Source organism: Cornus florida, unplaced genomic scaffold, assembly GCF_030987335.1.
Source record: "Cornus florida cultivar Cherokee Brave unplaced genomic scaffold, ASM3098733v1 CherokeeBrave_3.0.0_Hap2_Chr04, whole genome shotgun sequence".
Classification (NCBI taxonomy): domain Eukaryota; kingdom Viridiplantae; phylum Streptophyta; class Magnoliopsida; order Cornales; family Cornaceae; genus Cornus; species Cornus florida.
In genome coordinates, this window is record NW_026775574.1 from 20,764,949 (window position 1) to 20,837,037 (window position 72,089).

At 35.7% G+C, this 72,089-nt stretch overlaps 1 protein-coding gene and 1 long non-coding RNA gene across 4 annotated transcripts; one reads left to right on the forward strand and one right to left on the reverse strand.

Moving 5' to 3' along the window:
* The first annotated feature begins 26,326 nt into the window (after positions 1-26,326).
* Positions 26,327-30,532, forward strand: LOC132302945 (uncharacterized). 3 transcript variants are annotated; one of them, XR_009481003.1, is made up of 7 exons: positions 26,337-26,448; positions 26,759-26,816; positions 27,222-27,399; positions 27,697-27,754; positions 27,847-27,904; positions 28,183-28,215; positions 30,351-30,532. It is a non-coding gene; the product is annotated as an uncharacterized LOC132302945 (long non-coding RNA). The 3 variants fall into 3 exon arrangements; XR_009481001.1 differs by lacking the exon at positions 26,759-26,816 and having other exon boundaries at positions 26,346-26,448; XR_009481002.1 differs by lacking the exons at positions 26,759-26,816; positions 27,222-27,399 and having other exon boundaries at positions 26,327-26,448.
* Positions 30,533-31,657: 1,125 nt separating this feature from the next.
* Positions 31,658-33,143, reverse strand: LOC132302200 (DNA (cytosine-5)-methyltransferase DRM1A-like). The gene is made up of 2 exons (XM_059799072.1): positions 32,919-33,143; positions 31,658-32,247 (listed from the first exon to the last, which is right to left on the reverse strand). Exons 1-2 carry the CDS (start codon positions 33,108-33,110, stop codon positions 31,900-31,902), a joined length of 540 nt encoding a protein of 179 aa, XP_059655055.1. The 5' UTR covers positions 33,111-33,143; the 3' UTR covers positions 31,658-31,899.
* Between the last annotated feature and the right edge of the window lie 38,946 nt (positions 33,144-72,089).

A 72,089-nucleotide genomic window follows, 5' to 3' on the forward strand; every position in this document is an offset into this window, starting at 1 on the left:
CTTTATTACTTCCTGGAACTAAATTAGCGATGCAAAGAACATAGACCAAAGAGATAGAGTTAGTTATAGAACTTGCCTGTGAGATTCGGTTCAAAAATCTCAACGTCTTTCTTCTAAGTTTTCCGGCGAACTACCTTCTCCTAACTCCCCTGATACTTCTGCCTCCAATACGTGTGGTTAGGGTTCTAAACCCTTGGCAGTCTTATACAGATATATATATAGGCCAACTAAACCTAGGTGCAATTAAACCCTAATCCTATTACTAGACAGAAAAAAAATAAGTCGGCTAAATACGTGGCTTCCCTAAACTGATAAAACCCTAATTTAATAAATAAAACATTTAACTTAATTTAAATAAATACTAACTAACATAAACAACCAATTTAAAATAAAACAATTTAAAATAAAACAAATAATCAATTTAAGCAATTAAAGCAAAACAAAAATTTAACTAAATAACAATTTAAATAAACAAACAAACACAACAACTACAAATAACCAATTTAAATAAACAAACAAACATAACAACTACATTTAAATAAATTCCAGAACTATCCTTTTAAAATTAGGGGTATTACATTCTTCCCCCCTAACAAAAGGAATTCCGTCCTCGGAATTCGCTCTTACCTTCTTCCCATAATTCAGGAAACTGCGAGCGAATGACTTCCTCCTGTTCCCAAATGGACTCAGCCTCATTTTGATGACTCCACTGCACACGAACTAAAAAGGATAACCTTGTTACGAAGGATTTGATCCTGACGGTCAACAATACAACACGGTGACTCTTAAATAGGTTGCATCCGGCTGTAACTTAATCTCCCCAATAGCAATATGCTGATACTGATCCTCATCTCCCAGAAATTTCCGCAACATGGAAACATGAAACACATTATGGACGCGATCCAAATTATCCGGAAGTGCCAACCGATAAGCGACAGCTCCAACTCGATCCGTAATCATGAATGGACCGACAAACCGCGGTGACAACTTCCATTTCTTCCCAAAGCGCATTACACCCTTCATAGGCAACACTTTGGTCAGTACGCATGCGATCTTGAATAAGAGCAATCTTTTCAGAGGTATCCTTGATGAACTTAGGACCTAAGAATCGATTCTCTCCAACCTCCATCCAACAAACAGGTGATCGACACGGTCGACCGTATAACGCCTTAAAAGGTGCCATCACAATAGTCTTCTGGAAACTATTGTTATAAGCAAATTTCACAAGTGGCAAATATTCCTCCCAGTGGCCCTTGAAATCCAGAACACACGACCGAAACATATCTTCCATAATTTGATTCACCCTCTCAGTCTGTCCGTCAGTCTGAGGATGATAAGCAGTACTAAGGTGTAACTCCGTACCTAAAGCCTGCTGAAAACTCTTCCAAAATCCAGATACAAAGCTCGAATCCCTGTCCGAAATAATAGACAATGGAATGCCATGTAACTTCACAATCTCTGAAATGTAGAGCCTCGCCAACTGCTCCGAAGTGAAGTCAGTGCAAATAGGCAAGAAATGAGCTGACTTGGTCAACCTATCCACAATGACCCATATGGAATTATGCCCCTTGAAAGAATTTGGCAACCCTTCCACAAAATCCATAGATATGCTCTCCCATGTCCACTCCGGTATCGGTAGTGGCTGTAAAGCTCCTGGCGGCCTCTGATGATCAATCTTAACCATCTGACAAGTACTACACTGAGAAACAAAAATAGCAATGCCCCTCTTCATACCTGCCCACCAAAACTGCCGCTTCATATCTTGATACATCTTATCGCCTCCTGGATGGACAGAGAACTCAGAGTAATGAGTCTCAGTCATCACATCCTTGCTCAAATTATCAGCAGAAGGTACCACTAACCATCCCTTGTACCTTAAACCTCCATCAGCCCCAACATAGTAGAATGGAACCTCTCCGGAAGCTATCTCTGCGACCTTGTCGACACATTGCTGATCGGTGAGTTGTGTTTGTAAAACCTTGCGAATGATAGAAGGTGTAACCACCATGCAAGCCATAAAGGCGTCTGACAACTCATCTACATTCTTCAAAGCATTCCACTCAGTAGTGAATAGAGCAGAAAGACTACCAACAGGTCGGCGACTGAGTGCATCCGCCACCACATTCGCTTTCCCTGGATGGTACTGTATAGAAAAATGATAGTCTTTTACAAACTCCAACCACCTGCGCTGTCTAATATTTAGCTCCCGCTGAGTGAACAAGTACTGCAGACTCTTGTGATCACTGAATAATCTGAAGGACTCACCCAACAGATAATGCCTCCAAATACGCAAGGCAAAGACCACTGCTGCCAACTCCAAATCATGTGTTGGATAATTAAGCTCATGAGGCTTAAGTTTTCGAGATCCATAAGAAATCGGTCGCTCCTCCTGCATCAATACACATCCAAGACCCTGCAACGAAGCATCCGTGTAAACAAGATACTCTATCCCGCTCTGCGGAGTAGCCAGAACCGGTGCAGAAGTCAGCTTCTTTACTAAAACTTGAATATCTTGAGCTATAAGAGGAATCTGAAGCTCTAATTAGTATAATTGGAAATATAGTTTCGACGCGGTCAATTTAGACTCAAGAACGGACCAATTCGGAGTTAAAACGAGTGAGATATGGCCCATTGAAAAAAAATGTCTATAGTAGGAATAGTGTTCGCGGACGCCCACCAAAGACCCGCGGGGGCCCGACAAGTGAGGCAGATGGGTGGTCTGGAACCTCAAAAATTGCAGGAACAGTGCTTTTAGCAGCAAAATGAACTTGTGACGAAGTTTTCGAGGTCTAGATGACATTTTTTTGGAAAAATAGAAAAAGGAAACTCCCCTTAAAATCATATTTTCTATATGACGGAGTTGAGAACGGAATTTATTTCCCAAAGGAAATCCCCAAAATGCCCTTAGATCAGTTTAGGCTCAAAACGGCGAAAATGCAAATTTGCACCAAGCATACATTTGACCCCAAATGCACTTCTAAGCTGAAACGAATATGCACGCACACGTAATAAGTGATTTTGAGCGTGCGGGAATGGTCGGCGGCTCCCGGAAATGGCCGAGTCAAAATCCGACCCCCCAACGGCCAAAAAGGCGAAAATGAACTTGAAATGGAAATTTTGAAATCCAAAATCAACAAATGACTTCAAATGACCGTTTGGCCCTTCACCACACTTCATACATGACTAATGAGATCCTACGAAAGAATCAAAATGGAATTTCCTCACCCAATGCAAACATGGTGAAATAAAAACTCAAAATCATCAACATTTTCGTAATATTCCATGAAGTCAAAAATTACATAGTATATGAAACACATGTCATTGGCCTCCGGCCTCATCTCATGCACACCAATTACATTGTAAAGAGTGTACTCATGTACACATTACATATACGGAATCAAATATATACATTTTGACATAAAAGACTATAAGTGGCATTCCAAGCCAACCTTTACAAGAGTTAAAAACCTGCAAGTCTAGAATCATCCAAGCATAATGAGAATCTCGAACCTTGATTCCTGTAACTGAAAAATGTTCCCACTACGTGGGTGAGTAACATAAAGCTACTCGTAGGAAATGAACATGCATCGACCTAGCATTTTACAATTATATCACCTTAAGGTGAAACATGTTAAAGGGGCTCATGCCACCTAACGTCTATGTCAAGTAGAGACTCAGGAAGCATCCTAAGCTACCTTAAAACATTTCTAACATAATTCACACCGTCCATGCAATTCAAACAACATAGAAGCATGCTATACAAGGCAACAAGACATAGATTCTCAAAGCCATTAACTTGAAATCTAAAATACGAATCAACTAAGATAGTTCATGCCACCTAGCATCTATGTTCCAAATAAGTCTATAAGATCATTCCTAAGCTACATTTAAACATAAGAACACAAATCACGATATCGATGCAATTTAACCAACATTGGAACTTCCAATACAACGCATAAAACACGAATTCCCAAAATTAACATCTTGAAACTTAAGATGGAAAATCAAATGTGGAACAACAAGTTACAACATCATCTAGTTATCAACTTGGAATTGAAATGCAAAATCAAACAAGGTGGATACTTGGACATCATGCCGGATCAGACCGACAACAAAGTTACTTTAGGGTTACTAGCCCACGGGTAACTGCCCTATGTGCACACTAGACTACATAGAGAGACTATCCCCAGTACTAGAACCACGTCCTAGCCGTAGCCAAATAACGACATCCCCAAGTTTCCAAAATCAACAAGTTGTGCAACAACGTATATATCAACATGTATATACAAGATAATCAACTATCAACCACGCACAACCAAATTTGTAAACATATACAATACATGCTCTAAGTCTACCACTATTATGGCATGGAAGATGTCAAAAATAAAGTGTGCAACTCATTACACAAGACAACAATATATTCCATAAAGAAAACATGATCTTATGAATATAAATATAACAATAATGTTACTTAATGCTCCAAACATAACCAAGTGAATATATAACAAGTCTAAGTCCATAATCCTAATATAGAAGCAACTTCTAAAACATGCTTAAATCCATGGAACAATAAGATATAGTTTAATTAAATGAAAATAATTAAACTCTCTAGATTTCAATTCATTTCCAAATGGCCTCAAAATAATATATGTTAAAAGACATATCATGGTCATTACATATATCAAATCAAAAGTACTAAATGGGCAAGATACCATCATGTAAAATTTAATTAATCCTAAATTAATTAAATCTCTAATTTTCAAAAGTCACTCAAATGATCCCAAATAGATATATAACAAGCACTAAGTCATAGTCATACCATATATCAAGTCCAAAATGGGATACAAGCAATACATAATTTACTAGAATTTAAATCAATTTAAATTCATTAAATCTCTAGATTTGAAAACCTATTCAAATCATTCTAAATTAACATACAACAAAGATCAAGTCATGGCCATGCCATATACCAAGTCAAAAGTGAGTTATAAGCAACCTACCATTAATCATAATTTCTCAAATTAATACAACACAAGCATACAAGTCATATAAGAATAAAAAACATGCAAGATAACAAACATATAACCCTATAACATCCCCTACCTCACTAGAGAAGTGTCTCTCTAGAATCCAAGGCAAAATCAACACAAAATGGCAAACCCTTCTAGGGTTATGAAGAGGAGGATGAGGAGAACAAAAAGTGTTCCAAACTTCATGGTCTAAGGTGAGTGGAAGGCCATAAAAAATCAAGGTCAAGGCCAAGGGTTTCAAGCTCTATCCATGGAGGCTAGGGTTTGTGATGAGAAAGAAATGACATAAGATGAAAAATAGGTGAGTGGAGGAAATAGAAATCTTCCACTCACTATGTGTTCCTACACTATGGTCAACACATACAACTATGGTCAATTGCAACCCCTCCTTAAAACCATAATCCCAAAGTGTCCCAAAAGTAATTTGCAAGACTTAATCCCAAGCCTACACTTGTCACTCATCCAAGGCTTCATCCTAGGCTTAATCTCAAGCCTACACTTGTCAACCATCCAAGCTAACAAGTGCACCAATCCTAAGCCAACAATTGCTTGAATCTCCACCCTCCACATGTCATCATCCAAGGCATTAAAGTATTTCCACACAAATGTCAACAAGTGGACCAATGAGAGTGTGACATTTGTCACACTTTTCAAAAATTACAAAAAGGTCCTTTTCCAAAATATTTTTCAAATTAAATTACAAAATGGTCCCTAAGACAAAAAATAATTACTTTACAGTAATTACACAAAAACCTCAAAAGTTTAGAGAATTACAAAAAGGTTATGCGCCTATACCCTTTACAAGAAAAGTAAGCACTTTGCATACTTTTCTACAAAAGTGAAAATACACATAGCATGGAATTTAAATATCGCGGATACATGTAAAAACCGGAATCAAATCCGAACATGAAAAGTGGGGTTATGCCAACAAAGTGACAACCGAGAAAAAGATGAAAGGTAAATAGTGCCGAAAAATGAAAATGAGGAAATGACTTGGTCCTCACAAGAAGGTTGTCAATCCAAAGGAAAGAGTCTTGGAAACCATTCCCGAGCACTTGAGACGACACCAATAGACGAAAAACTGAACTCAGAAAAGGAAAAACAACGGTAAAAAAAAAATCCGTAAAAATCTAAGAAAAGGAAAGGAAGGAAAATGACCGGGTCGTTACAACCTTCCCACCTTAAAGGGATTTTATCCCCGAAATCCAGCCCCAACAAAAAAAAGGCGAAACCAGGATAACTACGAAGTACATCTCCGAGTATCCCACACAACATGCTACGAAAACAAATCCCAAAACTGAAAGACAACATACAACCCAATGTCATTCGCACCCACGTGCTTACGACAGGAAAACCTCTTCAAAAGAAAAGTGACCTCACGGCCACACGACAAGTCAAAGGTCATACACAGAACTCAAGGTCAAACAAAGGAACGGAAGACCACAACCGTAAGCATCCCTCCTAACGAACTATCATACGGATCTGAAAACAATCACTAAAAGAACTCCAAGATACCTACGTATCAAATCAAGGTACTGAACAAAAACGACATAGCAGTACAAATAGCGACCAGAACCCGCCCACGACGTACTCAAATGTGTGGTAGCAATGACAGTACCTAGTGCCCGCCCACACTTACTCGTCAGTAAGGTAGCATCGACGGCAACTAGCACTCACCCACAACACACAACTTTGTATGGTAGCATGACAGTATAAGGCACTAGTTCATAACCTGCCCCCACTAGGTGTACCCATGAAACCTCTCGATACAAATGACATCAATGCCAAAAATGATCAATACCAAAAGCATCACAGAGGCCAGACATTTTGTGAGAATTGAGATATGGTCCAAGGACGTCTAGCCGGACTATCCTGGCCAATCCCAAACTCTGACAACAATGCCATAGTTACCGCTACGCTTGAGGCCTTAAATCCTTAATACAACCAAGTTGACAACTCCAATGTTTCAAAATACTTCCATAACAACATCAATCAAGAGTCCCAATCCTGAAAAACAAGTCAAAACATCCGGAAACCAAAATGAATCTCATTACAAGACATTTCATCGAAAGTCCTACATATCTCCCTGAAATAGATCAACTACAAGACTACACTGAAGTCAAACATCGGATTCACATCTCTATCACGGATAACTAGATCCTCAAAACACAAGTCCACCAAGTGGCATACATATCAAAATTCTGACAACAATCAAAATCACAAAATGAGTCTCTCGAAACCATACTTGGCAACACCAAGTTAAGTCAAAATTCCTCAATTTCCATCCATAAATAATCACTGGAACCACGATTCCTCAAAACCACGTCTAGTCATACTAGGACGAGAAAACTCTATAAACAAGCCATATCCGACAACGATCTTTCAAAACTCTTCCTAAGAGTTAACCACATCAAGGTTTCCAAAACTGAAACAAGTCTCCAAAAGACATACTCAAAAGAGCATCGAGCTCACATCCTCAATGATATGGACACAAGTCCCTAAAAAATGATCTCACACCAATCCACTCACTTTGAGCACCACAACCCGTCAACAACCACGACAAAAACTCCCCAAGGGAAGACACGGAAGAAAGGGAACCACCTATCCTAAGAAGGACAACACCACAACTCTGTCTCTGAAACGAAAGACACAAGGTCAAAGATTTCACCCCCTACATGGAAGTAAGTTGACCAAAATTAACCAAATCCTCACCAAGGACTCAAGATAAGAATGGTGATCCTCAGGGACCAGCCAACCTCAAAGATGTGCATAACGCAACGAAGAGAAGAGACTCAATCCTTGTGAAGTCCCTTACTCGAACCAAGAAAAGAGAAGAAATGTCAACACGACGAGTACGAAAGGGGAACAAAAGGAAGAACTAAATATGGAAGTTATGCAAATAACAAGGAAATGCAACTACCAAGAAGGTAAATCTACTCACATAGATGAAATCGAGGTCATATGCAGCACGTCTCCACATAAGCACAAAATCATGTCAGTAAAATATAGTAACAACATGGCATCTGTAAGCATATAAAGATGGCATGCTAATGCCACACCACAAGAAAACAAATGTGGATACACCTCCACCTACTCATGCATCACAATATCATAAATCATACTACTAACATGGTAGTAACCGAAACTGTAGAAGATAAAAATGATGCAATAATGAACCCTATGGACATCGTGTCCTGGAATGTCTAGGTAAAAGGAAAGACCAGTCCTAGCTATAAACTGTCTTCAAAAACCCAATGTGACTACAACTTGTCTCAAAACAAATGTGAGCCCTTACCACAATGGTAAGACTCTAACAATCCAACTCTGAATCTAGAGGTGACACTACAAGTGACACTAACAGTGCAATGCTCTCACTACCCGAAACATCAATCAATTGACTTGACCCCAAAAGTATCATCACACAAGGAAAACTCAAAGAAAAAGGCAACTATAGCCATACAATTGAACAATCAAATCGATCTCCAAAATCGTCCCCAAAACGACCATCAATCACCGTCTCAACACCAGATGCACAAAAAAAAAAAAAAAAAACTCACATCATCGCCAACCCAAAAAGATAACGCCTATCAAAACAAAACCAACATCGATTCCATCCGAACTACACTTGTAGCTAGCCAGTACGGTAACATGACAGTGCCATACACACGCCCACAAACGTACCCGCCCACAAAAATCACAATCCCAGAGAAATTATCCCAAACAATCAAGGATCCTAAGAGGTCCATAACTTCATCATGGCCCAAAACCAATAAATCCAGCACTACGGCAACGCCAAATGACTCACCTCACGAGAGTCTAAACAAAAGGTGTCTCACCACCTATCTCAAAGTTGATCTTAGGTCAACAACAACCTATACTACCACGAGACCGTGACTTCAATCACCATAAACCTCAACTCGTGCCTCAATGACTAATCCTGTGTCATGCCGAATATGTAACATAGTTATGCATATACAATTCTAATCTAGTACACATCACATGTCATGCTCTTTACATTAGAATAAAATCATGCTTAAAAAAATGGCATACTACATATACCACATAAGCACATAAGCATATAAACATGTTATCATGAAGCATATAAGCACATAGAGCATGGCAACATAGCATGATATGAACCCAAAACCCGCCGTCCAAGGTATTCAAACCTAAGAGCTCTGATACCACCTGTGACGACCCTGGATTTTTCAACCCAGTGTGTCCTGTGATGACCCGAATCGGATCCAAGATGTGGAACCAAAAGAAGCAAAATGGCCTCAAGAGATGTACGTCATCCCTAGGCACCACGATGACTCCTTATGAAGTCACGGAATTCAAATGAATAAAGTGCGGAAGCAAGACAAAGACAAGTCCTTAGAGATGTACGTCATCCCTAGGGCACAAGAATGGACTCTCAAAGAGTTTCAAGACTCAATGGAAACAAAATGTTGAGAAGGGCATCAAAACCCTACAAAAGAAGAGCCAAGGGTAAAATAGTCATTTTACCCCAAGAGGAAGGAATTTAACTTTCGACAAGTCAAATTAGATCTAAAACATCCTAAAACATCCTTTGGTAACTTCACATGAAGTACCAAGGCCAAAGGAAGTGAAATCCCAGATGAACCCTATCCCGGTTCAAAGCAAATCCGACACCTTTTCACTAAAACAAGGATATCTTGAGCTAGGAGAAAGTTCTGAAACTAAAACTGGTACCATTGGAAAAAAAAATGAAAAATTAATGAAGTTAGACTCAAGAATCACCTGATTCGGTGTCCGGATAGAAAAGATATCAAGTTTTGAAGTAGAATGCCTATCCCGGTTTGAACCAAATTCTGAAACTACCTTACTAAAACTTGATTATCTTGAGCTACAAGAGTAATATGAAGCTCTAATTGGTACCATTGGAAAGCTCATTTCGACACGGTCAATTTAGACTCAAGAATGGACCAATTCGGAGTTAAAACGAGTGAGATATGGCCCGTTGAAAAAAAATATCTAGAGTAGGAACAGTGTTCACGGGCGCCTGCCAAAGACCCGCGGGGGCCGCCAAACACGGCAGATTCTCGCGGGCGCCGGCAAGAACATTGTGGGGGCCCGCCAAGTGAGGCAGAGGGGTGGTCTGGAACCTCAAAAATTGCAGGAACAGTGTTTTTAGCAGTAAAATGAACTTGCGACGAAGTTTTCGAGGTCTAGATGACATTTTTCGAAAAAACACAAAAAGGAAACTCCCCCTAAAATCACATTTTCTATGTGATGAAGTTGAGAATGGATTTATTTCCCAAAAGAAATCCCCAAAATGCCTTTAGATCAGTTTAGGCTCAAAACGGCGAAAATGCAACTTTGCACCAGGCATACATTTGATCCCAAATGCACTTCTAAGCTGAAACGAATATGCACGCACACGTAATAAGTGATTTTGAGCGTTCGGGAATGGTAGGCGGCTCCCGGAAATGGCCGAGTCAAAATCCGACCCCCCAACGGCCAAAAAGGCGAAAATGAACTTGAAATGAAAATTTTGAAATCCAAAATCAACAAATGACTTCAAATGACTGTTTGGCCCTTTACCACACTTCATACATGACTAATGAGATCCTATGAAAGAATCAAAATGAAATTTTCTCACCCAATGCAAACATGGTGAAACAAAAACTCAAAATCATCAATATTTTCATAATATTCCATGAAGTCAAAAATTACATAATATACGAAATATATGTCATTGGCCTCTGGCCTCATCTCATACACACCAACTACATTGTAAAGAGTGTACTCATGTATACATTATATATACGGAATCAAATATATACATTTTGACATAAAAGACTATAAGTGACATTCCAAGCCAACCTTTACAAGAGTTAAAAACCTTCAAGTCTAGAATCATCCAAGCATAATGAGAATCTCAAACCTTGATTCCTATACCTGAAAAATGTCCCCACTACGTGGGTGAGTAACATAAAGCTACTCGTAGGAAATGAACATGCATCGACCTAGCATTTTACAATTATATCACCTTAAGGTGAAACATGTTAAAGGGGCTCATGCCACCTAACATCTATGTCAAGATGAGACTCAGGAAGCATCCTAAGCTACCTTAAAACATTTCTAGCATAATTTACACCGTCCATGCAATTCAAACAACATAGAAGCATGCTATACAAGGCAACAAGACATAGATTCTCAAAGCCATCAACTTGAAATCTAAAATACGAATCAACTAAGATGGTTCATGCCACCTAGCATCTATGTTCCAAATGAGTCTATAAGATCATTCCTAAGCTACATTTGAACATAAGAACACAAATCACGATATCGATGCAATTTAACCAACATTGGAACTTCCAATACAATGCATAAAGCACGAATTCCCAAAATTAACATCTTGAAACTTAAGATGGAAAATCAAATGTGGAACAACAAGTTACAACATCATCTAGTTATCAACTTGGAATTGAAATGCAAAATCAAATAAGGTGAATACTTGGACATCACGCCGGATCAGACCGACACCAAAGTTACTTTAGGGTTACTAGCCCACGGGTAACTGCCCTATGTGCGCACTAAACTACATAGAGGGACTATCCCCCGTACTAGAACCACGTCCTAGCCGTAGCCAAACAACGACATCCCCAAGTTTTCAAAATCAACAACTTGTGCAACAACGTATATATCAACATGTATATACAAGATAATCAACTATCAACCACGCACAACCAAATTTGTAAACACATACAATACATGCTCTAAGTCTACCACTATTATGGTATGGAAGATGTCAAAAATAAAGTGTGCAACTCATTACACAAAACAACAATATATTCCATAAAGAAAACATGATCTTATGAATATAAATATAATAATAATGTTACTTAATGCTCCAAACATAACCAAGTGAATATACAACAAGTCTAAGTCCATAATCCTGATATAGAAGCAACTTCTAAAACATGCTTGAATCCATGGAATAATAAGATATAGTTTAATTAAATGAAAATAATTAAACTCTCTGGATTTCAATCATTTCCAAATGGCCTCAAAATAATATATGTTAAAAGACATATCATGGTCATTACATATATCAAATCAAAAGTGCTAAATGGGCAAGATACCATCATGTAGAATTTAATTAATCCTAAATTAATTAAATCTCTAATTTTCAAAAGTCACTCAAATGATCCCAAATAAATATATAACAAGCACTAAGTCATAGTCATACCATATATCAAGTCCAAAATGGGATACAAGTAATACATAATTTACTAGAATTTAAATCAATTTAAATTCATTAAATCTCTAGATTTGAAAACCTATTCAAATCATTCTAAATTAACATACAACAAAGATCAAGTCATGGCCATGCCATATACCAAGTCAAAAGTGAGTTATAAGCAACCTACCATTAATCATAATTTCTCAAATTAATACAACACAAGCATACAAGTCATATAAGCATAAAAAATATGCAAGATAACAAACATATAACCCTATAACATCCCCTACCTCACTAGAAAAGTGTCTCTCTAGAATCCAAGGCAAAATCAACACAAAATGGCAAACCCTTCTAGGGTTATGAAGAGGAGGATGAGGAGAATAAAAAGTGTTCCAAGCTTCATGGTCTAAGGTGAGTGGAAGGCCATAAAAAATCAAGGTCAAGGCCAAGGGTTTCAAGCTCCATCCATGGAGGTTAGGGTTTGTGATGAGAAAGAAATGACATAAGGTGAAAAATGGGTGAGTGGAGGAAATAGAAATCCTCCACTCACTATGTGTTCCTACACCATGGTCAACACACATAACTATGGCCAATTGCACAAAAACCCCTCCTTAAAACCATAATCCCAAAGTGTCCCAAAAGTAATTTGCAAGACTTAATCCCAAGCCTACACTTATCACTCATCCAAGGCTCCATCCTAGACTTAATCTTAAGCCTACACTTGTCAACCATCCAAGCCAACAAGTGCACCAATCCTAAGCCAACAATTGCTTGAATCTCCACCCTCCACATGTCATCATCCAAGGCATCAAAGTGTTTCCACACAAATGTCAACAAGTGGACCAATGAGAGTGTAACACTTGTCACACTTTTTGAAAATTGCAAAAAGGTCCTTTTCCAAAATATCTTCCAAATTAAATTACAAATATGTCCCTAAGACGAAAAATAATTACTTTATAGTAATTACACAGAAACCCCAAAAGTTTAGAAAATTATAAAAATGTTATGCGTTTATACCATTTACAGGAAAAATAAGCACTTAGCATGCTTTTCTTCAAAAGTGAAAATGCACATAGCATGGAATTTAAATATCACGGATACATGCAAAAACCGGAATCAAATCCGAACACGAAAAGTGGGGTTATGCCAACAAAGTGACAACCGAGAAAAAGATGAAAGGTAAATAGTGCCGAAAAATGAAAATGAGGAAATGACTCGGTCCTCACAAGAAGGTTGTCAATCCAAAGGAAAGAGTCTTGGAAACTATTCCCGAGTACTTGAGACGACACCAAGAGACGAAAAACTGAACTCAGAAAAGGAAAAACAACGGAAAAAAAAAAATTCGTAAAAATCTGAGAAAATGAAAGGAAGAAAAATGACCGGGTCGTTACAAAGGGTGTATGCTTCTAGATAGTTGTGTGTACATAAATTTTGGTTTCATTGAATGGATTTTGGTCTCATTTGATAGGTTGTGTTTTCCATTGAGTTGGTTAGATAATCTATACTTATTTGCCTTCCATGCCTAGTTTCAATTAATGTCACACACACATACAAGTTACAATTCAATTTGCCCATTGATATACAATTGCTAGTGTCTAGTGAAGTCAAGCTTAGTGGTGAGCTCTAGTACCCCAAGTCCTCTCCTCTATATCTTTTTCCCTACTTTCTAAATTGTTACCTTTTACTTGTTTTGATTTCAATTGCGTTGTAGTTTAATCAACCAAACAAATCATTTTTTTATCACTCGACCTACTAACCCTATATATTGTTTCCATTGCAAACACGCCCACAATCCCTTAGGACGATCCCTACTCACCCTAGCTATATTTTTAGTTAGAGTTATTAATGGCATTTATAATTTAAAACTTGGCCACATTGCATATTCACATTCTTAACACATTTTTAGGCTCTGGTCCGACGACACACCAGTGCTAGGAAAGATGTTCCAGATATACCCAACAACCTTTAAGAAGATGAGGGAAGTGAGTCTGAAGAAGAAGATGTATTGTTTCTGAATTTTTGCTATTTTTCATTCTCTGAAAATTTCTTTTTAAGGGTATTTTAGTCTTTTCTCGTTTTTCGTGTCGTGTGGGTCCCGGTGTTATATTCCCATTACCATACATTTATCTATTTGTGAGTTAATGTATTAGATGTGTATGTGTGTGTGTGTGTGTGTATATATATATATATGTATGTATGTATGTATGTATGTATGTGTCATGTGGGTGGAAATGGATATTTTGTGGCAATGGTGTAGTTTTACTGAGCTTGAAGGGCATTAATGGTATTTGAGTTTGGGTGGACTTTTGATCCATTTTAGGCCATTCATTTTGAGAAGAAATTGGCCAACCTTAGACCACATTTTTCATTTCCTCTCCTTCACTTTCAGCCACACTCTCTTCCTCATCCATTTCACTTTTTCTCTCCAAAATCTCAAGCTTCTCTCTAAGATTTGAGCTAGCTAAAGGAAGATCTAGGTGGAGAACAAGGAAGAAAGATTGTTCTACTCTTCAAGGTCTACATTTCTCTACCGGTCTTGCATGTATTTAGGGATTTTCGAGCTTGGGAGCTAGGGGCTTTGGGTTGTATCTTTGAGGTAGGGATGTTTAAAGTACCATACTTTATTTCTTGTTTGAGTTTCTTTTCATGATTCCATGTTTTACTTGCTCCAAATGTTAAATTTTAAGTTGAAATGGTGTTGTATGTTGAATAGAAAAAATATGTCTAAATGTGATGTTGATTACATGATATGACATTAAAAGCATGAAAATATCGATCTCTATAATGCTTGATCTCATTCATGGCATGAACATGGTTGGGGAATTATGGTTGAAATGTTTTTAAAAAGAAAGTGATTTGGGAATGGTTGGGAAAGTGATTTTATGAAAAGAACCGGGTTTCGCAAGCCTGGGGCTAATTCGACCTAGAGGGAGTGTGTGCCGGATTTGGACGTGTAACGTTAATTGCTAGGTCCCAAAGAGTTACCAAATTTAGAACTAGGGATGGCTAATCAATTTTGCTTCGGTAAAGTTGGTTAGCGGTTTTTGGTGTGCGTTAAGTTGGGCCGGAAATGGTGGTCGGGAAAGCATGACATTTCATAGCATGATGGTATATTTATGTTGATTGTGGTTTATTGATATTCTCGCGCATGACCCCGATTTCTTTTAACTATTCTTTATTTGTTGACTCAAGGGAGCCCAAAGCTAATGCTTTAGGCATCCCCTACTGAGCCGTCGTGCTCACCTCATATTTATCATTTTCAGGACATGACAAGGATATTGTAGACGACGCACCCTCACAAGCTTAGGAGTGTAGAATGGATTTTTGATATCTTTTGTAATAGACTAGTATGAACAATGATTTTGTAATGTAATTATATTCTTTTGTGATCTTCAAGCGAAACCTTTGTAATTATGGCCATGGAGGCTTTATCATCTTGTAAACATATTCTTTTGCACTTGTATAAATGTTTCAAAGATGTATGAATGATAATATTTGTAGATTTTATGAAACGTTTAAGGGTTGATGATGTTTATGGAGTTTTAATTTCATGTTTAGGTGTTTAGGAATTGCATTTGATTGGGTTTAGGAAGCAGGAATTTCGTTAGATTCATCTCTGGGCATTATTTAATCGGTTAGATAGGAACATTTAACTGGTTAGATGAATGGGCAGTGTGTTGGTTTGATGGGTTTTTTCCATCTAACCGGTTAGAAGGGTTTTTCTAACCGGTTAGATAGGAATTTGGGTGTTCTACTACCCGGGTAGGAGATTTCTTGTACTTGGTTAGATGTATGGGGCAGAGAAGGGATTGGATAATTTTCATTATCTAACTGGTTAGATAGAGTTTCCTAATCGGTTAGACATGATTTTTTTTTTTTTTTTTTTTTTTTGACGATCTTTCCACTGACCATTCATGTAACCGGTTAGAAGAAATCTCCTTACCGGTTAGATGTGATCTAAAAACTTGTAAGCTTACTGGACCATTCATCTACCCGGTTAGGAGAAATCTTCTAACTGGTTAGATGAACTATTGTTTTCACAAGGACTCCATATTTCAGTATAATTACCCAATGACCCCTAGACCCCAACCTAAGTGCATAATGACCCTAGAAAATGACAGAATTACACCTAAAGGGTGGGAATGTTGTATTTTGACCAGAAAATAACTATTTTGCCCCCAAGGGCTTTTATATCACTATTTGAATATGTTAAAAGTCTATTTTACCCTTTTAGGTTTAATATTATTATTTGACTATGCAAAAAGACCATTATACCCTTATGAACTCTAGGAGCAATGGTATGACTACAAGGCCCCCAGGCCTCATTTAATTCATGGAATGACTCTAGTAAATGACGGTCCTACCTATAGTGGACCTTAAATCATTAAATGAATGTGAAATGACCTTAGTGCCCTTGTGTCATCTCGGGTCCGAGTAAGGACTTGGTTAGCGATCCGAATTCTCGGATTTGGGTCGTTACAGATTTGGTATCAGAGAATTTTATTAGAAAATTCAGGTCATGACAGAAGATAATATACTTCCTAACTCGGATGATGAAGTAGCATCATCTTTCATTATAAGCATCAACTCAAGAGACTTGCAAAAAGAAACACTCCATGTTACAACAATAACTTCAACCGAAAGTGCTAAATCACAGGGAGCATTAAGTCAAGGAAACCAAGAAGAAATTCCTCAAAGTAACGACGAGAGAGTCCATACCCTTTAGCATAGGTTTGGATTGCCGTCTGATTCTTGCAAAGTTGAAGAATAATAAAAATTGAAGTGCTCCCAGATACGAGCCTAAACTGTTGATGATACTCCCTGACAAGAGTATAAACTGTCAACTTGAAAAAAAATGATACTCTTTGACGCGAGTTTAAACTGTCTACTTGAAAAGAAAAAAAAATCAAGAACTCCTTGATACGAGTTTAAATTATCTCCCAAACAAAAAAATGGCACTCCTTATCACGAGTTTAAACTATCTACCTGGAAAGAAAAAAAAATAAGAACTCCTTGATACGAGTTGAAACTACTCCTAATTTTCAGATGTTTATTTTAATTAATTTAATTATTTTAAATTGCTTATGTGGCTAAGTGTATTTATTTGTTTACTTGTTATTGAGTTAATTATTTATATGTTTGGGTATTTAATTAAGTATTTTAATTTTGTGACTAATGTTATTTGAATTATTGATTGTATTAATTATGTGATTGATACTCTAACTATATGTTGGTTTGCTTGTGTTGAAATTTAATTGTTTATTTAAATTGTTTAATTGTTGGCTTAATTGCTTAAGTTTTAGTTAAGTTATTAATGGATTGGGCTTAGTGTATTTAGGGCCTAAGAATGGGCCTTGGACTAGTTGGAGAAGTGAGAGTAGGCCTAGTTGGATGATGCAAGCTAAAGGCCCATGGGTATATTAATTATATGCATATAAATATATATTTATTTATATTTTATTATTTGGTGATTATATATATATATATATATTATTTCATGCATGAGGGTTATTATTATTATTATTACCTTATCGTTTATTATTATTTTTATTTTATTGTTTAATTTATCAGGTTTAGTAATCTGATGGGGAAAAGGATTAGGGTAGCTTAGAATAGTTACTATATATATAACTATGTAGTAATAACGTGAATAGAAGGGGTAAGCAGAGAGCGACACATAAGAGAGAGAGAGAGAGAGAAGAAGGGAGATTCGTCCAGAGAGAAGGAGGAGGAAGGAGAGAGAAATCCGGCCACCACCTTAGGAACGATGGTAGCACATCGTTGCCGGAGTTAGAGATGAAGATCGGGTTGTTTTAGAAGCGATATTTGTTGGGGTTCAATCTGAAAGTCTTGAGGCAAGTTATTTTTCTATTATTCTCCTTTGACTTTGATAATTCACCATCACATGCTAGACTTTAGGACTGAATTAAAAGATTCAAACCAGAATTTAATTGACTGGGAATCATGGAATTTATTGCCTGAAAGTCTCGTATATGTGCTGATATATATATGTCGATGTGTTGGTTTTAAATACTGCAATTTCATATTTAATTTCTCTGTTTTAATGTTTAGATTTATGAACTGTGTGTTATATAATTATTAGGTATTGTTTAGGATAAAGTTGTTGATTTGCACCATGCCACTATATATATATATATATATATATATATCCTTACTAAAAAGGAAAGAAGGCAGTCTCGATTGAAAAAGAGAGAAGGTAGTCCCGATTGATTGACCCCAAAGTGACATCTAGAGGCCAGGTTTTAATGATGATAGTTCTTAAGCGAGAAATAAGATCAGTGAGGTCAGTATCACCAGTTTTACCAATAGTTTGATCAGAAGTTTGATGATGAAGCAATTGCTGTTATCTATTAGTGGATGGGGTAGGCAGTGCAGTCCGTTAGTTCACTCTCATAGGTTTCTTCGGTGGAACAAGTTTTGGCTAAAGTAGAAAGGAAGATAGCAATATATATAGGATAACTTGGCATTGGTTACGGTTGATTTAAATTGCTATATAAAAATAGATATTATTGTATAACGCGTAACGTGTTGTTTTAACCACTTTTGTGTAATGGTTGGTCAGTTTTACCAACGTCCTAAATTATATAATTGGATATATTTATATTTAATTATTTTGCCCAATTATTTGGATAACTTAATATTGGTTACGTGTTAAATTAGTATATAAAAATAGATATTATTGTATAGCGCGTAACGTGTTGTTTAACCACTTTTGGTGTAGTGGTTGGTCGATTTTACCCAGGTTTACTAAATTATATAATTGAATATATTTATATTTAAAAATAGATATTATTGTATAACGCATAACGTGTTGTTTTTACCACTTTTAGTGTGAGTTTTACCAACGTTTCCTAAATTATATAATTGGATATATTTATATTTAATTATTTTGCCCAATTATATGGATAATTTAGTATTGGTTACGTGTTAAATTAATATATACAAACATATATTATTGTATAACGTGTAACGTGTTACATAACGTTTATTTTAAATCACTTTTGATCTAGTGGTGGGTCGGTTTTACAACTTTAGTGGAAAGTGAGAAAAATGCTATATTGGCTGATTTGGTGGTGTATATGTTATAAGTTACTACACGTTGATTTATAAAGGAAATCAATTTAGCTAAATAAGTTGCAAATAAAATGTTATATTGGCTGATTTGGTGGTGCAAGTGTTATAAGTTACTATACGTTGATTTATAAAGAAAAATAATTCAGCTAAATAAGTTACAAATTAATTTGGGTCAATGTTTTAACTGTGCTTATAATTTTAATTATATGTATTATTATTGATGTGATCTTATACATGGTTTGTATCCTGTTTAGTATGTGAGCTATTCATATTTATAGCTGAGATGATTTAAATGCTTATATAATTTTATAATTTGCATTTAAATGATGGAATTTACATAAATTATATATATTGTTGATCTTAAACATGATCTATATATATCTGTTTTGATGTGAGAGCTATTGTCAGGATATGGCTAAGGGTGTGTTGTGATCATTGAGATAGTTAATAAACTAGTCTCTATGATATGGGTGCCATTGTCAGGATATGGCCATGTTGTGTTGATCATCGAGATAGTTAATAAGCTAGTTTCTTTGATATGTGTGTTATTGTCAGGATATGGCTGTATGGGTTGATGAAATCATTGAGGTAGCTATTGCCATTGTCAAGATATGGCCTATGTGTATTTATATAAATATATATGTACGGCCACGATATGAGCTTGAGTCTCCTGATCGGTGGTTAGGATTGAGGCGTATATTACCGGAAATGAGTAACCAAATATAGGAGATGTGCGTGCCCTGGTAGATGTGGTCCGCTAGTCACTATTGTGTGTGTTTTGCTAGCTGGTATTGTTTATCCGATTGAGTCTACCCTATATTGTGGTGAACGTCTTAGTGTGTATAAATTTATTGACTATTTAGCTATTACATGAGTATAGCTATAGATGTTGTCTGTATCAGGTCTCTGATTGGGTTATAGTAGATTAGAACTTGCTTGTGTGTCTAACCCACCATTGTTTTCAGGTCATCAGACGTTCCAGACCTAGAGTAGTTGTAGTTGCTGATCAAAGACGTTCTTCATCACTATTCCGGGTTGCTACGATGTAGGGTCATGTTTCTTTATCTTTGTTTTCTGTTTTCAAACCTAGACTTTTAGATGTTTGGATTTATGAGATTTTATTTAGGGGTCCTTGAATATTGGATTCCCGAGTTGTACTAGTAGGAGATTTTATTTATTTAAGGATTATTATTCATTAGTTAGTTTTTCCTTCAACTTACTTATTATTCTTATTTATCCTCTTGTATTCCGTGCTTGTTTAAATACTATAATTGTTTTTGATATCCCCGAGTCTTCGGGTGTGTGTTTGGCCAACCAACACATGGAAATTTGGGGGAATCACATAAACTGTCTAAAAAAAAATATGACACATTGACAAGAGTTTAAACTGTTTATCTGAAGAGAAAAAAAAAAAAAAAAACACTCATTGGCACGAGTATGAATTGTCCGCCTGAAGGAAAAAAAAAATTAAGAACTTTTTGACATGAGTATAAACTGTTTACCAAAAAAAAAAAAAATTGAACTACGTGATGACTTGATCCTTGTTCAGGGTACGTAGGCATCTTGGAGGTCTGTTCCAAGTTCAGTCAACCCAAAAAAAAAAAAAAATCTCAACAACGCTCCTTGATATGACTATAAACTAACTTCAAATTTCAAATTGATCCATGTCAAACTCAAACTTGGACTACTTCCAAGCCTTCAAAAAAAAAAAAAAAAAAAATTAGAGAATGTAAAATCCACAGCACTTCTTGATATGAGCTTAAATTATCTTCAAATTTCAGGCCAGTCCACACTGAACTCAAGCTTGGATTACATAAGGCTTTGCCAAGATAAGGTAGAGCTCCATCTTCAAAGAGGATTACAATAGTGCAAGCCGTCAACTCCAAATCAACCTCTGTCTTCGAAACTAATGCATAAGTGCACTTATACACAGTCAAGTTCTTATGGAGATTATGTTCAAGCCCACTTGCGTAAGCTGTTAAATTCAAGTCAAATTTCACATTCGAGAGTGATGTCTAGATGCACAAGAACATAAAGTCAAATTCTGGTGGAGTTTTGTATTCAAAGGCATCCGCACAAGCATACTTGTGCAACATATCAAGATTCTGATGGAGTTTTACTAAAAAGTTTGTCAAGTTTTCTTTAGTTGGGATCTTGGTCAGAATTTGATTGCCTTCACCATTCACTTCATTCTTGATTTTTATCAAAGTGAATTTCTCTGAAAAAAAAAAAAAAAAAAAACAAAGGAACAATGGGTCCTAACGGACTAGATGCGTTCCAATGGAACACCTGACGAACTTGATGCATTCCAAAAGAACAATGGGTCTTGACGGATTAGATGCGTTCTAACGGAACAATGGGTCTTGATAGACTAGTAAGGATGTGTTCCAACGGAACAATGGATCCTAACGGACTACATGCGTTCCAAAGGAACAATGGGTCCTGACGGACTAGATATGTTCCAACGGAACAATGGGTCCTAACGGACTAGTAAAGATGTGTTCCAACGGAATAATGGGTCCTAACGGATTAGATGCGTTCTAAAGGAACAATGGGTCACAGAGGGGCTAGTAAAGATGCATTCCAACGGACTGGTGGATCTAGTGAAAAAAAAAAAAAAGGAAAGAAAAAAAATGCGTGAAAAAAAGAGAGAGAGAGGGAAGAAAAAAAGAAAAGAAAAGAAAAAAAAATGTGTGAAAAAAAAGAGAGAGAAGAAAAAAAAGGAAAGAAAAAAAAAGCATGAAAAAAAGCAAAAAAAAAAGCATGAAAAAAGGAGAGAGAGAAAAAAAAAAGAAAAAAAAAAAGAGAAAAAAAAAATGTAAAAAAAAAAAGAAAAGAAGAGAAAAGTAATACTGATTATTTGTTTGAGCAGATGCCGCAATCTAACAAGTATTTAAAGGCTTTGGAATTGATGTCTAACAAAATAGCATGGATATGTATATATAGACAATAAAATATCTTCTATTTGTATTGAATTTGTATAATTCAGTTCAAATGGGAAAAAATAAAATTATAATCCAAAGTTGGATAGGAAAACTTTTTATAATTCAAATGCTAAGTTGGATACTTCAAGTCCCACTTGAAAAAGGAAATAAGTCCCGTCAAACATGGGACTTGAAGTGGGGGTAATTTGTAGACACTAAAATTTATGGACTTTTGTTTTGACAAATTGATCCATCAAATATGGGTTTCATGTTTAATTAAATTATTTAATTAGCCCAAACTTGGTTCACTTAAATTATTTAATTAGCCCAGCCCAAATGATTCAATAAAAAGATAATTATTCCTAATAAAATATATTTGGAATAATTATTTTATAGATAATCATCACAACATAGCCGGCTAGGCCCAGTTATGATTTTGTCCTTATCAAGAGAGGAAACGTGTCATCATCTTATTAATCCAAGAAGCCTATAACTAGGGCCTAGAGGAATGAGGAAAAAGGTCCAGAAATTTAGAGAATCAGAAATCCAGAGGGCCAGAAATACAGAGGGGACATAAATTCAGAATTCCAGAGAGAAATACAGAAGCTCTGTTGACATTCATCTCCAACACCAAACCTGAAGGCGAGGAACAACAAGCATATCAAATCGTGTCGTTCTTCATCAAAATTCCACGGTGATCAACAACAAGCCAATCCAAAGTCGTGCCGTTCTTCACCAAATTCAACAAATTCTTTGAAGACGAAGAACAAGAAGCACATCCAATTCAAAGTCGTGCCATTCTTCCTCAAATTCAACAAAGAACAATAAGCACATCAAAATTGTGCCGTTCTTTCCCTACGATTCAACAAGTTCAAAGAATTATCAAACAATACTGTTCGAGATCAAGCTTCGTCAGCCCTCGATCAGAAATCATCATCGGTCTTCCTCAATTACAAATACTTGAAGAAGATTGTCAACAATCCGATTCAAGTTCAAGCTCCAAAAGCCCTTGAATCCAACCAATAAAGGAGATCGAATCAGAGGACCTTATTCTTTATAAAAGAATATTATAGAGGATTGTACTCCAATTTTCTCAAATTAATAAAATATTATTTTTGCTCCCTATTTTGTTCTTTATTTGCAGACTACAATTTTTATGTGTACAAAAATATAAAGACATGGAGTAGGATCCTATGTCAATGATTCGGAAGAGTGACGAAGAACACCAAGAGAACTGATTGCTCATAGCCATGCCTGGTATATTGGAGAGACCAGGCGAAGATATGAAAAGTTAGAGTTGATGGGTTTTACTCAAGGAACTGCTACCTCATATTTTCATTTTTGTTTTCTTAATTTTCGAAGAAGGTAAGTTGAACAAATGATGTATCAGATGAGAAATAAAATTAGGGTTTAGGAAAGGTACCGATCTCTTAAGTCTAAGCCACAGATTTGACGATCTCTACACGAAGAAGGCGAAACAACAAAATATCTGAACAAAGAGTGATATAGATGAGAAACAAAATCTCTGGAGGTGGTCTCAGAGATGGGCTAGAGTAAAAGTCATCTGCGCAGTTGCAAGACGCAAACGAGCTGTGACAAAGTACTGAGAAAGTTAAATCAAGAGGGGTAGGCTAAAGTTTTTAAGCATGTGTGTGTGTGTGTATATATATATATATTAAGCTAGTTTGGTAAATAATATAACATTTTAGGGGTAAATTAGTATTTAATGTATTTGAAGTTTGATTTAAAATTAATTGACTAATCCAGATAGGGCAACGGGTTGATTAGATTATTAAAGATAGATATAGGTATACAAAAAAATAAAACACAATTCCTTTTTTCCTTTAGATTTTGAGCCCGTTTGGAAATACTGTTAGAATGATAAAAATGTTTTTTTTAGTAGAGCTGTCATAAAACTGTTATCAATAAAACGCAGTTATGCGTTTGATAATACATTGTATAAATCATTTTTTATACTTGAAACACTTTTAAATTTGTTTGGTAAAATGTTGCTTAAAGTACTTTTATTATTAATTATACTTTATTACCCATACATTAATAAACATGTGTTAATTTCCTAATTTAAATATCTTAAAAATTCATTGAGTTTAATAATTATATGAAAATCAACTTATTTTGATTTTTTTAAAAAAAAAAATTTCACATATTTTGTTTATTATATAATATTTGTATTTAGTCCAAAATGAATATTTTTCATATTAATCATATCTGGTAATCTATTTTCGGTGTTTGCATTTATTTTAGATTCTCCATATGATTGGGCAACAGGTGGTTTGAGTAGTTTGAATTTACTTATATGTGTTTGCAAAAAGATTGCGTGTATTTCATTTTTCACGACTATGGTGAGAAAGAAATAGTAAACAATACTCCAATAGATTTTTAAACTCCAAAGAAATTCTAATATACTCGAAAGTCTAGATAAAATAATTACCATGGCTTCCTTTTCTTGTTTATTCTAGGGTTTGTCTTTCTGATGCAATGAGAATAAATATGATGCAAATTGGAAGACGGCAGTGGTAAGATTGGAAGGCGGCAACAGTCCCAGAAGCTACAAATTGAAAGGCGGTAGTGGTCGAGCCAGTTTGGGATTGCTGTTAAAATGTTAAAAGTGCTTTTAATAGTAGAGCTGTTATAAAAGTACTATCACTAAAACGTAGTTAAGCGTTTGGTGACACATTGTATAAATCATTTTTTTTATACTTAAAACACTTTTAAATTTGTTTGGTAATAATGTTGCTTGAAGCACTTTTATTATTAATTTTACTATATTACCCTTACACTAAACATATACCAATTCCCTAATTTTAAATATTATAAAATTTTCAATAATTTATAAATATCAACTTATATTGGTTTTTATTTATTTATTTATTTTTATTTTTTAAATATCACATATTTTGTTTATGATATCAAATTTGTATTGAGTACTAAAATATAAATGAGTTAAACATATTTTAATGATGATTAATTTGTATCTGATTTGAGATCTTCCAGTAATAAAATAAGCAAATTTGTTCATATCCTATCTAATAATGAAATTTAATGATATAATATTTTGCAATATAGACAACATTTCATAAAATAAAACTAAACACTTTAACCACAATTAATAATCTTATTACTTGTTATTTAAGATAATAGCATAAATGTATTATAGTTATTTTAAAAACAAATTACAAGTCATAATTTATTAAAAATTAAACATCTAACAATTATATAATATAGAGTCCCAAAATAAACTGAGATTAGAAGATCATTGGAGAGTCCCAAAATAAATTAGGATTTTAGTTTGTTACAACATAGTTCCAGATATTATTTGCTATTTGCTTGTAGAAGGGATACAATTATATTTATAAAAAATATAAAAGGATTAAATTGTCTAAAAGAAAATTAGTTACCTAAAAATATGGACCTTTAACGCAATTTTAAAAGTCACGATTTCTAACTTCACTTAAACGTGCTTTTTAGACCTAACCTCTATCATAAAGAGGTTTTTTTTTTTTTTTTTTTTTTTTTTTTTTCACCAAACACATTGCAGTGCAATTTTTTAGAATAAAAGTGTTTTTCCAATAATAAAGAAGCAATCCCAAACACCCACATCATACGTGATACAAATATACACAAATATTGGTTTGCTATTTGGTTAGTATAAGGGACAAAATTGTATTTATACAAAATAGATAGGGATTAAACTGTCTAAAAAAATTAGTTACCTAAAAAGATCTACCTCTACCCTAAACGCAATTTTCAAAAGCTATAATTTCTAGATTCAATTAAAGGCGCTTTTTTGATACAACCTCTACTACTTACAAGCACTTTTTTTTTTATTTTTTATTTATTTTTATCACCAAACACCTTCCATTGCAAATTTTTGAAATAAAAACGCTTTTCAACGGTAGATAAGCCATTCCAGACGGGCTCTTTAGACTTTAGATTTTGGACTTTTGAGAATTGGGTTCGATGATCTAAATGCAGACTACTGGGCTAGACCCACAATAAAGGGTAAAATAACAGTGGAAGAAAGGATTGGGCCAGGCTAGTACAATCAAATGAAAAAGAGAAACATACAATACCGAGAATTTTATTATCGTTATCAGAAAAAGAAGGTAGAGAAGGGAGGGAAGCGAAGCCAAGCAAAGCAAAGCGAAGTCGGAGGGTTTCGTTACTGGTACGACACCTCTTCTTCTCCTTCTATGTGTTGATTTTTACTAAACTTTTTACATTACTGTGAAAAATTTCAAGCTATTATTCTGTTCCGTGCTAGGGTTTTCAGAAGAATTGGTTTTCAAAGTGTTTTTTTTTTTTTTTTTTTTTTTTCCTGGGTTTTCAAAATTTGTTTACTTCTTTCATTTATCGATTTAATAAAATACCCCCTGCTTTTGTTTTAACAAATAATTTGCCTTTTTTTATTTTTGAATTTTGATGATAGAAGTCTCTCTCTTGTTATTTCATTTGTATAAATAAAATGGTTCTTTCAGATGGACGGCGTCAAGATGTATAAGCAGTTCTCTAAACTGCTGTTGCTTGCTAAAATTTGTAATTCTCTCTCCACCTTACATTCCCTCTTTTAATTAATTGTGTCTCAATTTTCACCAATATATGCAAATAATTTTGTTTTCCTATATCAGCTATCTTTACGGTGTCTGCAGTTACTCTTATGGGTATCGGCGCTCTGATTGCTCATGAGTGTGTTTCACTCTGACGTTCAGATCTCAATTGACTAGTCATTACTCTTTATGCTAAATGAAGTTTTTATATCTTTATTTATTTCTCAAAAAAGCCTTTGAATGATTTAAGTGTCAGTTCTGTAGAGTTGTGTTGGAAGAATTGTATTATTTGGTATAATGTCTCAATTTGTTTGTTCGTTTCAATTACATGAGAAATCAATTCGTGAAATATCTCCAAAAACGGTTTGTCTCCTTTCCTTGAAAATCTCTGTAGGTGGTCTCGAAGATGAGCTAGAGTAAAAGTCGTCCGCGTCACAAGACGCAAAAGAGGTGTGACCGAGTACTGAAAAAGTAAAATCATGAGGGGCTAGAGTTTTCAGAAAAAGGACGAAGAGAAGGGAAGAGAAGCGAAGGCAAGCAAGCCGAAGCGAAGTCGGAGGGCTTCGTTACTGGTACGACGCCTCTTCTTCTCCTTCTATGTGTTGATTTTTACTCAACTTTTTACATTACTGTGGAAAATTTCAAGCTATTATTCTGTTCCGTGCTAGGGTTTTCAGAAGCATTGGTTTTCAAAGTGTTTTTTTTTTTTTTTTTAAAAAAAAAAATTTGTTTACTTCTTTCATTTATCGATTTAATAAAATACCCCCTGCTTTTGTTTTAGCAAATAATTGGCCTTTTTATTTTTGAATTTTGATGATAAAAGTCTCTCTCTTGTTATTTCATTTGTATAAATAAAATGTTTCTTTCAGATGGACATCGTCAAGATGCATAGACAGTTCTCTAAACTGCCGTTGCTTGCTAAAATTTGTAATTCTCTCTCCACCTTACATTCCCTCTTTTAATTAATTGTGTCTCCATTTTCACCAATATATGCAAATAATTTTGTTTTCCTATATCAGATATCTTTCCGGTGTCTGTAGTTACTCTGATGGGTATCGGCGCTCTGATTGCTCATGAGTATGTTTCACTCTGATGTTCAGATCTCAATTGACTAGTCATTACTCTTTATGCTAAATGAAGCTTTTGCATCTTTATTTATTTCTCAAAAAAGCCTTTGGATGATTGAAGTGTCAGTTCTGTAGAGTTCTCACTAATGCATCATTGTTGCAGCTTGTATTAATATTTGTACTCATATGATGTTCAAAATTTTGTATATGGCTATATCTAAGAGTTGTGTTGGAAGAATTGTATTATTTGGTATAATGTCTTAATTTGTTTGTTTGTTTCAATTACAGGAGAAATCAACTCGTGAAATATCTCCAAAAACGGTTTGTCTTCTTCCCTTGAAACTTCAATAGATTCTTTTCTCTTTATCTATTGGTCTCACCTTGTATCAGGTGGATAGTTAAATATCTCACCTTGACGTGTGCTCTTCATAATGGTCTATAAATTCCAATACTATGTCTTTGTGATGTGTTGTTTCTCTGGAGCATCTTCACTTCTCATTGCACTACTTAAAAGATGGTCTCATGCATTCTCACTCACGGATCTTTATGTTTGGGTTGGGTTGGGTTGTAGTTCACTTGGACTTCTAGGGTTTTGTTGTTTAGTGAGACTTGGGATACCTTGAGGTCTCTCTTTTTGTCAACCCCAGAGCACTATAATGAGAGACAAGATGTAAATTTCTTTACAGTTTCTCTATTACAAATTCACCACACACCATTATCTTGTGGGCTTATGGTATTTATCACCAACAAATGTACCTGCCATCCTCAAATTCCTCCTTTACATATCTCTTTCCCTTGGAAAATTTGGGTTGGCTTCTACCTACTCTTAACTCGAGACACATATGATAAGCGTGTGAGAATTGTAACAAGTGGCCTTGGGTTTCCGAGGGTTTGTTGTTTGTCATGGTTGTTGCCACTCTCTCTCTTATAAGGCTGTCTTGGTGTCCAATCTGGCCTAATCTACTTGAATCTCCACTATCTTAGATGTCGTATCTCCATCTCTAAGTGCTTACACTTTATTTGTGACTCCATGAGTGAGTATTCCCCATATAGTGGTAGGCAAGAGTACCATGACTTTTGTGTTTGACATCACACTGAAATGTTGGTGGTGTACAGTGACGGACCCAGGAAATTATGTCGGGGGGCGTCCTTTTAATAAATTTTTTTTTTTTTTTTGGATAATTAAGCAAATTCATTAAAGGCGTTCAAAAGGGGAACGCGTCCCAAAAACAACAAAAGGATCCCATTGAACACATTTACAATTCAAATCATCTTTATGCTTGCGGAGTTATGCGGTTGGACTCTCCACATGCACTGATATTTGGGTTGGGTTGGGTTGTGGTTTACTTGGGACTTCTAGGGTTTTGTTGTTTAGTGAGACTTGGGATACCTTGAGGTCTCTCTTTTTGGTTAGAGCACTATAAAGAGAGACGAGATGTAAATCTCTTTACAGTATCTCTATTACAAATTCACCACACCATTATCTTGTGGGCTTATGGAATGTATCACCAACAAATGCACCTGCCATCCTCAAAGATGAAGCACCCTGGATACTGAAAGCCACAGAGTCATTAATGTGCATCTTAAGGATTTGGATATTACATCAGTTTCGTTCAATAGTAAGTCCAGAGTTCCATCTCTTCGTAAACTTCTCGTGCTTCATTTCCAAACATATTTCTCCTAATCCAGATTTCACTATTTGGATTTCACAGTTTTTTGTATAAAAAAATTTAATTTAGGAATTGTTCCTAGGTGGTATTTTATTTATTTATTTATTTTTTAAACCTTGCAAAGAAACTCACACTAGCCTGTAGTGGTTTCTTGTGATTGATTATTTTGTTGTTGCATTATTATTTTTTAATTATGTATATCTAACAAAAATTACTTTCTTTGCAATTGTTAATTTTTTACCTAAATGATGGAAAATTTTATAGATATATATAAAAAATACAGTTACAATCGAGGAAGAACCTCAAATGAAACACTTCCAACCTTAAGACAAGGAAGGAAATCACAGAGTCAAAACCCATAAGAAACTATTGAACATATGAGAACACAATCCTTAGCAGTTTGTTTCTGACATTATCATTGGCTAATTAATGCACCAAAGTTGTTGTACACTGTTCAACATTCTGAAAGACTTCTGGATGACAGAAAACATGATCTCTATGTTCTTCTTTGCAATTGTTTTTGTTTCTTTGATATTACTATTATTTTATTGCATTATGTTTGCCTTTTTTAATAGATTAAATACAAAAAGGTATTGTGCACACTGTGGTTATGTTATACCCTAGTTTTCTAAAAATTACTGTATGTTTTATGTTGCTGTTATGGTCGTTTTGTCTAATTGGTGTACAATACGTGGTAGTTATTGTTCCTTGTTGATGTAATTTTTCTTTTTGTTCTGGTAGCAAAAGGCTTCTTTTTGACCCAAAAGACAAAATATTCCTTTTCAGGTATCCTGATTTATGAGCAAGAGAAGATGATGACAATGGAATAGTCCTTTTCTAGGGGCAGAATAATAATGATAAGCACTACTAAACTGTGCACGCCTTTTATGAATTTGTGTTAAAGGATTGCTAGAAAATATTCTAAGGATTTCTTTGAACTTAATAGCATTTTGACCTCAACTTTGTCATGTTTAATGTCCAATGGTGCTTCTGACTCCGTAACCTATGAAGAAATGAGGAGTGAGCATTGAACCCCAAGGAGTTGGCCTAATTGGAAAAGACTTTGGCATGTAGCCTCATGAAGCTTAAGTCTTAAATTCAATTCTTTTGGGACTACGATCGCGAACATAGTCTGAGCCTTACCCGGGCAGAAGTCCCATATCCGAATTATCTAAATGAGGAGTGAGCATTGGAAAGCCCCAATAAGAAATCACTCATTTCAATGCCATACAAGTTTTTACAAGTTAAGCAGGAGCTTTTCCTCCCTTGAACTCTTCTACATGGTTTGCCTTGTTTCTCATAAGGTTAAAAAAAAATTATTTTGCCAATTTATGTGTTTTTTTAACCAAAGCCACGTAAAATAATTTGAATTTTTTCTTGCAAGTTGGTATGCAATATTTTATTTTGAAAATTAAAAAACACGATTTTGCATGCTCTCAAGAGTCGATCAAGTAGAAAGTATTCATGTATTGAAATACTTTTTAAGTCTCCCTTCGTGTAGTGACATGCATGGCGGCAGTGCAGCTCCAAACGATCTAATTCCACTGCATATTGGCTAATTCTGATACAAGAAGAAGACAGTGAAGAAGGTTTGAATGGTGAGGAGTTTGGGCGGAATGTTGTAAAATAATAGTCGTCTATACTCCGTTGGGAAATTGATGAAGAAGGTTGTGCTGGAGAGTGAATTTTGATTTTGTGTGTTGGTGTTATGTTAGGTTGTGCTGGAGAGTGAATTTTGATTTTGTGTGTTGAGTGTTATGTTAGGGTTTAACTAAGGTTCGCAGTAGTTGTCACGACTTAACGGAACCTATTTCATATTTGTATTACATAACGAAATTGGTTATCGAATTGTGTAAAACAATATTCGATATTGTACATCAGCCAAAATAATGAATACTGTCGCAGTTTTGGTATATTTATTATAAATTGGGTAATTTATACCGATCTCTCATATAGTTTGTCATAATTACAGGTAATATTCTTCCTGTTTCAGAAATTACGCGAACCTCCCTTACTTTTGAAAATATCGTACACGGATCTCCCTTGTATGTGACGGATCGTTAAGCACACTAACGGATGTGTCAAAATTACTAAAATACTCTCATATTATTATCTTAAATTACTAAAATGCCCATAACAACTTTGCAGACTGTTTCTCCCTCTGGATTGCAGAGGAGTTATAAGGAGATTTTCAGTGATCTATATGGACAATTAAAATAAAGGATTCTATTGAGTGATGGAAAAAGTAAGTACAAAGAGGCCACCCTGAAACCATAGACTTGAAAGCATTGTTTTTTTTCAAGGGCATCCACCTTTGAAGTGGCACTCAAAAAGGTTAGATTTTCAAACGCTTGCTGCCCGCAAGGTTATTGCAAGGGCTCCCACCAACAACAAGATCAAAACCACCAAATGAATTCATCAACTCCTCCAACCTGTCACCGTTGAGCTGTTGCACATCAGCAAGGTCAATCAGATTTCCTTTTTGGTTGGTTTGCTCCCACCAGCACCTGACAATATTTCTGTTCACTTCGGAAATCTCAACTGATACAACATTTTTCAAAGGGATACCAAGCCGATGTAGGGCTACTTCTGCACCATCAATCCCAGAGAACAGAGATAAAAGGTTGATGCCCCCTGGGAATAAGTCCTTCAAGACAGAAAGATGATACGCCACTGTATCGACCTGAAAATATTTTATCCCATAAGATACATGACAAATTTGAGATTCAGGAAAATTGTCATTAAAAATTATTCAGAATATGGTAATTTACCTAGAAAAATCATGTGAAGGAAGAGTTTGAGTAGAAAATCAATTCAATTAATTAAAATTATATTTATTCTAGAACTACTGGGAATAATTCATAGGCGGTGACTACAAGGACGCCGGAGCCGGCGATGGCGATGAGAACCATCAAGTCGGAGTCGTAGAGCTTGACCCTGACCCGGTATGGTACTGTTTCTGATGTTTGGCGACGAGCAGCGGAGAGCTAGAGGGAGCTCGGCGCTTAGAAGAATAGCTGGCAAGCTTGGAACTGAATCGGCGGTTGCAGAGAGAGGTGAGGTGATAGATGAAATCCGATCGGCGGTGGGAGCAGTGAAACCAGTTGATCTCTGGTCCGATCGTGTAGATAAATGATTCTGGAGATGGAGAGCCGAGTGTAGGTGAATAATTTGGTCACGGAATGTTCGCCGAAAAGATAGGTTCGTCGCCGATGGTTAGAGAGAGAAAGAGAGGAGGGAGAGAGAATGGGCATCCGGTTCGACAAAAAGAAAAAGAAAAAGAAAAAGGCACAATTACCATTTCGGAGAACTCATGATTAAAGAAACCTAATAAACAAAGATTGTTGAACCAACCTTGACAATCCAATCCACAACTTCCATTCTGGCCCCCAAATCCAAGTCCCCATTCCTCAACCTGTTCAAGTAATCACCACTGGGCAAATGCTTACATTCCCTTTTGACCATTAAAGCCAAACACTCATCAGTCTGAACTGGTAACCCATTCCAGGACTCTTCACCATCAAAGCCCTGGTTTTGATTACTCATTCGGTGAATTCTATGATTCCAAGTGGGTTCAAAGTCCTCACTCAGATTTCTGTGTGTGTATATATATATATATATATATATATATATGATATATATCAGGGACAAGGGTATTATGAGAATTTTAGTAAAAATACGTGTAATTTCTTCAACAGGAAGAGTTCATAGGAGTGATCTGTGTAAATTACCCTAAGTCATTGTTCTTATTAAAAAGGTATGATAATATTATTTTTTATTAAATTAATGAGTAATAAATATTTAAATTTTAAATAAATTAAATTTATACTATATAATACAATTTAAAAGTATCATTCTTAAATAAAGATCTTAATTCAGAAGATGAGATTTCAATAGCAGATTATTGGGATTCGCTCACAAGACATTTGAAGGACAAGATGAATCCACCTAAAAAGTAAAGATTCCTCTTATCCTGCCGACAGAAGAAGCCAAAGAACTTTCCCCCAAAGTCTTTGATTCAACAGTATTTCCTTTATCAGATGTCTACTTTCCATCAGATAAGGAGACAGCACTTAGTGGTGGGCCGACCGACTGCATTATTCCAGCACACGATCCCATGCACTATGCGGACTTCAAATTATTAATTTCAAGTCCATTTTAATTAAATTATTCAACCATAAAAAAGGAAATTCTTTCTTTGGTTAAATGCATTTCTAAATTCCAAGATGATTTAATCAATCAGAAATTCTTGTTACGCATTGATTGTAGTGCTGCTAAACAAGTACTGGAAAAAGATGTAAAAAATTTAGTTTCCAAACAGATATTTGCTGGTATTTCCATCTTGACTGGTCTGGCTAGAGACTGATACCATGGATGCATCATCTCTTACTGTAGGGGTAGAGGATTCAAAGGATTTAACAAATTTATTTCTCATAAAATCCATGCATTTAACCATTAAATCTGCTTCGGTAATTAATGGTTGTTGTTTTCTGATCATATCTTTAACAAGTTCAAAGGGGTTAAAGATTTCTGGTTCCGGAATAGACAACTTTGGAATCTTATCCATATATTCCATTGTTTTCTTTCTGATCTGATGGAGGAGGGCTTGGATAGGTTCTTGAGTCATGCCTGACCACCATCTGTAATAAAAGATCCTCTGGAGGACTGGTAACTTGTCAGTGGTATAACCACATTGGAAATCCCATTTCCAAATCCAAGGGATTCCAAATTCAGTAAAGAACAATAGGGTGGATTTCCCTACAGGAATATTATCCTGTCCTCGTAATTGAGGATGAAATTGTTGCCATGGCAAATATAATTTGCTGATTGATTCAGGCAACATATCCAGATCAGGGCCAAATATAGCCCACCAAGGTATAACCCAGTTGGGGAAATCAGTCTTAACTGATTGAGGACATATCTTGAAGAACCAAGAATGCCTATGCTTCGGATTTTGATAAAAGAACGAATATGTCCATGTTGAGATATAATCCCAATAATTGTAACTGTGACCATAGGATATTTTCCTTGGCAAATTGGGATTTAATCCCCAGTCACTAGGCCGTATAAGTCTTTTAAAGATAGCTTTACTATAAGTAAGAGGACTATCTTTGGAATTCGGAAATTGCTTCGTGTGGTTAATCTCCACAGAGGAAGTTTCAGTAAGAATGGCTTCATAGATATATCTATGGCGACCATCCGGTGCAGCATATTGTTGAGTTTGGAAATATCTGGATTTGACTTCCCAAGGATCTGGCATCCATTGCTCATCTTGAAGTGAAGCGAACCAGCTCCTCTGTTCCTGTGTTTGGATTTTTCTGTTTAAGAATACCACCGTATCCAATATTGGAGGCATCCGTTTCCACAATTTTGAACCATGAAGAATTGGCTAGAGCTAAGCAAGGAATTTGTTTGGCTCTGAGTTTAATCTTCTGGACTGCCTTGGTGTGATCCAAAGTCCATGGGGAAGGAGATTTCCTTAACCTGGTGTACAAAATTGCTGTATCCTGTGCAAGATTTTTGTAGTGACTTCGAATATAATTCAAGCTACCCAGAAATCTTTGAAGTTGAGTTTTATCCTTAATTTCATCTGGAAATTTAGAAGCAAACTCAATACTGCGATCAATAGGTCTAATTTTCCCATCACAAATTTCATGACCAAGAAATCGGACCTTAGTTAAAAACAGTTTTAGTTTAGGAGCAGAAACAACTAAACCACTTCGGTAAATAACATCTTTGAAAATTTTCAAGTGTTTATAATGCTGATCTATTGATTTGGAATATATGAGAATATCATCAATATAAACAATAGAAAATTCAGTAAAAGGATTAAATATGTCATTCAAAATATGTAGTGGAATGGACCAATGTTCAAAATCAATTGAACAAATGGACTATCCATCCAGTAAGTGCTAAAAGCATTTACAAAATCGGGATGCTTAATTTAGCTGATCTATGGACTATCAAGACCATGGAACAGACCATGCAATTAAGCACTAAGGATACAATAATTAAGTTATTGTCTTCACGTGACCTTCAGAGGCACATGAATAAATATAAGTACATCCATATAGGTTTAATTCAAATTGCTTTTAAACCTTTGACCTTGTTAGGTATGGATGCTTGTATTCAAGCAACCCTAAGGGATGCTAGATGTCTGAAATTTCACCCTTCGTTGATGGGTGCACTGGAAACCAGTCTATGTCATGGACCGGTTTACTTTGATGTATATCCTAGTCTGAATTTATCGTTAACCGATAAAAATATCCATGAGGCAGTTAGTCTTAGGGTACAGACTTATGGATATGATTATTTACCTGGATCGGAAGTGATAAGTGTTATTTATCGCATTCATTACAAAGTACTTGATACTATGTGTCCCAAGGCCATACGCAAAGACTCTAAAGGAGTAACAGCGTTATGGGATACTAATATGTATACATCAAATGTTGCCACAAAAAGGATGATTCCTTGGAGTGAGATAACATTTCCTGAACACTGGACGATTTCTAATGCCGTCCCAGCACAGCCAATTGCTAATCATAGCTTAGACTGTGTTATTCAGGATCAAGATGGTGATGTTTTTCTGAATTTCAGAAAATCGATAGATCTATCCAGATCTGCATCATCTAAAGGAAGTCATCTTCCTTATCGAGTTTCTTGCCCTCCTTCTCGACATTCGATCTCATCAGATTACCGAAAGGAAGGACTCCCTGAAGCAGTTGATTCCAAGCTCAAGCTGAAAGGAATACAACAATCCCCGAATCAGATTCCAAGAGGAGTTTACGAGAAAGCACCCATAGGTATGTCTCGTCGACAATTTGGAATTGAATTCAGCCCAACTCCATCTGAAATGGGAATCGGAAACGAACCTGTTAAGGATCAATTTGAAGATCCCACAGACATTAATGATCCTCAGGAATATTAGTTTTAATGGATTTTGTCCCTGATAGAATTGCCATTAATACTGAATTTCAACAGGATCAGTATCAAGAATTCAGAAATTGGTATTTCAAAAGTTTTGACAAAAATCAGTTACAGCTTTTTAAAACCCAATTTTATGACTTTCTACAAGAACGCAAAATGGTTATACCTTTTGTTTCTTGGTTCTATATGACCAATCATTCTCTTGTTAATATCAACATATTGGATGATTTTCTCAAACCATGGACCACATCTGAAGATAAGGTTTTCCACTCTGTCCATCCTCTCCCTGATCATTTAATTTTGAAAAGAATTGACTCTGACAGTGGTTCTAAAGTGGAAACCAAAGCTTATAGCCAACCAAGGGTAGTTGATCCAACCAGTAATGCTACTAGAAAGGACATTACCCAGGTTTACAAACAGAACAATTATACTAATGTTTGCTTACAGACGATAGGGTCCCAGCTTGGGAGAATTGAAACAGGAATAGACACGGTCTTAAATACAATTAATACTAAGTGTATTTCTGTGAAACCTTCTCCTCCAGAAGCTTCCTTATCCAAAGCATTAGTCAAACCTGCAATTGAAGTTCAAGGCTTCAATCTGACACATCCTAAGAAGAATGAAGAATTTCTTACTCTTCTTACTCAGAAAATTCAAGGACTGAAAATTCAGACTCTATCCCATGATGAATCTGAAATTGGTTCTGATTCTGAGAATGTGTTACCTCATATTGAGGAAGTTCTAAAGGATCTTACTCAGTTACCTGAGTTCAACAGAATTGTCTATGATAAGAATATCCACTCAAATACAGCCCCTGCTCCGAGTCGATATTATTATCCCAGACCCACACCTCAAGATATCTTGTATGAAGAAGATTATTTCCATACACAGAAATCTTTTCATGGCAAGACCATTTATGAATGGAACATAGATGGCAAATCTGATTATCAGATTTACGAAGTTATTCATCAAATCTTGATGTATAGCCAAGTTTGTAAAATCAACAACAATACTGACCCAACCATTGCTAAGTTTGTCGTTGCTGGTTTTACAGGAATCCTTAAAGGATGGTGGGATAATGTTCTCACTGACATTCAGAAAGCTGAAATCTTTTCTGCTACCAAGATTGTTAAAGATGAAGCTACTCAACAATCAGGCCCTGCTCCTGATGCGGTTTACACGCTCATTACCACTATTATCCAACATTTTGTTGGCCCTGAAGGTGCTAATAGTGAACGGAGTCGTGAACTTCTACAAAATCTAAGATGTCCATCTTTAACTCATTTCCGGTGGTATAAAGATGTATTCTTGGCAAAGGTTCTCCAACTTAATGATGCAAATCATGAACACTGGAAAGCCAAATTTGTAGATGGTTTACCAACCTTCTTTGCTGAAAGAATCAGGAAAAAGCTTAGAGATATGAACAATGGTATCTCTATCCCTTACAGAAACTATACCTATGGTGGATTAGTTAACATTGTAATCCAGGAAGGTCTAGCTCTCTGTAATGATCTGAAGTTACAATCCCAGTTAAAATCCCAAAGATTAACTGGTCGAAAGGAAGTAGGTGAATTTTGTGATCAATTTGCCTACCAGACTCCCTTATCTTATCCTAAACCAAGGAAAAGAAATAAGGTTGAAAAACCTTATAAAAGGAAGTATTCCAAACGAAAGAATTATTCAAAGGAAAAGGATAATTCTAGACAGTATACTAAGCCTAAAAGGAAATATATTCCTAAAGCAAAGGGTAAAGGAAAGCCCAAAGCTGAGGCTAAATGTTTCAAATGTGGACGTATTGGCCACTATGCGAACAAATGCAGAACTAAGGAAAAGCTCAGTAGTCTTCATATAGAAGAGGAACTGAGACTTCAATTAAGTAAATTGTTACTTAATACTAGTTCTTCTGAACCAGAATCATCAAGTGATTACGGAGATGTCGTCATGGAATTACAGTCTTCTTCTTCCTCTGAAGCAGAGATTGAAAACCCTAGATGTTCCTGTAATCTTTCACATGATGATTATTATAAGGCAATTGTTGAGATGAATGGGTTAAGCTTAAATGTTTTAACTTCAACTCAACAATCCGACTGAAATCAGCTCTTTAATGGCTAAGAAGCTTGTCACTACTAGCTACTCCCCCTGGAGTTGCAGAGCTTTTTATGTCAATAAAAATGCTGAAAAAGAACGAGGAATTCCTCGATTGGTTATTGATTATTGGCCACTTAATCTTACTTTAAGTTGGATGGCTGTCTTGTACCTGTCTTCTTTGGTGATTTGTACCTGGTAATATCCAGATTTAAGATCAAATTTAGAGAAGATCACAGCAGATTGTAACCTATCTAAAAGATCTTTGATGTTGGGAATTGGGTATCTGATCCGAATACTATTATAAGGATCGATATAGTAGATAATTAAGAAAATTAACAAGTATTTAACAAGTATTGACTTACAGAAAACTTTCTTTATTCAACTTCAAACTTGTACAGAGAAATATTACAAAGGAGAGAAAAGAAATTGAAAGATGCCTTGAAGGCATTAAATAAATTAAATTTATACTATATAATACAATTTAAAAGTATCATTCTTAAATAAATGATAAATAAATATGTTAAGTATACTAATAAACAAAAATAGATTTTATTAAAAGAAAAAGGTAATTACCATTCAATAATATGGAAAATATATTTTTACCGAAGGTTACATACAAATGTGGGATGTGGCATTCTGGATGGTGAGTTGGTCTCACCCGCTCTCACTGTCACACCGGCTTTATATAAACTAAAATAACACAATTAATAAAGTTTTAATTTTTTTTAAAACATAAGATATCTTTACAAAAATAATATAATTTGTTATATGAAAATAGACATAACTCACAGGATCCAAAAACATTTGGATTGGTGACTGTATATATTTAAAATTTTCGATTAAATATCTTCTGCTTTCAAGCTCCATGTGCACTATCGCAGCACCACCGCACTTGCTCTATGTTAGTCACACTAAACTTAAAGAACACGTTAATTCCTTTACTAATTTTTTCATTCTATTTTTATTTTGTAGTGCTTTTAGATTAAAATAGAGTTATATATGAAAACATAGCTCACAAGATCTAAAAACACTTGGATTTAATAATATGTGTAGTTTACAGGTGATTGCATATATTCAAATTTTAAAAATTATTCAAGAATTAAAGTGACTAACAAGTGAGTTATTTTATTCATTACAAAAATAAAAAGTTAATAATAAATAATTACTTCTACTAAACTTGCAACCAAATCATATTTGAGAGGTTCAAGATCCTTTATGAGTTGGGGCTTTCTATCAGGGCGTTGCAAGATTGTTTCCTCCCTCAAACTTTCTCCACCTTCTTCTTACGTTGTTATTGAAGACATTAACCATTGATGCGCTTTGTGACGTAAGTGGAAGTGATAAATTTGTTAGAGATAATTTAGAAAAATTTGATATATTATTGAAAAATAAATGAATAAAAATTAATTCTACACTATGTAATACACGCACTTATAATAATAAAAAACCTAAAAACTAAATCATAAAGAAATCTAACAATAAAAGGAAAATAATTCTTAAAAGAAATTAATTAAAACTAAACTTTCTATAAAATATATAAAAATAAAATAAATGAATAACCTAAAACTAAATAATTTTGAAACACGTAAAAGTGTCCTACATTACTTTGAAACCGTAGGTCTCTTTGAGTTGGATCCCTCACTATCTCACCTTGAGCAATGGGCGCTTCATCACGGGATTTTTTTTTTATTGGCTTAATTGGCGTTCTTGGTTTTATAAAGTTCTGAAAGATGATGTTTGGATGTCTGTTCTTGTTGAAAGTTTCTATTTGTCAAAAGAATAAAATAAATAAATAACAATGGTATTGAGAGAAAATCGTTTTAGTTCTCCTTTTCAATTCCCTTTTTGTTTCTTCTTAGGGAGTATGACTTGTTTCTCCTTTCTCCTTTCTCCTTTTTCCTTTCTCCTTTCTTCACGTGACCAACAACTTTTTCACAAAAAATAAAAAATGCATGTCCATGTGGAGCCATGACACCGTGCAAATAAATTCGAATGTATGCAATAATAACCATCAATCGGTTTAAAATGTTGGGGATTTTCACGACCCGAATTCAGAGGACTCGAATTATGACTAGGAAAGGAGGTCATCCGGGCTCTTACTCAAGCCCCGAGTGAGTAAGCTAAAGTGAAATAATCATTATTTAAAGTAACTAAAACTTCCCATGAGGTTACTGCCACGGAAATGGTCTCCCCACAACTAGGCAGTCTCAGTTTAGAAAATTTCATGACCGTGCTTCACTTAAATGGTCTTTTAACTCTTTGTGTGGTTAGCATTTTTTTTTAATAAGGTTGGTACCATTTAAAATCTCACTTCAAGCCACTCAATTTAAGTACAAATTTGACTCAATTTGGATTTAAAATAAATGAGTTACGATCATTTGAAGTTGGTGAAATAGAACAGAGAGTTGGTTAGATGGCGCAACCGGTTGGGGCACAGTCGGTTTTGCATCAGAAGTAGCCCATTTTTAGAATTCAAAAATGCACTACAACTTGTTGCGAGTAAGTGCAACCGGTTCCACTTGACCATGTGAGCTACGTGGTGCAGAAGCTGTCAATTGATTTAATTGTGATTAGTTCCTTTAATGACCTAAATGAGATTAATAGATTAATTTGCCCAATTTTTGTGATTGATTAAATTACCTAAGTAATATGATCAATTAAACATCCACAATCATAAAGATAAATACTGAAAAGTAAAATAAGTAGAGTTAGAGAGATGACACCATGTTTTTTAGCGAGGAAACCCCAATTGGTAGAATAGACAAATTGTTGTGGAAAAAATCTCGTGCATTGTGCAGTCCAAAGTAAATTGATCCACTATGTTTGAAACAAAATACAATGAACTTTGACTTAGGCTAAGAAATTCTAGCATATTTAAATGGAACAACAAAATTAATAATTGCATATAAAACTTTTCCATTAGCATCATTAAGCTCAGTTTCAACAGGAGTAAAAGTAAAGGCATCTTTTAAAACTTTTTCTACTTTACCATCCACAATTTTATCTTCTATAGGTGGTAGTTAGCCAGATTCAATAATAACCCAAGTTTTACCTCCTGAATTTTGCAAATAAACTCTCATCTTTAATTTCCAAAAATTATAATTATTTCCTTCAAATAAAGGACCATGTTGATTAGAACCACTTTCTTTCAACGCATAAGACGAATGAATTTTTTTTTTTTGGAAATCAATCAAAACTTTCCACAAGGATCAACTCATTGTGTAAAGATTGGCTCTGATACTAATTTGTGAGTTGTACGCAACGGAATATTAATGAAAGTTTTGTATTTTTAGAAACAGATCTGTATCTTTACAACTTTACTTATTTTATCAATTAAACAATTAATCTCATGCATGATAAAATAAAGCAAAGTAAAAAGTTAGAGATGATACTAGGATTTTTAGCGAGGAAACACCAGTTGATAAAATACGTCAATTGTGATGTTTCCAATTTCTTCCATTTTTTTTTCATTTTAGGGCATTTTTTGAATTTTTCGATTTATTGCCTTGTTTTGCATGCCGAGCGTCGTTTAGCATGCCGTGTGAGTCCCGAGAGTTGGTTGGGGTGTTTCTTTGAGTTTAGAACTCTTAGAAATATTTCTTGAGTCGTTTTGTCATTTTTCAAATATTCGTGCCAGAAGGTCCCAGGTGGGACCCGTAACCGGATTTGTCGTGCATGGGAATTATTTTGTGAGGTCATTACATTCATCCATCATTAATTGAGGCATATCTGTATGGCTATGTGTATGGTTTAATTGATTGGAGCATGTGTGTATATATGAATATATATGTATATAGGTGACAAAATAGATTTTTTTTTAGGCTGGTGGGCCCCACATGATCTAAAGTCATTCACAAGGGCCACTTATGTAGAAATTCTGCATTTTTCTTCCTCTTCTCAACTGTGGAGAACTCTCTCTCTCTCTAAACTTTTTCTCTCTCTAAACCCCTAGTTTTAGAGGTTAATTTCACCCCTTTTCATTAGGAATTGGACTTTGCCATTGAAAACAAAGTGAAAGAGCTCGACGAGGGCTACAAGTTGATCAGAACCGATTTTTGATTTGGTGTCCTTGGGATTTTTGAAATTAGGGCTTGGAATTGGGGCCTTTTGCATGCTTTTGAGGTAGGGGTTTCCTAAGGCCCAATTTCTTTGATTTTGTGAATTATCTCTTCAACTGAATGTATAAGCATGCCTAGATTTTTATTAAATTCTTGAGATATGAGCTTTATGTGTGTATAGTTGATCCTATGTGTTGTTAAATGTATGTAACTATGTGTTCACTACTATGTTGTGAAAAACATGCTTTAAGTGATTTTATTCCATGCCATGTGTATTTAAATTATCGTAGTTATAATGTGAAAGCATGGTACATGTATTGTACAATTAATCTCAAGTATGTCATGTGGGTTAAATGTGAATATGTCAAGAATTATGGCATGGAAAGGCATGATGCATTCATGCATGACATTGGGTAAGAAAAAGAGGAAAATTTTATTTGAAATAGAAGGAAAAATGGTTTTGGAAATTTTTTTGATGAAAGGTTTGCAAAAACCTGGTTGCCTAGGGTCCGTGGCATTAGTGTGACCTAGAGGGAACTAGGGAGGCTGCCCTAGTGTGGTTGAGTTATCTGGGCCCCAAATGACGCCATGGAGTTGCCATGGGTCAGGGACAGTTAGCCAATCCTTCTCTCGTGGCACCATGGAGTTGCCATGGGCCGGGTTGTTTGAATGGTTTGGAAATGATGACAGAAAAAAGTTTTGGAAATGGGGAGTGACATAGCATAGCATTGCATCCTATAGCACGACATGGTTTGTTTACGGCTTCAGATTGTATGTTGATGTTGTATTTTTTTTTCTAGAATGACATAACCCCCCCCCCCCCCCCCCCCCTTTTTTTTTTTTTTTTCTATTCTACGTATGGATTCATGGGGTCATAAAAGGTTTGTCTTAGTTCAGGGTTCTGGTCATCTTAAACCAGTTTAGTCCTATTGAACCGGTTCAAGGGGTACATTTGGTTCATGGTTGGGCACACTACCCATCTTAAACCGGTTCAAGTCCCCTAGTGCACCTTTTGGCTTTCACAGTTTAACAGCTTGGATCACTTGACTTCTTGCGGTCATAACTTCTTCGTTCCGAACCCAAATAGGGCTATTCTTGAGTCCATTTTCAAGGATTTTGAGTCAGATTTCCAATGATACCAACACTATCTTCAAATTCCATTTATGCTAAGAGATATAGTTATTTTAGTGAGACAGTGTTGGGATTTCCTTTGAACCGAGTAGGGGCACCTTTGGGAAATCATGATTAATAACCACAGAACCTTCTCGAATGTCATGGAATGACTAGGATCACTACAAGGAAAAAGGCTTGTAACGACATGTGAGTCATGTCGTTAAAGGGTTTTCACGACTAGCATGCATATGCATGCTTTTACTGAAGAAGCCGTAAAAAGTCTATATTATTTACGATGAGCATTAAAAGTTGTTAAACTTCATTTGACTAGATCAATGTCAAATTATCCATAATTATTATAAAATGACCGTTTGCCCCTAGGGTGTACTCGGGTTCGAGTAAGGACCCAGTTTGCGATTTGGACCCCGGGTTTGGGTCCTTACATCAGCTATTTGTGCAAGAAAAACCTCGTAGACTGTACAGTTTAAAGTAAACCAATCCATTATGTTTGAAACAAAGTATATTGAACTTTGACTCTGGCTTACACCCTATCATTCTACCAAACACCAAACAATCCTCTGGCTTTGCGACGTCCCGTCCAACAGTAACTTGACCTCGGGCTTATGCTTGATCTTTGTAGAAGAGTACCAAGTAGATCAAACAACACTTCTCGAATGCTTTGACCCTTTTAAAGTGTGATCGCTTTTATTTCTATTCTTCAATATCTGAATCCGATGTAGAAGTAGATCTGTTTTTCTCTGATTGTTGTAAATGCAACTGTATAATCATGATCAAGATTTGAACAACACTCTAAACTCACTCTTATGTTTATGTGTATGTTCTAGAAAGACTGACAGAGAAATCTCTTGGATTTTCTACAAAAATATTCTTCCTAAGGCTTTTATGAATAATGAATTGATAGTGCAAAAGCCATACCAAACCTAGATGTGTATTAAGGTTTATATATAATTTTCAAAGACCTAATCCTTCTGAAAATAAAGGAAATTTTGTGTATATGACTTTTTGGTATAATTTTAAACCAAATAGGAAGTTTAAAACTAATTAGGACAAAGTTACCTAAAGCTGTATAAGCAGTGGTACTAGTAGCCAGATGTGGAACCAGTTCCCATTGGACAAAATAAAATTCTTCGAAGGATTGCTTCATGAACTGGTTCCCAAATGTAGTACCAGTTCCTACTTGACAAAATTCACTCAAAAGATGGAAAATTCTATTTTTGGTAACTTGGAATATATACCATGTAGGTATTGTGTCCTCAGTGGGAAACGACTTCCTAAAAGTGTTGTTCTTTCCTTTCTCAATGATTTCAGTATTATTTTTTTTGAACAACCTTCTAATTCCGCAGTCGATGTTGATCATATGGTAGTTTGAAATTATAACTCGACTAAGACTTGTTTTGACATCGAATATTGCCAATTACAAATTTATATCTCACAAACCGTGTTGAAAAGCAGTCATGAATGACTATTTGATACTTCTTCTTCGTTGATGGTATTGAATTGATTAACACATTGCGACGTTTATTCTATATTATTCCAAGCTGAACAATAGGTGATCTTTATTTAAAGGTTCAATGTTTTGTACAATATTGAGAAAGTGAGAAATTCAAATTTACACGGTGCTCCATATATATAGTTCGTAAGCATACATCAAAGTAGCAATATATCAATGGATATTACGATAATGCCAAAGTTCAATGAGTACTTCATGTTCAATGCTTCAAAAAAAAAAAAAAAAAAAATTTCAGTTCCACAAATTCTAATTCTAAAACTCCAATTCCATGCCATCGAAACATTTTACATATTGACTTATCAATATTTCTTGGAATTAACTTCCAACATAAAACAAGACAAAGCTTTTTTGGAACTAAAAGAGCTTTTCCCTTTTGTGCCAAACCTCTTATCAACAAAAACCATGTGCAAAAGTAGGCCTTTCGTAGGTCTTAAATCATGTATTACTATTGTAGAATAAGATCAACCCTTTCACTTTTTTGAAAAAACTACTAACTAATAAACTTTAGTATTTCCTCAATTAAAGAAACAGAGACTAGTAGAAAAAAACTATGCTTCGTCCAATCTTATATCTCCATCCTCACCTAACAATATTGGAAGATTAAAGGAAGGATTCCACTATTTTTTTAGCTATGGTAAATGATGAGCGCTGAAAAGTGCGTATTTAAACCCCTTAAACTTGAGTGTTCTAGGACCTTTATCTATTTTATTTTCCCGTTTTAGTAATTATTTGTGTTTTTGTCTATTTCAGGTCAATAATGTTAAAATGGGCTAAAAATGGTTATTAAGGCCTTTTTGGAGTCAAACTAAGTCTTAGTGATGATCCGGAACAAAAGGAGGCTGATTTGGAGCAAAAAGTGGCTGATGCTGAAAATCTGCCAAGTTGGATCCATCCAACTCTCAAGTTGGATAGATCCAACTTTTTGAGATCAATCGCAGAAAAAGTGAGATCGATCGAACTTTTCTCAGATCGATCAAAGTTGGATCGATCAAAAATCAAAGTTGGATCGATCGAACATTTGCTGGCAGTGAGCTGTCTTATTCCCATGCGCGCCCAAAAGTCCACCTATCACATAGTACGGGATTAGATATTTTTGGATTTATATTCCTGACTTAGTGACTAAGAAAATGACCTTCTATATAAAGGGAAGTGACCCATTTGTAAATGAGCTTTTTATCTTTTTATTTTTACATTGTATTTTTTATTTCTCTCTCTAGCAAAGTTAGAGATTAGGGTTAGAAGAAAAGAGGGAAGTGGAGGCACATCTCAAGATCCATCTCTAGACCACTTTCTCTCTCCATCTCTAGAGCTTTAAAGAAGAAGAAGAAGAAGAAGAAGAAGAGGAAGAAGAAGATGGAGCCATATTTGGAGCTTGATTCCATGACCACATCCACCTCCTCCATGATTGGCTAGATCTATACTTAGGGCTTGGATGAGCCCTAAGTCTTGTGTAATCTAAACCCTTGTATTTCTATTTTTGGGGATTTATATATATATTGTTGTGATTAGTGCTCTAGCCTTGTGATTGTTGATTTAATTCTTCCTTATGATTCTCTATTTTAATTACATGTTGTCTTATGTGTGATTATTTAGGGAATTGATCTCTACACTAGATTCTCTATGTTTGTTGCATGTCTATGTGTGATTAATTAAGGATTTAGTGATGGCTAAGCATGGGTTTTCATTGAATGGGTTTGTCAATTAATTTGATGGTTTATACTTATGCTTGATGGGTTGTTCTACAATTTAATTCATGATTGTAGGTAGGTAGACAATCTATGCTTGCTTATATATTCCATGGCTTATTATTGCAAATTCCATGATTTTCTAGATTGATGTGTTCTACAATTGTTGCTACTTAGATAGGTCATGCTTAAAATTGATGGGTTGTACTGCACTTAGTTTAGGTAGACAATTTATACATAAATTAGATGGTCCATGCTTAATATTACAATTGGTAGTCGCATTTTGTTCACAACAATGTATTCCCCATTAATGGAAAGCAAGTGGTTAATTACACAAGCTTAGTGGTGATTCCAACACCCTAAGTCCTCTCTTCATATCTCTTAAATCCCTATCTCTAATTAGTTTTATTTCACTTTCATTTTAATTAATTGTTTTCTAGTTTAATTAACCAATCTCTATCTTTTGCAATCTTGTGATACGCTAGAGTTGAAGTTAAATTCCAACACGTATAATCCATTGGGACGATCCCTACTCATTCTTGCTACTTTAGTAGTAGTGTTGGTAGTGGTTTTTATAAATTTAAACTTGACCAAAAAGGTTTTTTTTGGACCGTACATTCACTACATTATTTTGGCGTATATCAAGCGGCGTCGTCAAATTTTAGCGCCGTTGCCGGGGATTGACGGTTTTGTTGGAATTAAACTAGACAATAGTGTTCATTTGATTGCTTCTATTTTTATTTTATTTTCCATTGTATATTCTTTTCTCTTGTTCTTATTATTATTTGTTCAATTAGGTACTTGACTACAAGGAAGGCAAACTTTGGAACTTGAAGCAATAATTGGAGCTTAAAGCTAATATTAAAATTTGAAGTAGCTTAAGGACCGTTGTGAGCAATTCTTGGAACTCTTGTATTTTAATTGTTTCACTTCTTTGAATGCTTGTGATAGCCCTTGTTGAGGCTCATTATATTGCTTTATCTTTGTCCAAGCATAGGCTCTTGTTGAGACCAATATTTTCTTGCATTTGGATTTTAATTGTGAATGGAGGAATTGTTTGATCCAAGTTTGGGGGAAAATTATATCCCTTCACCTTATGCTCCTCCATCATATTTTAATCCTTATGAGATTAAGTTCAATTCATTTAATGCATTATCTTATCATGGACTTGATCACTCATTTAATCCTTCTTATGACTATTACACTCCCCCACCATTTTATGAAGAACCAACTCCACCACCTTCTAAGTACTCACCCGGATTTGAAGAAAAAGTATTAGCTTTACTTGATGTGCATATTTCACAAACTCCACTTATTAATTCTCATTCTCAAACTTTAGCCAATCTTGAAGCTCAAGTTGAGCAAATTGCAAGTACTCTTTCCCATCAAGAGGAGGAGGAAGAGACAAATGAAAAAATGGCAAGAATTTCAATGTATATAGATGAGGATGATGAAAGTGAAGAGGAAAATGAAATAAGTGAGCTAATGCCTAGCACTCTATCTTGTATAGAGGAGGAAGTGGCAAGTGAGTTAGTGGCTAATCCAATAGAGCATAACATAATTAATGAGGACTTTCCTTGTTTTGATTATGATTTTATCTCGGACATTACTACTCTAAAGAGTGAGGAGACGTTGACCACACTTGAGGTAGGAGAGAAGGAGGAGGAACTTGTTGAAGAGGGCCTTCCTTCTATTATCTCTAAAGACCCTCTTGAGACATGCCTTTTCGAAATGTATAAAAATTATGGTTTTGACCTTGAAAGTTCCAAAAATGAAGTGAACTCTCTAATGGACTCCTTAGCTAACTTGGAGGGTGAGGAGATGGTAATTTTTGAGGAAGAGAAGAGGGATGAAGATAAGGTGTTCCTTGATATTCCAAATGAGTCTTTGAAAGACATTGACTTGCTAATTCACAAAGGAAGTGATTCTTTGAATACACTTTAATAGCACAAAATTGAGGCAAGGCTAACCATGATTGATTTTGTTTTCAAGACCGTGGATGAAAGGAACAATATCATCTCTTTTATTTCTTTTCAAGTCATTCGTTTGGAGGATGATTTCATTGTTGTAAGTGGGACATTAAATGCAAAAAGTGAAAAGAGGATCAATAAGGATGTTTCATATCCAGTTTTTGATTCTTTTGATAAGTGAGTTGACCCAATGTCTTGCTAGAGACGTTAAACACTAGTATTCGTACAGTTTTCAACTCTATTCCTCTCCCATTTCTTTTTATTATTTATTTTTATTTTTCATTTTTGTGTACATTCTTCTATCCATTTTTCAATCTCTATTTTTGTTACCATCATTGGGGCTTAGTATAGGGTTTTCTGCACTTTCATGTTGAAAATTGAGCATTTTGTATAAGTTCGATCGATCTCAAATGAGAGTTCGATCCATCGAACTTCATACCTGCATCAAACCTGCATCCAAATCACTCTCTGTCTCATCGATCCAAGAAAATGTTCAGATCTCAATTCTTAGTTAGATCGATTAGAAGACCTTCGATCGATTCAAACACCAAGTTCGATCAATCTGTAGTTTCAACACTTAGAAAAATTTTGAACCTGCATCAACCTGCATATTTCAACTCTCTGTCAGATCTATCAAAAACATTCCTAGATCGATCTAAAGTTCTTCGATCGATCCAACTTCATTATTGGATCGATCTTGAGATTCCATACTTAGAAAAAATTTCAAAGCACTGCAAATTTTATACTCTCTATCCCATCGTGCGAGCATAGATTGATCATGGTGTGATCAATCCAAGTCAAGATCGATCATAGCTTTGCTCCTTTGACTTTTTGACTTTTTCCTTTTTCTATTTTTATTTTTTTTATTTTTCATTTTCTTTTTCGAAAAAAAAAAGTTTTAAAATTTGTTAAAAATACAAAAATTTTTGTTTATTTTATTTTATTTTCAAAAACTCCAAAAAGATTTTTATTTTATTTTATTTTCATTTTTACTTTCAAGATTTATTTTTATTTCAAACTTAAAAAAAAAAAAAAAAATTATTATTCTTTGCATTCTTTATTTCTTTACATTGTCATTTACTTGCCTTTTTATTTTTGTTTGTGTACATATTTATTTTGTCTAAAAAAAAAAAAATGGTTTTTCAAAGTAGTATTCCGTCTTGCTAGAGACGTTAAACTTAGCACCCACATGACACATTGTGTCTTTTATCTCTTGTATTGTTCATGTTCGTTTGCATTTTTATTTCTTTATTTTTCTTGCATTTTGTTTTATTGTACATACTTTCTTAAATAAATAAATAAAAAATAAATTTTTTTTTTTTACATCCCTTATTTCCTTGTATTTTCATTTCTTGCATGTTTATTTGTTTTATTTTTATGTGTGTATACATACTTGTTATGTCATAAACAAAATGAAAAAAAAAAAGTAAGAAAATTTTGTATATACTTGCACTGTACATATTGATTTTTCATTTCTTGCATTGTACATATTCTGTCATTACATTTTGCCTTCTTTATTTTTCTTTTTGTATTTTGTTCATGCATTTTATTCTTTGTTTTTCTCGAATTTTGTATATACTTGATTTCATAAAAATAAAAAAATAAAAAAATTCACTATCGTGCCCTTATGTGTAGTCATGCTACTTTCATATTTTATATTGGGCTTGATCTCATATCTCTCTTTCATCTTGTGATATATTGCCTTAGAATGCTTGATTATTCTTATCCTATTTGATATTTGATGTGAGTTTGCTAGTGTGGCTATTCAAGTAGGTTGTTGATTCCAAGTTTGGGGGAGACGTTTTTCGAAGTGGATCACTACCGGGCTTCATGCTTTTGCCACCACGGTATACTCTTTCCATCTTTTCCATTGTTCTCATTGCACATTGAGGACAATGTGCGGTTTAAGTTTGGGGGTAAGGTGTCTTGTTGCATTCTACTTAAAGTTGAACTTTAAATGCATGATTGAGAATTGAGATTGATGTTAGCGATGATTTTGATATTTTGAGGACTATATTGCATAAAATTTAAAAATTGCTTGACTTGAGAGTCCAATACTCCTTGTATGCTTTGTAGATGCCATTTATAAGTAATTTTTTCGAAAGATTAATATCTTGCTTACACTTGTGGTCCACATCATCTTGATTTTGTGATTGTTTTGAGATTCACTGTATTATTCTACACTAGCATAGGCGCACACTAGCATTCATTTGTAGGGTACATGTTTTGTTGATTATTGAATTGGTTATATCCCAATTGAGCTAGTAGTGCATTGAAAGCTTTCATTTTGACAAAAGTGGATAGCAATCCCTTTTCATTGAGTAGCCGGGATTCTAACCTCATCAAACACTGAACTTCTCGCGCCGAAAGGTGGAGGGCCCAAACTCTAGGTTAATAATTGAACTTGTTATTCCAAAAAAAAAAAAAAAAGAGCAAAAGCAAAAGTAATAAAAAGTGAGGACTTCTCCCAAATGGTGAGAAGTGGGAAATGATTAGATGGAGGTTGTCTTGATTTATAGCCTAGTTGATTTGAGATTGTAAGTCCGCAGGGGTGTTTGAACACCTAGTGGCCTAAAGCCGTCTGGTTTGGGAGTCATTGACCTAACGCTCGACCTCATGGATTACTAGAAAGCTTAATAGATCAACACATTGCACTATGCTTCCATCTTTGATCCCAAAAAAAAAAAAAAAAAAAAGTGTGAAAAGAATAAGCGCACCTAGATGAATAAAGCTTTAATAAAAGGTCCACTTTTTGTCTTGATAATCGGTACTAGATTTGTGTGCTAGTTTAAGGGTAAGGATGTGATTAATTCTTTAGTTGGCTTAGATAGCAACATATTTGATGCCGGTCCACTCAAAAAGAATTCTAAAGTTGTTTTGATTTATATGATCATTTTCTTGATGTGTGGAGGACCATACTTGCTTGCTTGATGTTGATATTTTAGGAGATTGTTTAGAAATGTTTGAAAAATTGCATAGTTGAGGTAGTTTTCTCCCAATGCTTGTTTGCAATATTAGTGCCTCTTTAGAAAGAATGAGATTAATGTTTGTGGGTATCATTTCTGGAAACCCTCACGAGACTTCACTCGTCCACTAGGGGTAACCTAGGGGTTTAAAATGCTTGTTGTATGTGCTAAGTGCAATCGTGTTCCCTACAAAAGTGGCGTTATCCATTTATTGCTTGCTAGTTCATAGTTAATTACTTGTTCATTTCATTTCTTTACTTCATAGTTCATTGCTAGGGACTAGCAATATTTAAGTTTGGGGGTGTGATGAGCGCTGAAAAGTGCGTATTTAAACCCCTTAAGCTTAAGTGTTCTAGGACCTTTATCTATCTTATATTTCCATTTTAGTACTTATTTGTGTTTTTGTTTATTTCAGGTCAATAATGTTAAAATGGGATAAAAATGGTTTCTTAAGGCCTTTTTGGAGTCAAACTAAGTCTCAGTGATGATCCGGAGCAAAAGGAGACTGATTTGGAGCAAAAAGTGGCTGATGCTGAAAATCTGCCAAGTTAGATCCATCCAACTCTCAAGTTGGATCGATCCAACTTTCTGAGATCGATCGCAGAAAAAGTGAGATCGATCGAACTTTTTTCAGATAGATCAAAGTTAGATCGATCGAAAATCAAAGTTAGATCGATCGAACATTTGCTGGCAGCGAGCTGTCTTATTCCCGTGCGCGCCCAAAAGTCCACCTACCACATAGTATTAATATTAACTCAGCAAAATAATATAAATATTAACTCAATAATATACATTAAGAAGTATAACAATAATAATAATAAAATAGGTAAGAAAGTATTAACTCAATAATATAAATTAAGAAGTAAAATAATAATAATAATAAAATAGTATAAATTAAGAAGTAAAATAATAATAATAATAATAATAATAATAATAATAATAAAATAGGTAAGAAAGTGTAATGACCCGGTCATTTTCTTTCATTTCTTTTCTCGGTAAATTTCTTTTTTCGTCTTTTTCCTATTTTGTCCTTTAGTCATTTTTTTTTTTTTTATTTTTTCTTGCATAATCTCACTTTTTGCACTCGGATTTGATTTCGGCGTTGTATACATCCATGATATTTTATTTTTATAATATCTACATTTTTACTTTTGTAAAAAAGCATGCTAAATGTTAACTTTCTTGTAAAGGGTATGCATGCATGACTTTTGGTAATTATTCTAAACTTAAGGGGTTTTGTGTAATTAAATAAAGTAATTATTTTTCCTCTTAGGGACCATTTTGCAATTTAATTTGGAAGATATTTTCAAAAAGGGACTTTTTGCAATTTTTGAAAAATGTGACAAGTGTCACATTCCTAAGGTGCCACTTGTTGACATTGTGGAGGAACCACTTGGAGGCTTAATCTCATGACATATGGAGGGTGGAGATTTACCCATTTGTTGGCGTAGGATAGGAGCACTTGTTGGCATGGATGGTTGACAAGTGTAGGCTTGATATTTAATTTTGGAAGCTTATTTAGATTCATGACAAGTGTATGACTCACCTTTAGTCTTGCAAGTGTGTGTATGTGAAAGGTAGTGCACGATCATCTAGTGAGTGGAGAATCCCATCATTTTAACTTAGAGTTTTCACATTTAATTCATTCATCTCTTTCCTCTCAAGAACCCTAACCAAGCCACCATTGAAGACTAAGCTTGGTTTAAAGCTTTAGACTTCATTTTTGGTCTCCTTCCACTCACCTAAAACCATTAAGCTTGGAATACTTTAACTTCCTCTCACTCTCCTCTACAAAACCCTTGTTTGGCTTTTCATCTTTAAGCTTGGTTGCCTTGGATTATAGAGATTTTATTCTCTAGAGGTAGGGGGTGTTATAATTTATTTCCCAAGTGATTTAATTGTTCTTGTAGTGAAATCCAAGTTGTATGCATGTCTTGTATTAAAATGAGAAATAAATGATTAATTGTAGCTTGTATATAACTCACTTTAGACTTGATATATGGCATGACCATGACTTGATCTTTATTGTGTATTAATTTAGCATGATTTAAATAAGCTTTTAAATCTAGAGGATTAATTGATTTAAGTTAATTTAAATTCTAATAAATTGTGCCATTCTTAAATTCCATTTTTGACTTGATATATGGCATGACCATGAGTTACTCCTTGTCATATATTTAATTGGAATCATTTAAATAACTCTTGAAATCTAGAGAAATTAACTAGTTAGTCTACTTAATTTCTACCTTATTGATCTAATGATTTAGTCATGAAATTCATGGAGCTTTATTGTGTTTTTATCACATATCATGATTTGTTGCTCAACTTGTTGATTTTGGAAACTTGGGATATTATCAAGAACTTGATTAGGCTAGGACTTGGTTCTAGTATGGAGATAGAGATCTCCTTACATTATAGTGCGCACTAGGGAAAGGTACTCATGGGTTAATAGCCCTAAAGTGATCCCAAGAGTACGGTTTTAATCCGGGCAATATCCAAGTATCCACTTTGGTTTGATTTCGCATTTAAATTCCAAGTTGTTAACTTTGTGAATTTGCATCTCCTTATGCTATGTTGAAAGTTTAATGTCACTTTAATAGCATGGATTGAATTATATTAAATTGCAAACTTTGTAATAAGTTAAACTTATCCATGCTCATTCCTTACGAGTAAACTTGTTTACTCACCCTGAAGTTACCGGGCGTTTTTCAGGTAAAGAAGCATTATTGTGGGATGCACAACAATCTTAGACTTGCTAGACTACTTGGAGTAATTTTATTATATTAGAATATGCACTTCTTAGCATATCTTGTTTCATTTTGCTTATTATGACAAAATATGTATTTATTGTTCAAACAATGTAATGTGCACTTAAGTGCACCTTTTGATACTCTTTGGATATGTGTGTAACAAGGCTAAGGGCCAAACATGTTTAATTTAGTATTTGTAGTCATTTGGTACCATCTTTTGCTTTAAGAATGTATTTTTACAAACTTTGGAGGTTTAGCATGTGAGATTTTTGTAAATGATGTGTATGAGGCCATGAGCCATTGTTCTATGTATAAATAATTCATATTATGCTTGTGCCACATGCTTAATTTCCTTTAAAAAGAATCAGTTTTGACCTATGCATGTGGGTGAATGAATTCCATAGGTCCAATTTCAAATCTCACATGTTTAACAAAGCTTCCAGCAGGATTCGAGGTGTACCGGTCGACTGAAAATACCATTTCGGTTGACCGGTGCCCTTTTGGTTTGTAAAAATGAACATTCCCGTAGCCAAAAACACTTTTCAGGGCCATTTCGGTCGACCAATGGCTTATTTCGGTCGACTGATGGCTTATGTCAGTCTACCGAAGTGTCCCACTCTTAAAAATCAGGTTTTTGAAAAGTTTCTACCAGTTTCGGTCGTCCGAAACTTTATTTTAGTCGACTGAAACTCCCCTCATACACCTGCCTTCCAGATTTTGTTCCAACACTAAAGTTCCAATTTCAAACGGCCATATCTCCTTCATTTATAATCCAAATGGGGTGATTCTTAAGCCTAAACTCAAGGATTTTGAGTTAGATTTCCAATGGTACTTATGTCATTCTCCTATTAAAATCACAATGAGAGTTATTCATATTTTAGTGAGATAGGGTTAGTTTTTGCTTAAACTAGGAAAAGGCATTTTTGGGGAGTTCTTGGCCAAAGTTCTTAGAACCTATTGGAATATTGTGAAATGATTAGATTAGATTTTATTCACCTTTTTTTGACTTATTTAGAGTCAATTTTCTCCATTTATTTGTGAATTGACCATTATTGCCCTTAATTGATAAATTTAGCCCGTTTTGACTCTCATTTCCTCTTTTGCTCTCTTTAACTTCCATGACTTCACGGAAGGGCACATTAGTGCCTTCGGGGTGACTTCTATCTCTAAAGACCTTAGTTTATCTTTTGTTTCCGCATTTAGGATTCGTTACCGGGTCAAATTTCGGGTCATCATTGACGTACCGGGTTGAATAAAACCTGGGTCATTACAAGTGGTATCAGAGCTCCTAGGTTTAAAAACCTTGGATGACAGGTTTGGGTGCATATCATGCTTTCATTGACTTACTTTGATATGTTTATATGCTACTCGTTAACATGTTTTAGTGTTATAACATGTTTACATGCTTAGTTTGATTATATGTCTATGTGTTTACGTGTTTAAGTACTTAGAAGTTTTCAGTATCTGTTTAGCATGTTGTATATGCTTACCTACTTTAGCATGACTGTACATCCCAAACATTAACATGCTTCTTGTTCCATGCATTTATAGCATGAGTTGCATTCGGTCATAATAACTCGTGTTATTGTTGACCTCTTTCTTTGCGTACGTATAACATCATGGTAGTCACGCGTGGGGAGTTTTCACGTCAGGGCATTGAGGAGAAGGTTGACGACACTGAGTTTACAAGGGGTCCGGGAAGGCTTAGGATTCCAGTTTGTGGCATGCGTCCTAATCCACCATGAGCCTTGACTTATGAGGAACAGATCGCACAGGGAGTGGCTCTGGGAATGTCAGAGTCCATTCAGCAGATGTTTCGTCAGCAAATCGCAGGGATGCAGATTCCGGTACCAGCACTCGCACCAGTTGCTAATGAGGCATTAAATTACTTCATGAAGTTACAGAGGGTTAAGATCGACCAGTTTGTAGGGAGTATGGATCTGTTTGCTTCAGAGGCATGGCTAAATCTCATGGTACACAAGCTTGATAGCATGGTAGTGCCTACAGACCGATTGAGGATCTCCTTGACAGTCTTTATGTTCATGGGAGATGCCGATATCTGGTGGAGGTCTATGACCAATGTCCATGATGTGGAGGCGATGACTTGGGAGGAGTTCAGGATATTGTTCTTCGACCGCTTCTTTCCTATGGCTATGAGGCGAGAGATAAGGATACAGTTCTCAGGTCTTTATCAGGGCACTATGAGTGTCATTGAGTATGAGACACGATTTACTTCTCTCTCTCGTTATGCCGAGGACATGGTAGCTACAGATGAGGCCAGGGCAATGAAATTTGAGGATAGACTACATCTTGACATCAGGCCACGGGTCTCAATTCTTGATTTAAAGACTTATAGAGAGGTGGTCCAAAGGGCTATGCTAGCTCAGGTAGAGGAGTGGGATCAGTTACGGATCAGGGGTTCACATAAGCAGCCTCGCGGCGACACTCCGTCATCTTCCGGGAATCAGTGGAAGAAGGCTAAGACCAGGGATAGTTCACGTACTCAGGGACAGTTATAGCAGGGTCGGTCTACAACTACAGTTCCAATATCTTCGGGGTCGGCCCAGGGAGTGATTTGTCACCATTGTTAGCAGTCGGGGCACATCAAGCCTCTCTGCCCACAACTTCAGCCACAGACCAGTTGATTACAGGCTAGTAAGCCTACATCTTCGACGAAGGGGTTTCAAGGGACTTGCAATTATTGCAAGCAGCCCAGTCACATGAGGAAGGATTGCTCTCATCCACGGAGTAGAGCACACGGTGGCACTAGTTCACAGGCCATACCAGCATAGTCTGCAGTTGTTCAGTCGGGTTTCTGGGTGCCTCAGGCACCACAGCCAGTGGCACCGCCAGTTGGTTCTTATCCAGGTATAGGTTCTACATCTACTACTTCCGGACATTAATTAGGCCACCAGGGCAGTTCTCAATAGTCGAGGGCTCAAGGACGAGCTTACGCATTGACACAGGTTGATACCTCCACAGGGACTTCTACAGTTTGAGGTATCTTTCCAGTTTTCAGTTCTTGGGCTAGAGTTCTTGTTGACACAGGTGCATCATATTCATTCATATCTGCTGCATTTGCACATTCTTTGGGTCTGGAGGTCATGCAGTGAGATGGTTTCCTTTGTGTTGACACACTAGTTGGGGTCCAGTGTTTTTGGACTATGTTTGTCGGGGTTATGCTATTGAGATAGCTGGGCGGACTTTAGAGTTCGATTTTGTCATTTTTAACATGACAGGCTTTGACGTCATTGTCGGGATGGATTGGTTGTCTTTCTTTCATGCCACGATCGATTGTTTCTGTGGGCGAGTGTCTATTTGCACTCCTACGGGAGATCGTTTTCACTTCGTGGGAGATCAGAGCGATTCCCACTCGACAATGATTTTCAGTATCGGTGACTGGAGTCACCATAGGTCTTACTTGACTAGCCTATTAGCGAACGAAGACAGCAGTTCGGGCCGTGTTTATCAAGCAGTTGTTGTGAAGTTTTTGGATGTTTTTCCAGAGGAGCTGATGGAGCTTCCTCCTCTTCGAGAAGTTATTTTTGCCATCGATGTCATTCCCGGTACTGCGCCGATCTCTATGGCACTGTACCGCATGGCACCGGCAGCGTTGGATGAGTTGAAAGCTCAATTGGATGATTTGAAAGCTAAGGACTTTATTCGTCGTAGTGCTTTACCTTGGGGAGTACCAGTTCTTTTTACGAAGAAGAAGGATGGGTCTTTGAGACTTTGCATCGATTATCGCAAGCTGAATCACATAACAATAAAAAATAGGTATCCTTTGCCTAGGATTGATGACTTGTTTGATCAATTGAAGGGAGCGACATGCTTTTCGAAGATTAATTTGAGATTAGGTTACTATCAGTTGAGGGTTAAGGATGAGGATGTATCCAAGACCGTTTTCCGCATACGGTATAGCCATTATGAGTTTCTGGTGATGCCATTTGGTTTGACCAATGTTCCAACAGCTTTTATGGACTTGATGAATCGTGTATTCAGTGACCATCTTGATCAGTTCGTTGTGGTTTTTGTTGATGACATTCTCGTATACTCAGCTTTGGTAGAGGAACATGAGTATCATTTGAGGACAGTATTGCAGATCCTTAGGGATAATCAGTTATACACCAAGTTCAAGAAATGTGAATTTTGGCTATCGGAAGTGAAGTTCCTTGGACATGTTGTGTTAGGGGGTGGTGTTGCAGTAGATCCGTTAAAGATCGAATCGGTGATGGATTGGGAAAGTCCGAAGACAATGTGTGAGATTCAGAGTTTTCTTAGCCTAGCCAGTTATTACCGGAGATTTGTTCGGGATTTCTCTCGTTTAGAGGCTCTTATGACTTGACTTACCCACAAGGGGGTCAAGTTCGTATAGAGCGAGGCATGTGAGTTTGCCTTTCAGGAGTTGAAGTTCAGGTTGACATCGGCTCCAATTTTGATCATTCCTGAACGTGGTTTGGGTTATGTGATCTTTTGTGATGCTTCGCGGGAAGGTTTGGGTTATGTCTTGATGCAAACAGAACAAGTGGTTGCTTACAGGTCTCGACAGTTGAAGACTCATGAGTTGAACTACCCTACACATGATTTGGAGTTGGCAGCAGTTATCTTTGCCCTGAAGGGGTGGAGACTGATGAGGGCCGTTTGATATATGCCAAAATAATGTAGTGAATGTGCGGTTCAAGAAAAGCCTTTTAGGTCAAGTTTAAATTTATAAAAACTACTACCAACACTACTACTAAAGCAGCAAGAGTGAGTAGGGATCGTCCCAAGGGATTATACGTGTTGGAATTTAACTTCAACTCTAGCGTATCATAAGATTGCAAAAGATAGAGATTGGTTGATTAAACTAGAAAACAATTAATTAAAATGAAAGTGAAATAAAACTAATTAGAGATAGGGATTTAAGAGATATGAAGAGAGGACTTAGGGTGTTGGAATCACCACTAAGCTCGCGTAATTAACCACTTGCTTTCCATTAATGAGGAATACATTGTTGTGAACAAAATGCGACTATCAATTGCAATATTAAGCATGGACCATCTAATTTATGTATGAATTGTCTACCTATACTAAGTGTAGCACAACCCATCAATTTTAAGTATGACCCATCTAGGTAGCAACAATTGTAGCACACATCAATTTAGAGAATAATGGAATTTGCAATAATAAGCCATGGAATATCTAAGCAAGCATAGATTATCTACCTACCTACAAGCATGAATTAAATTGTAGAACAACCCATCAAGTATAAGTATAAACCATCAAATTAATTGACAAACCCATTCAATGAAAACCCATGTCTAGCCATCATTAGATTCTCAATTAACCACACATAGACATGCAATTAATATAGAAAAACTAGTGTAGAGATCAATTCTCAAATAATCACACATAAGACAACATGTAATCAAATAGAGAATCAATAGAAAGAATTAAATCAACAATCACAAGGCTAAAACACTAATCACAACAATATATATAAATCCCCAAAAATAGAAATACAAGGGTTTAAATTACATAAGACTTAGGGCTCATCCAAGTCCTAAGTGTAGATCTAGCCAATCATGGAGGAGGTAGATGTGGTCATGAAACCCTCAAGGGCAAGCTCCAAACATGGCTCCATCTTCTTCTTCCTCTTCTTCTTCTTCTTCTTTGAAGCTCTAGAGATGGAGAGAGAGAGTGGTCTAGAGATGGATCTTAAGATGTGCCTCCACTTCCCTCTTTTCTTCTAACCCTAATCTCTAACTTTTCTAGAGAGAGAATATAAAATTACAATGTAAAAAATAAAAAGATAAAAAGCTCTTTTACAAATGGGTCACTTCCCTTTATATAGAAGTTCCTTTTCTTAGTCACTAAGTCAGGAATATAACCCCAAAATTATCTAATCCCGTACTATGTGGTAGGTGGACTTTTGGGCGCGTACGGGAATAAGACAACTCGCTACCAGCAAAAATTCGATCGATCAGAGAAAAAGTTCGATCGATCAGAGAAAAGTTCGGTCGATCTAACTTTGATTTTCGATCAATCCAACATTGATCGATCTCACTTTCTGCGATCGATCTCATGATCGATCTCACTTGGCAGCTTTTTAGGATCAGCCTCTTTTTGCTCCAAATCAGCCTCATTTTACTCCAGATCCTCACTAAGACTTAGTTTGACTCCAAAAAGGCCTTAAGAAACCATTTTTAGTCCATTTTAGCTTTATTGACCTGAAATAGACAAAAACACAAATAAGTACTAAAACGGGAAAATAAGATAGATAAAGGTCCTAGAACACTCAAGCTTAAGGAGTTTAAATACGCACTTTTCAGCGCTCATCACACCTCCAAACTTAAATATTGCTAGTCCCTAGCAATGAACTACGAAGTAAAAAAATGAAATGAACAACTAAACAACTATAACTAGAAAACAATAAATAGATAACGCCATTTTCATAGGGAACACGATTGCACTTAGCATATGCAACAAGCCTTTTAAACCCCTAGGTTACCCCTAGTGGACAAGTGAAGTCTCGTGAGGGTTTCCAGAAATGATACCCACAAACATTAAGCTTATTCTTTCAAAAGAGGTACCAATATTGCAAACAAGCATTGGGAGAAAACTAGCTCAAGTATGCAAATTTTCAAACATTTCTAAGCAATCTCCCAAAATCTCAACATCAAGCAAGCAAATATGATCCTCCACACATCAAGAAAATGATCATGAAAATCAAAAATAACTCTAGAATCCTTTTGAGTGGACCGACATCAAATATGTTGCTATCTAAGCCAACTAAAGAATTAATCACATCCTTACCCTCAAACTAGCATACAAATCTAGTACCGATCATGAAGACAAAAAGTGAACATTTGATTAAAGCTTTATTGTTCTAGGTGCGCTTAATCTTTTCACTCAAATGTTTTTTTTTTTATTTTTTTTTATCAAAGATGGAAGCATAGTGCAATGTGTTGATCTTTTAAGCTTTCTAGTGATTCATGAGGTTGAGCGTTAGGTCAATGACTCCCAAATCAGAAGGCTTTAGGGCATTAGGCGTTCAAACACCCCTACGGACTTACAAGCTCAAATCAACTAGGCTACAAATCAAGACAACCTCCATCTAATTATTTCCCACTTCTCACCTTTTGGGAGAAGTCCTCACTTTTTATTACTTTTGCTTTTACTCTTTTTTTTTTTTTAAAAAAAAAAAATTCAATTATTAACCTAGAGTTTGGGCCCTCCACCTTTCGGCGCGAGAAATTCAGTGATTGATGAGGCTAGAATCCCGGCTACTTAGTGAAAAGGAGTTGTTATCCACCTTTATCAAGAAGGAAAGCTTTCAATGCACTACTAGCTCAATTAGGATATAACCAATTCAATAATCAACAAAGCATGTACCCCATAAATGAATGCTAGAGTGCGCCTGTGCTAGTGTAGAATAATAGAGTGAATCTCAAAACAATCACAAAATCAAGATGATGTGGACCACAAGTGCAAGCAAGATATCAATCTTTCGAAAAATTTACTCTTAAATGGTTTCCACAAGGCATACAAGGAGTATTGGACTTTCAAGTCATGCAATTTTTAAATTTTAAGCAATATAGTCCTCAAAAGATCAAAATCATAGCTAACATGGATCCCAAATCTCAATCATGAATTTAAAGTTCAACTTTAAGTAGAATGCAACAAAGTCACCTTACCCCCAAACTTAAACCGCACATTATCCTTAATGTGCAATGAGAACAATGGAAAATATGGAAAGAGTATACCGTGGTGATAAAGACATGAAGCTCGACAATGATCCAATTCGAAAAATGTCTCCCCCAAATTTGGAATCAACAACCTACTTGAATAACCACATTAGCAAACTCACATCAAATATCAAATGGGATAAGATAAGTAAATCAAGCATTCTAAGGCAATATAGCACAAGATGAAAGAGAGATATGAAATCAAGCCTAAATTAAATTATAAAGTATACATGACTACACATAAGGGCACAATGGTGAAAAGTTTTAATATATATATTTTTTTATGAAAGCAAGTATATACAAAATGCAAGAAAAACAAAGAATAAAATGCATGAACAACATATAAAAAGAAAAATAAAGAAAGTAAAATGTAATGAAATAATATATACAATGTAAGAAATGAAAAACAATATGTACAATGCAAGTATATACAAAATTTTCTTACTTTTTGTTTTTCAATTTTTGTATGACGTAACAAGTATGTACACACACACAAAAATAAAAAGGCAAGTAAATAAAAATGTAAGGAAATAAAGAATGAAAATAAATTATTTATTTATTTTTTTGAAAAAAGAAAATGAAAATGAAAAATAAAATAAAATAAAAATAGAAAATGGAAAAAGTCAAAAAGTCAAAGTGGCAAAGCTATAATCGATTTATGCTTGCACGATGGGATAGAGAGTATGAAATTTGCAGTACTTTGAAAATTTTTCTAAGTATGGAATCTTAATCGATCCAATAATGAAGTTGGATCGATCGAAGAACTTTAGATCGATCTAGGAATGTTTTCAATCGATCTGACAGAGAGCTGAAATATGCAGGTTGATGCAGGCTCAAAATTTTTCTAAGTGTTGAAACTATAGATCGATCGAACTTGATGTTTGGATCGATTGAAGGTCTTCTAATCGATCTAACTGAGAACTGAGATCTGAAGATTTTCTTGGATCGATGAGATAGAGAGTGATTTGGACGCAGGTTTGCTGCAGGAATGAAGTTCGATGATCGAACTCTCATTTGAGATCGATCGAACTTATGCAAAATGCTCAATTTTCACCATGAAAGTGCAGAAAACCCTATGCTAAGCCCCAATGATGATAACGAAAATATAAATTAAAAAATGGATAGAAGAATGTACACAAAAATGAAAAATAAAAATAAATAATAAAAAGAAATGGGAGAGGAATAGAGTTGAAAACTTTATGAATGCTAGTGTTTAACGTCTCTAGCAAGACGTTGGGTCAACTCACTAATCAAAAGAATCAAAAACAGAATATGAAACATCCTTATTGATCCTCTTTTCCATTTTCTCATTTAATGTCCTACTTACAACAATGAAATCATTCTCCAAAAGAATTACTTGAAAAGAAATAAAAGAGATGATATTGTTCCTTTCATCCACGGTCTTGAAAACAAAATCAATCATGGTTAGGCTTGCCTCAATTTTGTGCTCTTGAAGTGTATTCAAAGAATCAATTCCTTTGTGAATTGGCAAGCCAATGTCTTTCAAAGACTCATTTGGAATATCAAGGAACATCTTCTCTTCATCCCTCTTCTCTTCCTCAAAAATAACCATCTCCTCACCTTCTAAGTTAGCTAAGGAGTCCATTAGAGAGTTCACTTCATTTTTGGACCTTCCAAGGTCAAAACCACAATTTTTATACATTTCAAAAAGGCATGTCTCAAGAGGGTCATTGGAGATAATAGAAGGAAGGTCCTTTTCAACAAGTTCCTCCTCCTCATCTCCTACCTTAAGTGTGGTCAGCGTCTCCTCACTCTCTAAAGTAGCAATGTCCGAGATAATATCATAATCAAAACAAGGAAAGTCCTCATTAATCATGTTATGCTCTATTGGATTAACCATTAACTCACTTGCCACTTCCTCCTTTAGATAAGATAGAGTGCTAGGCATTAGCTCACTTATTTCATCCTCTTCACTCTCATCATCCTCATCTAGATACATTGAAGTTCTTGCCATTTTTTTATTTGCCTCTTCATCTTCCTCTTGACAAGAAAGAGTACTTGTAATTTGCTCAACTTGAGCTTTAAGCTTGGCTAAAGTTTGAGAATGAGAATTAATAAGTGGAGTTTGTGAAATATGTATATTGATGAGCGCTGAAAAGTGCGCATTTTAACCCGTGAAGCCTGGGTATTCTAGAACCTTTATCTATCTTATTTTACCGTTTTAGATTAATTTCATTTTATTTCTGTTTTCAGGCACTTATCCCAAAAATAAGCTAACTCAGCCAAATAAGAGCTTAAATGAAGCAATTCTGGGATTAATTAAAGAAATGAGCAAAGTGGAGAAAGAAAGAAGCAAAAAGAAGCCAAAGGTGGGAAGCAGCAAAGTTCGATCGATCCAACTTCAAAGTTCAATCGATCCAACATTCATCGATCTCAGCACTTCAAGATAGATCGAAGCCATGATGTTCACATCCAGAAACCCAAAGTTCGATCGATCCAACACCATCCTTCGATCGATCGAACCCTTTGTCCTTATCCAAATGATTGATCTTATCCACAGCTGTACCACCCACTAACCACTTTTGTCATTTTCCCCTAAATATCTCCCAAAATATCTCAGATTTGTCTTTTCCCAAAAAGCTCAGCCAGTTGGATCGATCTAGCCTAAGTTCGATGGATCTCAGCTAGTTCGATCAATCCAAGTCCAAGGTTCGATTGATTGAAGTTCCTCCAGTGCGAAAAGTTTAAATTCCAGCTCATGGAAAGTTGTCCTCTATCCAATCATTGGGGAATATGCCTTGCACGACCCCAGCTCATTTTGTGTGTTACTTGACCTACCTATAAAAGGAATATGATGCACTTTTTGAGAGATATACATCATATATAAAAGATACATCATATACATCATTAGAGAAGGAATTAGAGAGGCAACTTGGGAGGCTATTCTTAGTGTAGAAGAAAAGAGGAGGAGGCTAAAGACACCATTGGAGGCCTTTCATCTTCCAAGGAGCAGATTTCATCCATGGAGCTTGCCCTTGAGGGTTGGAGGAGCATCACCATGAGTGGCTAGACATCCTCTTGGGGCTAGAGTTAGCCCCAAGAATGCTTTCTTTACCTTAATCTTGTGTATTATTGAGGGATTAGTGTTGTAATTGATGTTTTGACACTTTGATATATATAGATCTTGTTTATTCAATGATTTATGTGGTCTAATGCTTTCAATTGATCATTTCATTCTATCCATATGTCTATGTATGCTAGGATAGATGTTCATGTGCTTGTCTCTAGATTTTGTGTTATTGATGCATGTCTATGTGTATTGATGCTATAGATCTTGAGATTGTCAAGACATAATGCTTAATGGAATGCTCTTGCTATTTTCTTGATGGTTCATACTTATTTCTTGATGGATTGTGCCTCTCTTTTAGTTTATTTTCATGCTAGTAGTGTAGTTGTAGTGTAGTGTTAAAAAGGGAGGACAATCCATGCTTGTTGTTTAATGCTCCATACTTTTGAATGCAAGTAGCATATGTCTCTAACCTTGTGGTATGTTTGGATTGTGAGCTTAATGAAAGGTTAATGGCTTATTTTGATCTATTGTGCCTTTCACATGTTGTTTAGACAATATATGCTTCATTGCTTGATATATTGTGCCTTTCACATGATGTTTAGACAATACATGCTTAATTGGTCATCCTTACTTGTTGAATCAACCAAACACACACACACACACACACACATACACACAAATATTGCAACACACCTTACCCTCATTAGTCACTTGTTAACGGTATAGAAATGTATTACTTGGTGGTGATCTCTAAACCCTAAAAACTCTCTCTCTCTTTTACTCCCTCTTTATTGCATTCATACTTAGTTTAATTTAGTTGCTCTCTAGTTTAAACAACCAATCAACCATTTGTTTGATCATTCGACCTACTAACCCAATTTGCAATTCCACAACCCAATTCGACATTTTGCATCATTCATAATCCCTTGGGACGATCCCTACTTACCCTAACTATATTTTTAGTGAAGGTAGTAGTGGCTTTTATAAATGTAAAACTCTTGGTCCTCGCCTTAATGCACTCTCTGAAGCTTATGGTAGCGCAACAAACAAGCCATCACACATCAAGTAAAGCTAACAATTTTTCTTCAAATCCGGGTGAGTACCTAGAAGGTGGTGGATTTGGTTCTTCATAAAATGGTGGGGGAGGGGAATAGTCATAAGAAGGATTAAATGAGTGATCAAGTCCATAATAAGATGATGTATAAAATGAATTGGACTCAATCTCATAAGGATTAAAATATGATGGAGGAGCATAAGGTGAAGGGATATAATTTCCCCCCAAACTTGGATCAAACAATTCCTCCATTCACAATTAAAAAATGCAACAAATAATGGCCTCGACAAGGGCCTATGCTTGGACAAAGATAAAGTAATATAATAAGCCTCAACAAGGGCTATCACAAGCATGCAAAGAAGTGAAACAATTAAAATACAAGAGTTCCAAGAATTGCTCACAACGGTCCTTAAGCAATTTCAAATTTTAATATTAGCTTTAAGCTCCAATGATTGCTTCAAGTTCCAAAGTTTGCCTTCCTTGTAGTCAAGTACCTAATTGAACAAATAATAATGAGAACAAGAGAAAAGAATATACAATGGAAAATAAAATAAAAATAGAAGCAATCAAATGAACACTATTGTCTAGTGTAATTCCAACAAAACCGTTAATCCTCGGCAACGACGCCAAAATTTGACGAGGGCCGCTTGATATACGCCAAAATAATGTAGTGAATGTGCAGTTCAAGAAAAGCCTTTTGGGTCAAGTTTAAATTTATAAAAACCACTACCAACACTACTACTAAAGTAGCAAGAGTGAGTAGGGATCGTCCTAAGGGATTATACGTGTTGGAATTTAATTTCAGCTCTAGCGAATCACAAGATTGCAAAAGATAGAGATTGGTTGATTAAACTAGAAAACAATTAATTAAAATGAAAGTGAAATAAAACTAATTAGAGATAGGGATTTAGGAGATATGAAGAGAGGACTTAGGGTGTTGGAATCACCACTAAGCTCGTGTAATTAACCACTTGCTTTCCATTAATGGGGAATACATTGGTGTGAATAAAATGCGACTACCAATTGCAATATTAAGCATGGACCATCTAATTTATCTATGAATTGTCTACCTAAACTAAGTGTGGCATAACCCATCAATTTTAAGTATGACCCATCTAGGTAGCAACAATTGTAGCACACATCAATCTAGAGAATCATGGAATTTGCAATAATAAGCCATGAAATATATAAGCAAGCATAGATTGTCTACCTACCTACAAGCATGAATTAAATTGTAGAACAATCTATCAAGCATAAGTATAAGCCATCAAATTAATTGACAAACCCATTCAATGAAAACCCATGTCTAGCCATCACTAGATTCTCAATCAACCATACATAGACATGCAATTAATATAGAAAAACTAGTGTAGAAATCTTTTTCCAAATAGTCACACACAAGACAACATGTAATCAAATAGAGAATCAATAGAAAGAATTAAATCAACAATCACAAGGCTAGAACACTAATCACAACAATATATATAAATCCCAAAAAATAGAAATACAAAGGTTTAGATTACACAAGACTTAGGGCTCATCCAAGCCCTAAGTGTAGATCTAGCCAATCATGGCGGAGGTAGATGTGGTCATGAAACCCTCTAGGGCAAGCTCCAAATATGACTCCATCTTCTTCTTCCTCTTCTTCTTCTTCTTCTTTAAAGCTCTAGAGATGGAGAGAGAGAGTGGTCTAGAGATGGATCTTGAGATGTACCTCCACTTCCCTCTTTTCTTCTAACCCTAATCTCTAACTTTTCTAGAGAGAGAATATAAAATTACAATGTAAAAAATAAAAAAAGATAAAAATCTCTTTTACAAATGGGTTATTTCCCTTTATATAGAAGATCCTTTTTTTAGTCACTAAGTCAGGAATAAAGCCCCAAAATGATCTAATCCTGTACTATGTGGTAGGTGGACTTTCAGGCACGCACGGGAATAATACAGCTCGTTGCCAGCAAAAGTTCGATCGATCAGAGAAAAAGTTTGATCGATCAGAGAAAAGTTCGATCAATCCAACTTTGATTTTCGATCGATCCAACAGTGATCGATCTCACTTTCTGCGATCGATCTCATGATCGATCTCACTTGGCAGATTTTCAGGATCAGCCTCTTTTTGATCCAAATCAGCCTCATTTTGCTCCGGATCCTCACTAAGACTTAGTTTGACTCCAAAAAGGCCTTAAAAAACCATTTTTAGCCCATTTTAGCTTTATTGACCTGAAATAGACAAAAACATAAATAAGTACTAAAACGGGAAAATAAGATAAATAAATGTCCTAGAACACTCAAGCTTAAGGGGTTTAAATACGCACTTTTCAGCGCTCATCAGAGACACTATTTGTACGGGGAAAAGTTTAAAGTTTTCTCCGACCACAAGAGTCTTAAGTATCTCTTCTCTCAGAAGGATTTAAACTTGAGACAACGCAGATGGGTTGAGTTTATGGAAGACTATGACTTTGAGTTACAGTACGATCCGAGTAAGGCCAATGTGGTGGCCGATGCATTGAGTCGGAAGTCACGGGGGACTCTTGCTAGCATTTCCATTCACAGATGGAAGATGTTAGAAGAGCTTGTAGATCTTGGTTTACAGTTTTATGAGGATGTCTCACGGGCTATTTTATTTAGCCTCGTGGCTCAACCGGCTCTTGTCAGCAGAGTTGTTGAGGCACAGTTAGAGGATGGGGAGATGAAAGTTATCCATGTTCGGATTTCAGGCAGTGAGAATGTAGAGGGTTGGACCTTACATTCAGATGGTGGTCCTAGGTACAAGGGGATGATGTTTGTTTCCTTATCTTATCGTGAGGATGTTCTTCGGGATTTTCACCACTATCGGCTCGCAGTTCACCCTGGTGGTACGAAGATGTATCACAATCTGCGGTGATAGTTTTGGTGGTAGGGCATGAAACGGGATGTTTCACAGTTTGTAGCTCGACGCCTTACTTGTCAGCAAGTGAAGGCAGAGCATCAGCGATCGATAGGATTGTTGCAACCATTACCAGTAGCTAAGTGGAAGTGGTAGCATATCACTATGGATTTCGTGACGGGACTTCCGAGGTCTCAGACAGGTAATAATGCCATTTGGGTCATAGTTGACAAGTTAACTAAGATGGCTCACTTCTTGCCCATAGCAGTGACAGATAGTGCAGAGAGACTGAGTGGACTGTATGTGAGACAGATTATCAAGCTTCACGGAGTTCCTGTATCCATTATTTTGGATAGGGATCCACGGTTCACATCTCATTTTTGGCAAATTTTTCAAGAGGCTCTTGATACGGGACTTCATTTTAGCACGGCATTCCATCCTCAGATTGATGGTCAGTCAGAACACACCATTCAGATATTGGAGGATATGTTACAGGCTTATATCTTGGATTTCGGTGGTAGTTGGGAGGACTACTTGCCTTTGGTTGAGTTTGCCTACAATAATAGTTACCAGGCCAGTATTGGCATGGCATCTTTTGAGGCATTGTATGGCAGGCCTTGCGGATCTCTAGTTTGTTGGACCGAGGTTGGTGATTCCATTGCCTTGGGTCCTGACATTATTATTGAGACTATAGAAAAGATCAAGTTGATTCGGCAGCGGTTGGTTACCATACAGAGCAGACAGCAGAGTTACGCTAATAGTAGGAGACGATTCTTATCTTTTGAGGTAGGAGACTATGTCTCTCTCAAGATTTCTCCATGGAAAAGACATCCGAGATTTTGACAGACGGGCAAGTTGTCTCCTAGGTTCATTAGACCATTTGAGATTTTGGAACGTGTCGGTGAGGTTGCTTATCGTTTGGCATTGCCGCCAGACTTGGATAAGGTTCACGACGTCTTTCATGTCTCTATGCTGAGGAAGTACGAACCGGATCCATCACATATTTTGCGGCGGACAGATGTTGTTGTTGATGAGGACGTGACCTACGAGAAAGGTCCAGTCCAGATTTTTGATTCACGGGAGCAGGTCTTGCGGACCAAGACCATTCCATTGGTTAAGGACTTGTGGAGACACCACGGCGTTGAAGAGGCTACCTGGGAGCTCGAACAGGAGGTTCACTCCCGGTACCCCCATTTGTTCTCTCTTTCAGGTACGATTTGATTTCAGGAATGAAATCCCTTTTAAGGAGGGTAGGTTGTACTGACCCGGTCATTTTCCTTCCTTTCTTTTCTCGATAAATTTCTTTTTTCGTCTTTTCCCTATTTCGTCCTTTAGTCATTTTATTTTTATTTTTATTTGCATAACCTCACTTTTTGCATTCAGATTTGATTCCGGCTTTGCATACATCCATAATATTTAATTTTCATGATATTTACATTTTTACTTTTGTAGAAAAGCATGCTAAATATTTACTTTTCTTGTAAAGGGTATGAATGTATGACTTTTGGTAATTATTCTAAACTTGAGGGGTTTTTGTGTAATTAAATAAAGTAATTATTTTTCTACTTAGGGACCATTTTGTAATTTAATTTGGAAGATATTTTCAAAAAGGACCTTTTTGCAATTTTCAGAAAATGTGACAAGTGTCACATTCCTAAGGTGCCATTTGTTGACATTGTGGAGGAACCACTTGGAGGCTTAATCTCATGACACATGGAGGTTGGAGATTTACCTATTTGTTGGCCTAGGATAGGAACACTTGTTGGCATGGATGGTTGATAAGTGTAGGTTTGATATTTAATCTTGGAAGCTTACTTAGATTCATGACAAGTGTAGGACTCACCTTTAGTCTTGCAAGTGTGTGTATGTGAGAGGTAGTGTAAGAGCACCTAGTGAGTGGAGAATCCCACCATTTTAACTTAGAGTTTTCACATTTAATTCATTCATCTCTTTCCTCTCAAGAACCCTAACCAAGCCACCATTGAAGACTAAGCTTGGTTTAAAGCTTTAGACTTCATTTTTGGTCTCCTTCCACTCACTTAAAACCATCAAGCTTGGAATACTTTAGCTTCCTCCCACTCTCCTCTACAAAACCCTTGTTTGGCTTTTCATCTTTAAGCTTGGTTGCCTTGGATTATAGAGATTCTATTCTCTATTGAGGTAGGGGGTGTTATAATTTATTTCCCAAGTGATTTAATTGTTCTTGTAGTGAAATCCAAGTTGTATGCATGTCTTGTATTGAAATGAGAAATAAATGATTAATTGTAGCTTGTATATAACTCACTTTAGACTTGATATATGGCATGGCTATGACTTGATCTTTGTTGTGTATTAATTTAGCATGATTTAAATGAGCTTTTAAATCTAGAGGATTAATTGATTTAAGTTCATTTAAATTCTAATAAATTGTACCATACTTAATTCCATTTTTGACTTGATATATGGCATGACCATGAGTTACTCCTTGTCATATATTTAATTGGAATCATTTGAACAACTCTTGAAATCTAGAGAAATTAACTAGTAAGTCTACTTAATTTCTACCTTATTGATCTAATGATTTTGTCATGAAATTCATGGAGCTTTATTGTGTTTTTATCGCACATCATGATTTGTTGCTCAACTTGTTGATTTTGGAAACTTGGGATATTATCAAAAACTTGACTAGGCTAGGACTTGGTTCTAGTACGGAGATTGAGAGCTCCCTACACTATAGTGCGCACTAGGGGAAGGTATCCATGGGTTAATAGTCCTAAAATGAT

Excerpts from the sequence above, each read along its gene's own strand:
- LOC132302200 (XM_059799072.1), bottom strand. The coding sequence starts at position 33,110 with ATGAGTAATCAAAACCAGGGCTTTGATGGTGAAGAGTCCTGGAATGGG. Across the intron at positions 32,248-32,918 it reads TTGTGGATTGGATTGTCAAG|GTCGATACAGTGGCGTATCA; the intron begins GTTGGTTCAACA and ends AAATATTTTCAG.